At 39.5% G+C, this 63,756-nt stretch overlaps 3 protein-coding genes and 2 long non-coding RNA genes across 13 annotated transcripts; 2 read left to right on the top strand and 3 right to left on the bottom strand.

Moving 5' to 3' along the window:
• Window positions 1-14,379: 14,379 nt before the first annotated feature.
• On the top strand, window positions 14,380-15,247 carry LOC147504768 (uncharacterized). The gene is made up of 2 exons (XR_015220448.1): window positions 14,380-14,911; window positions 15,059-15,247. It is a non-coding gene; the product is annotated as an uncharacterized LOC147504768 (long non-coding RNA).
• A 7,077-nt stretch (window positions 15,248-22,324) lies between these two features.
• Window positions 22,325-34,381, top strand: LOC147504767 (uncharacterized). Of its 3 annotated transcripts, none has more exons than XR_015193131.1 (5): window positions 22,325-22,631; window positions 32,966-33,098; window positions 33,331-33,589; window positions 33,747-33,914; window positions 34,003-34,381. XR_015193131.1 is itself a non-coding variant. In XM_086557514.1 (5 exons), the coding sequence occupies exons 1-4, from the start codon at window positions 22,359-22,361 to the stop codon at window positions 33,876-33,878; spliced, it is 717 nt and encodes a 238-aa protein (XP_086413640.1). In that variant the 5' UTR covers window positions 22,325-22,358; the 3' UTR covers window positions 33,879-33,914; window positions 34,003-34,381. The 3 variants fall into 3 exon arrangements, 1 of the variants encoding a protein (XP_086413640.1); XM_086557514.1 differs by having other exon boundaries at window positions 33,331-33,509; XR_015193132.1 differs by lacking the exon at window positions 33,331-33,589.
• A 4,418-nt stretch (window positions 34,382-38,799) lies between these two features.
• LOC147504766 (uncharacterized) lies at window positions 38,800-41,177 on the bottom strand. The gene is made up of 2 exons (XR_015193130.1): window positions 40,739-41,177; window positions 38,800-40,445 (listed from the first exon to the last, which is right to left on the bottom strand). It is a non-coding gene; the product is annotated as an uncharacterized LOC147504766 (long non-coding RNA).
• A 1,861-nt stretch (window positions 41,178-43,038) lies between these two features.
• On the bottom strand, window positions 43,039-47,100 carry LOC147504765 (putative disease resistance protein At1g61300). Its single transcript, XM_086557508.1, has 2 exons — window positions 46,963-47,100; window positions 43,039-46,038 (listed from the first exon to the last, which is right to left on the bottom strand). Exon 2 carries the CDS (start codon window positions 46,014-46,016, stop codon window positions 43,155-43,157), a length of 2,862 nt encoding a protein of 953 aa, XP_086413634.1. The 5' UTR covers window positions 46,017-46,038; window positions 46,963-47,100; the 3' UTR covers window positions 43,039-43,154.
• Window positions 46,706-51,052, bottom strand: LOC147504764 (disease resistance protein At4g27190-like). 7 transcript variants are annotated; one of them, XR_015193128.1, is made up of 3 exons: window positions 48,188-51,052; window positions 47,651-47,773; window positions 46,706-47,521 (listed from the first exon to the last, which is right to left on the bottom strand). XR_015193128.1 is itself a non-coding variant. In XM_086557511.1 (3 exons), exons 1-2 carry the CDS (start codon window positions 50,043-50,045, stop codon window positions 47,699-47,701), a joined length of 1,893 nt encoding a protein of 630 aa, XP_086413637.1. In that variant the 5' UTR covers window positions 50,046-51,052; the 3' UTR covers window positions 46,706-47,521; window positions 47,651-47,698. The 7 variants fall into 7 exon arrangements, 5 of the variants coding, with proteins under 5 accessions (XP_086413637.1, XP_086413638.1, XP_086413639.1 ...); XR_015193129.1 differs by having other exon boundaries at window positions 46,706-47,175; XM_086557511.1 differs by having other exon boundaries at window positions 47,651-47,733.
• Between the last annotated feature and the right edge of the window lie 12,704 nt (window positions 51,053-63,756).

Below are 63,756 nucleotides of genomic sequence, written 5' to 3'. Positions count from 1 at the left end.
ACACAGCGAGGGTTTTAGAAAAAGAAAAAAGGGAGTTTTTTCTTGTGAGAAAAGGAAGATTTTTTCTTGGTAGTTGGTAATCGGAGGCCTTCTGGTGAGTAGATATTTTAAAGTTTTTAGATTTCGTTTATTGTAGATTATATGATCTGAGGAAAAAAAAATATAGGATTTTTCTTGTTCGATTCGTTCTATTGATCTTTGTATTCTATTTCTTGATAACCACGTTTATATGTGCGTTTATGGTTTGAAGAAACTCTGTCTCCGGTGTCTCGGAAACCTTGTCCCGACTTCGTGATAGCAAATGAGTGCTCAAACGAATTCAGGCCCTCATGTAAATAGAGTGGTAGGTCGATGAATAGATTATTGGTAGGTAGCGAGTTGGTGGAAGCCTGCTTGCGGTTCATGGTGGCTAAAGCCCCACATATAGAATCGTCTCTAAATCCAAATAGAATCGTTTGTAAACTGTTTGAACTGGGATATATTTTTTTGGTTGATTCATGATGTTTTGGGTGATTGTGTAATGGAGGTTGGTAGGGGGCTGTTGAAGCTTAGAAGCTAGTTGTTAATGGCGGCAACAAAGAAATTTCGCAGTAGGTTATGTGAACATTGGTTGTTTTGGTTTTTGATGCAGGTTAGAATGATGATTGATGTCGGGGAAGTAAAGGTTTGGTGGAAGGGTTAAATACTAGTTTGGGTGGGGCTATGAAGCCCTAAGCAGCCATTAATGGCGTCGATCCCGTTTTTGTCAGTATAAGGAAATCGGGTTATAATGGTATCGGTTGATGGGGGTTTTCATGGGGGTCAAAACCGATAGGATGATGGAGGTGGTCGAGTGGTGGATTAGTGGTGGCTGACGGTGGAGAGGAGTTGCTGGAGAGATGTTGGAGGAAGAGGACGACCTGTTGGGTCATTTGGGCCTTGGGCCGAAACTTGTTGGTTTTGTTTGGGCCTTAACTTGTTTGGTTTTTGGGGCTGGTCCATAGTATTTTAAGTGGATCTTCAAGTTGGGCCAAACCAGTTTATGGGCCGGGTTAAAGCTTAAGTTATTAAACCTGGTCAGCTTAGATAAATCGGTTTGGGACTGGGTGACTGCTGTTGACCCTTGGCAGGTCGACTTTGATTTTGACCAGAGTTGACTTTGACCAGAGTTGACTTTTTGACCAGTTGACCCAATTTGACTTTTTAACTCGGATTATGATTTAGGTTATTAGGATAGGTCTAGGGCTATTAGCATACTTGGCTTTAGGCTAAGACCGTTATATATACGTGTGTATGTGTATTAACTACTATATGATTTTGCAGTATTTTATGATATGCAACGTTATGACACTTAGACATCAATCTAATTAATAACGCGTAAACCAAAAATACATGAATCAAGATACTCTTTTGTTCTCTGAAATAATATATGCAATAAAGTTCAATAATGCGTAAACAAATTTACGACTCTTTTTAGAACTTTTCACGCCTCAAGTTTTGGAATTGAGTTTTATGGTATTGATGTCATATGTTAGGTGGGCATTTATTGAATGTGCCATAAATGGCCCGTTAGCGTTATATAGGGGTATTCATTGAATGTGCCATGAATGACCAGATTGTTTGGACTGCCCTAGAGAGGAACTAAGGTATTCGCCTTGCGGGTTAGTTGTATTCTTTGATTATGCGAGTGTTTGGGTTTACTTTTGAATACCTAATATAATATCTACATATGTTATATAGAAGTTCTAACTTTCTTTTGCAGGAGGGTAGGGCTTAATAACATTTTGTGCAGGGACGCGATCCTACCCTTATCCAAAAGTGGATATCAGTAGGTTTTAATTCAGTTACCTAGTTATAATAACGAGTTATGATAATGAGTTAATAGAATGGAAGTCTTGCTTGGGAAGACACTATGCCGATTGAAATGACGGAACTACCTGTCTTCCAAGCTGAGAATGATTAAGTTATAAGAAAATATAACGTGATTGTTTGGATAATTAAAGTATGATAATGTTTATATGTGGTTAGTCTACTCATACCAGCAAATTCCATTTTGCTGACCCATGTTTGCTTTGTTTTGGCAACGTGGGTGTGTTCTTGGGAACATAGGTGGAAGGCAGTGGAATCACGGCGTTTGATTTGGGATTCTTGCCTGGAGCAGTCCGTTAGTTTCTTTTAGGTCTGATTCTTATTGGAATGATGTAATAACGTAGTTTTCTTTTCATATGACATGAGAATACGATGTTGAGGACCTGTTATTCTTAGAATGTTATATTGATGATTTTTTATGGAAGATAGACTTGCATAAGGTAATAAAGAGAATTTTTGGAGATATTTTGTTGTTAAGTTGATTCTTTATGATGTGGGTTTTCGGGTTTTGAAATGTGTTCTATCCACCCCGTCATAGTCTGGGTTTTTAGACAATTGAACATAGTGATGTTTGAGATATTTATATTTCAAATATTCATTTTTTTAATTGTTTAGAAATTCGGGCTGTGACAAGTACTGCGAACTCCTGGTTGAGATAACTGTTCTTGTATGGTTGCCAAAGACCTAACCACTTGTTCTTGAAACTATTGCTGATTAGCCATCATCGTGCGTTGGAAATGGCCCTAACGATCACGTAATTCCTGGTGAAACTTATCCTGGCGGACAAACATGCTACGCATTCCCGAGTTTATGTGTCTCAAAGCTTCCATGGAAGTACTGATTCGACGCGATGGTATCCTCATTAAAACAGTTGGGTGGTGAAGGAGGAGGAGGTAATGCGTTATCGCTCAATATCATCTCGCTATAGGTTCCGGTGGTCCATGACACAAGTCTCGAAAATTGCAAAATTTTGAAAGACCTTGTTTGAATTAATGGACTAGCGGGGCCGGGAACCCTAAATTTATCATAATCGTGTAACAAGTCTGACAAGAGAGCTGACCTGTCAGAAGCAGTCGTAAGTACATGGCCAAGGAAATGGACCATGCAGAAAGTTTCCTTCTTCTCCTGAAGTATCCAGAGCAGATGCAAGAACATCTTGTTGTCGTCACAAGTCTTCGATGTATCGATGACGTTGTAGGCCAGCCATTGCGTGACTGCCAGTTGGTTCCGTCGGAGGGAATGTTGGTACACGCATCTCGAGCCATCATTGTATTTGCCCTCGAGAAGCGTGTCAAACATAAACTCCATTGTATTCGGATACTCCGATATCAGTAGTGTCGGACTATCGGAGTTGATTGGAATATTAGTCGTAGTCGATATCAACTCCAACGTGAGTTCACGTTCCAACCCATCCGCCGTAATCCAATACTCATTCCCCCGAAACCCTCCATTGTTATAGAATTTCAACACTAAATCTTCGGAGTAATGAGCTGGAATTCGATGTAAAAGGTATTCCCACTCTCTACTAGCAATTTCCTCATCGAAAAAGGGATGAAACATTCCGGAATTATAGAGATTTGTAAAATTTTGCTCAACTGTGATTCTTCGATTTCCAGCCATAGAGTGATCGAAATGAATTTCTGAGGGTCTATATTGGTTTAAGCTAAGTGAGGGATGGTCTTTGTTAAAAATTTGGTCGAATCGGTGGTGAATTGGGCGTCTTGTTGGTCGATTTTAGACACAGGATACAGCGTCTTGTGAGGGTTGTTTGAGTGGGAGCAAGATCCGGAATTTCGGGGGGGGGGGGGAGGCTGACGCGTGGATTGTGCCTCGCGTGCTGGGTTTTGTGACCGATGTGTGGTTTGTGTCGGGTTCTAATTTTTGGCCCAAGCCCAAATGATTTCCAGAAATTCCCCTTATGTCCCAAAATTTCAAACTCGGAATTTCGATCCATTTTAACTCCAAATTGAACGAGCGAGATGTCAAAACGATCGGCATTAAAAATGCCATCCAATTGAATATGGCTAAGGCACATCAATCCTTTTTTTATTTTTATTTTTATTGTTGGGGGTTGAATTTGTGTAAAAAGCGAATGCAAACCCCCCCTTTTTTTTTTTTAATAAAGAACTCTACAAATTTATAATGGGAGATGAGCGTGTCAACAATCTCGGACTTCAAGAAGAAAACCATTATTGTAAAATCGGGCAACCTGTCATAATGGAGCTCGGGCGAACCCAATCCAGCCAGACTATGGCTTAACCTTTATGTTTTGGGGGCCTAGGGTTCAGGACGGTACCATCCCTGACCAATGTGCAATGGTCTAATAATAATATTACTTTTAGTACATATGGTATAGCCTCAAACCGCCCCAAACTGTCATCAAATAGAAAACTATTCGGGGTTGGCGTGGTGAAATCCATTGCCCGTGCGAACGAGGGACCATCCGATGTTGCATATCACGACTCACTTTATGCATGACGCTTAGTGCAAAGGTGAAAATAAAAGACACGAGTATATACATGTTGAGTCTTTTAACGTCATATCCTCAAGACGAATGTGAGTCTTTTAACTTTAGATCCTCAAGACGAATCCCAACCTATGGGAGCAACGGGATGACGAAGAAGTTTGTTCTGCTGAGCTGGTGTCAGACAATAATATACCTTATATCGGCTCCGGCTCATATCGGATAGTAATTCAAGACCTTGACAGAAAGGTGTTTAACAATTCATACACCACCCCATCCTTCATGCACGTCGCTTTCGAGCAAAAGTACTACGACCATTACCTATTCGAGATGGGTGAAACTTACACCAAATGATTAGCTGAAGTTCGCGAGGAAGGGAATAGAAGGAAGGAAGGGAAATTTTGGGCACCCATTGTTTACCAGACGGCACGTTTGCTCGATTAACAGAAGACATTTATACTTAGTTCTGATTAGAGTTTTTGTGGAGTAAGGTTCCGGCGCTTGCAACCACACACTCTAGGGATTTTTAGAAAAGAAAATAGAAGAGGGCCCGACTACCCTAATGGCGTACTTTTCCTGTTTAAATCACATGGAAGGAAGTACACCAGTGAATCTATTTAGTCCAGGTATTTGGATCTTGAGAAGAGTCTTTTTGACATCACGGAGCGCAACTCATGATAATGTTTTAGACGTTGGCCATTTACTTGAAATTCGCTATTATCGTTTAAAATTTTCAAAGATATAGCCCCATAAGGGGTGACAGCAGAGACAGTGAAAGGACCAGGCCATCGAGTTTTTAATTTTCCTGGAAAAATGTGTAATCTCGAGTTGTATAACAAAACTTTTTGACCAACTTTGAAATCTTTTCTTAATATGTGCTTGTCATGCACTCTTTTCATGTTGGCTTTATAGGACTTCGAGAGATCATAGGCATCGCTCCGAATTTCCTTAAGCTCATTTAACTTCAATTTTTGCTTCTCGCCTGCCGCATTGGTATTATAATTAAGGCTTTTGATGGCCCATAGAGCACAATTCTCAAGTTCAACCGGCAGATGACAAATTTTTCCAAAAATGAGGCGATAAGGAAACATCCCTATATGTGTCTTAAAAGCTGTTCTATATGCCCATAAGGCATCAGATAATCTTAGAGACCAGTCTTTTCTAGATGGATTAATAGTTTTTTCCAAAATGGATTTGATCTCTATTAGAGACTTCTACTTGGCCATCGGGTTCGAGGATGATACGGAGTTGCCACTTTGTGCGTGACTCCATATTTCTTTACTAATGATTCAAAAATTTTATTACAGAAATGATTTCCCCCATCACTAATTATAGCTTTGGGAACACCAAATCGTGAGAAAATATTTTCCTTCTGAACGTAAGCGACCGTTTATGATCATTAGAACGACATGCCAAAGCCTCAATCCATTTGGACACGTAGTCAATGACTACCAGTATGTATAGGAAGCCATGAGAATTTGGAAAGGAACCCATGAAGCAATGCCCCATACATCAAATATTTCCATAATTAAAATGGGATTTAAGGGCATCATATTGCATTAAGTAATGTGTCCTAGCTGCTAACAACGGTTGCATGCTTTGCAATGCTCATGTGCATCTCAAAACAGTGTTGGCCAATAAAATCCATATTGTAGAACCTTGGCCGCTGTTTTCTTTCTACTGAAATGACCACCACAATATTGTTCATGGCAGAAGGATAACACGTCATTGTGTTCCCAGTCGGGAATGCAACGGCGTATAAGTTGGTCTGAACAATACTTGGAGAGGTACGAATCATCCCAGAAATAAAATTTCACAGTGGATAAGAACTTTTTTCGGTCATTATGAGACCAAGATGAAGGGACTTCCTCGGTAACTAAGTAATTTACTATGTCAGCGTACCAAGGGGACGAAAAAACAGAATACAAGTGTTCATCAGGAAAGGAATCATAGATGGGTTCTGTATCATTATTAACCTCACTGACGAGTCGTGATAAATAGTCTGCAACCACATTTTCGCAACCTTTTTTATCTCTAATTTCTAGAGTAAATTCTTGCAAGCGGAGAATCCAGCGGATCAACCTCTGTTTTGCATCTTTTCGCTAATAATAGGTAGCGCCGCATGGTCGGTGTAGACAATTGTGGAAGAACCCACTAGGTACGGACGAAACTTATCCAAGGCATATACAACGACGAGAAACTCTTTCTCAGTGGTGGTATAGTTACGTTGAGCTTCATTAAGGGTTTTACTCGCGTAGTAAATGACAATTAGCTTATCTTTTCGGCGTTGTCCTAGTACAGCTCCAATAGCATAGTCGCTCGCGTCACACATTAATTCAAAAGGTTTAGACCAATCAGGTGGTTGAATTATGGGAGCGGTAGTTAGGGCGGATTTTAAGGTCTCAAAAGCTTGTTTGCAATTGAAAGTGAAGTAAAAAAGCGACATCTTTAAGCAGGAGATTGGTTAAAGGTCGAACAACCTTTGAAAAATCTTGAATAAATCTCCTATAGAAACCTACGTGTCCTAAAAATGCGCGAATGTCGCGACCTGTTTTTGGTATAAGAAGTGAAGCAATTTTTTCAATCTTAGCTTTATCAACTTCGATTCCGTCCTTTGAAACAATATGTCCTAGAACTATTCCTTTTGTAACTATAAAATGACATTTTCCTCAATTAAAAACGAGGTTTTTCTCTTCACAACATGTGAAAACCTTTTCCAGATTTGATAGACAGCTATCGAAAGAATCGTCATATATTGAGAAGTCGTCCATGAATACTTCCATAAAACGTTCAACCATATCACTGAAAATGTGAAACATGCAGCATTGGAAAGTACCAGGTGTATTGCAAAGGCCAAAAGACATTCGTTTATAAGCAAATGTACCAAAAAGACAGGTGAACGTAGTCTTTTCTTGATCAGCATGATCTATGACTATCTGAAAATATCCTGAATAACCATCAAGAAAACAGTAATATGCATGACCGGCTAACCGTTCAAGCATCTGATCAATGAAGGGTAGTGGAAAGTGATCCTTACGAGTGACTGCATTAAGTTTGCGATAGTCAATGCATATTCGCCATTTCACTGGAATACGAGCGGAGATGCATTCATCTTTATCATTGCGCACAATCGTAATGCCAAATTTCTTTGGAACAACGTGTACTGGACTCACTCAAACACTATCAGAGATAGGGTAAATAATACCCGCATCGAGTAATCTTAGAACTTCCTCCCGTACCACATCTTTCATGGTTGGGTTTTGACGACGCTGCGGTTCACGCGACGTCTTAGCATTTTCTTCAAGATGTATGCGATGGGTGCATACACTAGGGTCAATGCCCTTAATGTCATCAAGGGACCACCCAATAGCAGAACGGTGTTGTTGAATGACATCTATTAAACGGGATTCTTGATCGTCAGTCAATTGTGATGATATGATAATTGGATAACTACCATCTGGATCAAGATGTATGTATTTTAATTCCGAAGGAAGAGGTTTTAAGTCAGGGGTGGGTGGAGTGGGTATTAAAGATTCTTGAGGAAAGTCGTCTTCCATGGAGTAAACATATTGATGTTCATCCAAGTCAGTAGACATCACGGTCGTAGGGTCAAATAGTGGTATTGACTCTAATGACTCGTTTACTTCTTGTGTATAATCATCTTCCTCAAATGCAGAATCACTAAAGGAAAGAAATTGGTATACTTCATTTTCAGGAAAAGAGTTTGTTAAATACTCTTGCGCAATGCTATCAACCCTATTCGCCTCACCATCAATGTCAGGCTCTGGAATTTGTTTCATCAACTTGAACACATTCACCTCTACCGAAAGATTTCCGAAGGACATTGTCATGGACCCATCCCTACAGTTAATGAGAGCATTAGCAGTTGCTAGGAACGGACGTCCTAAGATGATATGAATGGAATCATATGCAACTTCTGTATCCAAAATAACAAAGTCTACAGGATAGTAAAAGTCTTGGACTTTTACAAGGACGTTTTCCACAATTCCTTTTGGATACTTAATTGAACGATCAGCTAACTGTAGAATCATGGTTGTAGGTTTAAGCTCATGAAGACCTAGTTGTTTAAATAAGTAATATGGAAGTAAGTTCACACTCATTACACCATAATAGGATATTTACAACATAAGCCTTTTTTGCTTTGCAACAGTTATTTACCGTTAGCAAATTGTCAACGCTATATAAGCGTTGGTAATGTTGTTAAGTGTTCCTTTAATTGGGTGAATTTCAGGAATTAATTTCTAACGCTTAAAAATCGTTTGATAAGTGTTACAAATCAAAATTTTGAAAATTTTGTGAAAGAGGGAAACAAAAAAAATCGCGCTCTATTATTTTGGCCGAAATATAAAAGATAACCTTAACTTTAGTCTCTCTCTCCTCTCTCCCCACCACCGCTCCCCACAATTAGCGACTTGCTCTTTTTTTCTGTTTTTTTTTTCACTCTTTCTTCTTCTCACATCTCAACAAGGTAATGGAATCAAAAAAATTATTTATTTCAAGCACCGATTTTTTTTGTGTAGGGTTTTATTTGACAAAAATTTTCAATTTTAATTTTCTTAGGATTTACAAGCTTTGTTTCTCTTCACTACTCAAAAGTTTTTTTTTTTTTCCTTTCAACGTCTCAACTTGGAATCGTTGCTGACCGAAACCCAGGTCAATTTAGTTTCTTCAAAGGTTTTCATATTCATTTATTTTACTCTTCTACTTAAAGATTGTAGCTTTGCCTTTCCAATTTTTCTAGTGTTTATTATGTTAATTACTATGTTTCCATATGTCAATAATAGACAATTGATAAAGTAAGGTTAGGATATTTCGGTGTTTGAATAGCTAATTGGATTTGTCACTGTTGGGGTTTCAAGCTAGTGTATAAATCTGCAGATTTGGGTAAGTGAGTTTCACATACTGAAAATTTATTTGTTTCTATAAGGTCTAATTGTTGATGAATAAGGGCTAAGAAAATTTATTTGTTTGTAGAGATGTGGGTTTTGTTCAAATAATTGGAGCTGCTACTGCTCTTGAAGTGCATGCAATTGGTGTACATTATACTTTTGCACATTGTGTTGATGTAAGTTTGTTATGAACCACTCTCTTAGTTTGATGTTTATTATTATTTTTTATCCTTATTTTTTTTTATTAATGTATTGTTAGTGTAATCTTGTGTAGAGTGGTCAGTAATGTCTCAATAGGACGACCTATTGAGATAGGCATTCCTATCTTAAATTTAGGATGGGCTTTTGAGTCCCAAACATGATAAAACCCGTCGCGAGGCCTTATCCCGAAGAATAGACGACAACTTCTTTTGTTCTTACTCTAGACGGGCGAAAGTGTATCTAATTTTCTTTGATTCTGAATAGTGCATTTGAATCCATATTCAAAAATAAGTTTTCTTTATGTTTGTAGCTGAATCTCTATATGTGGTTTACTTTTGTTTATCTTTTTTATTCGTTTGGGGGTGCCTTCTTGCACATCATACATAGTCAATCATTCTTAACAATTTTGTAGAAAATGCTTTTTATATGATAGGGATTGCATTTGCCTCGATGGCTAGTATGGTTTACTTTGTTTCTGAAGTTTTTTTAGTGATTGAAAAAATTGAAATCCAGCTCATCCTCGATGGCTAGTATGGTTTACTTTGTTTCTGAAGTTTTTTTAGTGATTGAAAAAATTGAAATCCAGCTCATCCTTTCTTTGTTAGGGACTAAGAAAAGCAATTAGAAATTGGGTGGGTTTTGTAATTTTATTGTGTTTAAGTTGATCACAATTTTACAAGTCATTAATTTACACCATTGAGTTTCCCTTAGTAGACAAGACATAGACATGATGTTGCATTGCAAGTGATAGCTGAAAACTATAACCTTTCATTTGCCCCTTCATGTAGGTATTTGCATTTCCTTTGTCATTGAAACCTTGTATGCTTAGTATTCTGTCTAGACTCTAGAATGCAATTGCACTAAGCCTAATAAGACATAATGTAGTCTTAAAATATGTCTTGTGTATTCTTTCCATCCAGGCATGTAATCATTTATCGGCCTTCCAGACAGTAGCATGTAATCTTTTATCTACCTTCCAAACAGGTCCAATCAAGGCTTTAGCTTTTCAAACTGATGAATTTTGTGAGATAAGTTTCAGTTTGATATATATATTGACGAGACAAAAATAGTTTGGAGACTGGAGAGACGGTTTTTCTTATGTCGTGCCTGGATATTCTAGTAATTCCTGAATACTGGTTTAAGGATTTGAACGTAAGCCATATTTTCCCTTTCTGTTTAGTATATATTTATTTGCCTAGATCCATGACATATTCATCCAGTTGTCTTTAGGGTTTGAATTCAGCCATATTTTTTTCTTTATGCATAGATTTATGACATGTTCATGTAGTTGTCTTTAGGATTTGAATTGCAGCCTAATTTTTCCTCTAGAAATCCTAAAGATATTCATGTAGTTGTCTCACCCCTCTTAATACATTGTTAGCAATCAGAAATTCCAAATTGTTAGTAGTTACAGTTTAGCTAATTGACACTGACACGAGTACATGAGTTAGTGTCAGATCAGATACAGGTACCAAGTGTCTAGCATGGCCGTATTGAAATATAATGAAAGCATTTAAATCTTGAACCAAAAATGTATTTGTTCTCGGTTGTGAACATGCTAGTAACATATATTGGAGATGGGACTATGTTAATTGCTGATCCCTACTTACTTTTATTACTATTCAGTTTATTGGGGGTTGATTTTGTTGTCGAGACCAGTTATGAAGTTCAGAGTTTTCAGACTACGTTAATTGCTGACCCAACTCTTATCATAGCTACCTTTGAATTCATAAACTACTTTGAACAGGGTCTCTATTATTTAGTCAATTACATGCTTATGAGAAAGATACAGGAAGAGGAGCTGCAGCAGCTTTTTGTAAGAGACACGATGGAAGGATTCTTGGAGCAGTTTTTCTGACAAGTTTAAATGCCAAAATGCCATGCAAAGCGGTTGCAAAGGTGTTGAACTTCGCAATTATCTTCGACAAAGAAACTCCGGGCTCTGCATATAGTGATATTGGGAGACAATCAAAGTCTTATGAAGACTCTTGTAGCGAGGAGAAAGTACTATAACAAGGGATTAGAAGATAGCTCAAAGAAGAAGGCTCGGCTATTGCGAAAGAGCACCATGTGTATATCCACGAGGTGCGTCTTTTCACTATTAGGCTTATGATCCTGTTGTATCTAATTTTCTTAATCACTCACTTCACAAAGGGAGTCTGAATATGTGCTTATGAGAAAGATACAGGAACATGATAATTAGAAGCTAATAAACCCTCTCTTTTGCAATTCTGAAAATGATTCCTAGTCGAGCTTCAACTGGTGTGTGGAAAGTGCCCTCTTCATCATCATGGGTCGTGAGAAGCAAAGTGCTTCAATTGGTTTAGGCTTACTTGTTTTGTTAAGCGTAAGTAGAATTATATATAGATATGTGTCAAGAATTTTAGTTGGTATAGTTCAGAGGAATTCTTGGGAGCTACTGTTCTTCTAATAGGTATCACCGGGTCGAGATTCTGGTGGGTTTTCTTTTTGGTATTCTTCGACAACCAGTTTTCAATAGTTTCGATTGTTATTTTCTCACTGCAGAAAAATATAATCTAGTGTTTTAATTAGCGAGTTGGACCATAGGACCATAGCTTCTTTAGCATTTCACCGTTCGAGCTAAGAGCTTCCACCCACACTTGGATACGGTATATTGCTCCCAGTATTTTGTGGAAAAAGAATAAATATGATACTTGATGGGTTTTTTTTTGTTTTAGGCTTCAGACATTACTATAGCAGTATTTTTTTGGGTTTTGACTCCTGCAATTTGTGAGCAAATCCTTACTCTTAAAATAGCAAGTATCACCATCACAATTGAAAAAGAATAATCTCAAATAATTGATCAAGATGTAAAGTCCATTGATGTTTTGATTAATCTCAAATGTGTCGTTGTAGTTTCAATAGTTCTGAACTGCTAGGTTGCTTTGTCAGATGGAGAATTGAGTTGTTGTTCTGATATTTGTACATTGATTTATTCTTAAGCAAAAGGACATGCTCGAGCACGGGTTGAAAATTATCTTAAATATCATTTTAAATTTCATACCATTCCAAGCTTTAGTTATGCAAGTTACTTTGATTGCACTGAGGAACAAATAATATAAAAGTTGAAAATGAGCTCCCCCTTGTTTAATAAGACTGTTGGAGTCCAACTTATGCCTTACATGACCTATTTCTTCCTTTTTCTCCTTGCCATACACTTGCTGGAATAAAGTTCTTGCACTTTGTTTGTTATCGTGACGATCATTTGTTTTTGTATATATCCTAATAATCCTTGTATCATGTTTATGGATTCAGCCCTTTTAGTGAAAGTGCAAGGACTGTAGGAGCTGGTTTAGCTGTTCTTGCCATGCAATCTGGATGCATGTAGATGGCTGATGTTTTCAAACTAGCAGTCTCAAGCTTCAAGGTCCAAAACTGGAATCTTTTCGGTTCTGGGATTTGAGGAAGGTATCACAAAACTGTTTTAAACAATATCGTTCCTTATGGTCTTGCTGCTGTCTTGAATTTGGATATTATTTTGTTTTGCCTAGTTGATTAATTTCCTCTTTTTAATTGTTCTCAAGTTTGTTATTGCATCTTGCCTTTTCAGCTTTCATGTGGCCTAGGCCATGATTTGGATGTCTAACTTTATATTTGGTGTGTATACCAAGTCAGTTTTTGTAGTTGCCATTTTAATACCATGTCGTCAACTTGTTACGAACACATTGTTTTTTTTATCGGTTATTGATTACGAACATTCACCCTTAGTGTTATATGCAAACCGCAAAACTTGATTGATTATCCGGTTAGTGGAAAAGCACTAGCCATTAGTGTTTGATCGTGAAGCAAGACTCTTTGTTGTAGTCTTTGCATAATGGTTGGTTTTTTTATATGCAGATCACGACAATTGAGTCACATTCATTATCGCTCTTAATAATCTTTTCTTGAAACACCAAAGTCATTGATTTTTTGTGTCTATGTGTGGGAGAGAGATTTTGTTCATTATTTCCCTCTGAGATGTTTTAGGTTTACTCATATTTTGTTTGTTTCTCTTTGAATTGCCGTGCGTGCCCTCATTATGTAAATTTGTGTTGATCAATGATCATTGCCTACAATACTAGTAAACCCCTCGATATAACAGCTCATGATTCACAAGTTAATCTACCCTTTTCTTTTTCCTTATTCTAGACAACTTACGTACCATCAAGCCATTTGCTCTTTCATTGTAGACTTGTAGCGACTTTTCCTCATGAATTAACTATATGTGATGAATTTTTGGGATTGGTTCGTGGGTACTGCTGCTCGACTTTCTTCTTTTGTGTTATTATTATTTTTTTTATTTTTTGCGTCTGGATGTGTGCCTGCTTGTGTGGGCGCGATTACATTAGTATCATGTAGTGGAAAAGAAAAGTAGAAAACGCAGTGGATTTCTCTGTGTTGAGTTTAGTGTTTGCAATTGAAAATAGCTATATAAAGAATGTGATTAGTTTAATTATATGTTTTTGTTGGTTCTACAGGGAGGTACTACAAGCTAGAGATTTAGAATATCAAGCATGGGCGCATGTTCGAAGCCTTAATTCTTCTCTTGATGAGCACAACTTAGAGTCACATGTTAAAGCTGCAAATGAAGCTAAATACTATTAAGATTTTGTATGTTTCTTCCACACAATTAATTTATTTTGAGCTTCCACTTATTGGGAAGTAATATATTGTACATATTTGACTAAGTACATAGGCACATAAGTTTAGTTTCATTCATAACTTGCACAGTTGCACTAGTACATACATAGCTAGTCATGGAATGAATACTTTATATATATTACGGAGCAATGGAGCACATGACCCTCATTGTTCTTTATGATCTTCTATACTAACTTTACAAGGACTCGTGGCTTGACCACGTGTTAATGTCTTCACAATTTATCATTATTTGTTGACTTTTTAGGTTTGGTTTTCCCTATTGGTAGACTACTCGGTATCTGAGTTTGCATTGTGATTAAGAAATATAAAACAGGTTAGACAAATCTTTCATACAACTCTTTCTTACCTTTTTTTTTATCTACAATTTTTCTGTCCCATTTATCTTCGTGTTTGAAATTAATGTCTTGATGACTAGATGCTTCTAGTTGGGTGTCATGGTTAGAGAATCCACATTATTTGCTCTATATATTATTATTGGACACAAGTGTTTGTTTGAAAATTTGAATTTCACTTGGTACAAAGTAGGTCGACCTGCTTTATACATTGTTATGTTCTGATAGTTATGTTGGGTCCATGGCTTACTAGTACATGTTGATGCAGGACAATATTTTTGGACAGTCCTAGGTTTATAGAAGTGGTGCTTTTGTTTATATATAAAGTGTTTCAAAGCCTTTTAGAATAGTTAGATAGATCATTTTGTTGCCGTTCAATGTGTTGTTCAGTGTGTTGTGTAGGGTATCAATTTGATGGAGGGAAAAACAAGAAGCAGACCAAAATAATTGCTCCCCAATCAAATGATTATGCTCACCTCAAGCTCCTTGTCAAGGTAAAAGCTTAAAATTCTACCCTCTATTTTCTCATTTGTTCAACTTCTTACTTCATTTAGGTAGATTTTCAAATATTTAATTAATTGCACGAGTTTAATTAGTATTATTGTATTTCTAAGTTCATTATTTGTTTTGTGAATTTTTAGGAATTAGATGGACTTTGTGGAGCCGCATTAGGATTTATAGTGAGTGAAGACATCACCAATACTTGGTATTGCAATGATTCGAGATTGCTTGGAAAATCGTATTGAATATGTTATCCTTATTTGTAAATATGAATTTGTAACTCTTAAAAAATATTTTGAAGTTATATTGCATACATGGTTTAACGAATATCCTATTTTTTTCAGTCTTTTGTTTGTGTTTGCTATTATTTACTTGTTAAATGGTATGAAAAGGCAATGTGGACTTTATTATGGAATTGAGATGTTTGTTTCAATATGGGGCAGGTTTAGCTAGTTGTTACAAAATAAAATAGGAGATTTTTTTTTTTTTATTTGCAACCCATCAGCAACGGTTCATAACCGTTACAAATTTAAAAACGTTGCTAAAATTTTGTATGAAACAGGCATAAACAAGCGTTGCAAATAAAAACCGTTGGAAAGTTTTTCTTGCAACGGTAAATAAGCGTTGGAAAGTTTAGTTTCCAACGGTTAATAACCGTTGGAAATTTCTGTTTGCAACGCTTATTTACCGTTGCAAAAATTTCCAACACTTTACCCACACCATATTTGCAACATTTAAAAAGCGTTGCAAAAATTATTAGCAATGGTTTTTTGCCATTGCAAATAGCCTGTTATGGTGTAGTGACTAGCTCCTAGGTCTAGTAGCGCAGTAGCCGTATATTTGTCACCTAAGGTGCATGGAACTGTTGGTCTACCAGGGTCCTTGTATTTGACTATACCATTGTGTTCGGTGATGGATGTAAACTGTTCGGTGAGGAACGCTTGTTGATGAACATTAGTTCTCCTTTTTGTGGTGCACATATCTTTTAGAAATTTTGCATATTTGGGCAATAGCTTTAGGGCATCGAGAAAAGGTAAGTTGATTGTCAAATTCTGAAAAGTTTCTCGAATTTCATCAAAATTCTCATCAGGTTTATTCTTTGTCAAGGGTGCAGGAAACAGTGCCTTAGGCCGCAATTTGGCATAGGGGTCCGCTTGCTCGTTTCCTAATTTCTGAGATGTTGACTTTGTTGGATTTGGTGAATCCTCCGTAGGTTTATTATTGGAAATAGATTCATTGAAACCTTCAGATACCTTTGGTTGATCATCTGGCATACGTATTTGATTGTCTACAGTTTTGCCAGATCGAAGAGTAGTGATTGCGTGCACCTCACCTTGGTTTGGAGTACTTGTACCAGGTGCATTAGTGAGTTCAAAGGCAATGTTTGCTGGCTTAGGGTTTGGAACTGCTTGTCCAGGAAACACGCCTTTCTGACTCTTTTCTTGCGCCAATTGTTGAAGTGATTGTTGGATAGACGTTAAAATATGAGATTGTTGGTTCATGTAAGCTAAGAACGTCTCGCTTGTCCTATCTGTAATGAGTGGCACAGGTTATGCAACAGGTACTAGTTCACGATTATTGCTGAGATGTTGTTGATTATAGCTGGGATTTGGATTTGCTGGAACAAGGCTGCGGTTGGTGCCTTAGGTTTATTCTTTGCCAAACGGGCAGGAAACGGTGCCTTAGGGTGGAATTTGGCATAAGGATCTGCTTGCTCATTTCCCACTTTTTGATTCGGTGACTTAGATGGACTTGGTGTTTCCATCGAAGGTTCATTATCAGGAACAGATTTATTAGAACCTTCGGATACCTTTGGGCGCTCATCTGGCATACGTATTTGATTGTCTACAGTTTTGCCAGATCGAAGAGTAGTGATTGCGTGCACCCCACCCTAGTTTGGAGCAGTTGTACCAGGTGCATTGGTGAGTTCAAAGACCGTGTTTGTTGGCTTAGGGTTCAGAACTGCTTGTCTAGGAAACACGCCTTTCTGACTCTTTTCTTGTGCTAATTGTTGAAGTGATTGTTGGATAGATGTCAATATTTGAGATTATTGGTTCATGTAAGCTAAGAAAGTCTCACTTGTCCAATCAGTAATGAGTGGCGTAGGTTGTGCAACAGGTACTAGTTCGTGATTATTGCTGAGAAGTTGTTAATTATACCCAGAATTGGGATTGGTTGGAACAAGGCTGCGGTTGTTCTGGTAGTTAGCATTTGAATCACTCTGAAATTGATTTTGACTTTGTTGGTACTGCTGATTATTTCCTTAGCGGTATGGAATAAAGTTGTTGGGTGGTCGAACAGGCGGATTAGCGAAACCTGGAGGAGCCATCTGTGGTGGAGGTGGGCGCCAAGCGAAATTCGGATGTTGTCGCCAATGTGCATTAGGAATGTTGAATGCACATGCCTCTTCTGATGGTTGAGAAGGGAAGGCATATAACAAGGGACAATAAGCATCAGGATGTTCAGGACTGAGACAAAGCACACATGGGGATGTGTCAACGTTCATGACATGTTTTGGGAGTTGATCGTTTACTTGAACTGCAAGGGAATCTACTTTTTTAGTGAGGGATTCTATCAAATTTTTTAATTCAGGATCGGGTTTTACCTCAAAAATAGTCGTAGCTTTTGTAACAGTATCCTTAGATGACCTAGAAGAATTAGTGTTACCCCAATGTGTATCTTTTTTCGCTTGTTTTTCTAGAAAAGTATATGCTTCAGTAGCTCCTTTGTCCATGAAGCAACCGCCGTTCATTATATCAAGAGTTTCTTTTTGATGATCAGAAAGTCCATTAAAGAATGAACGAACAAGGACAACTTTGTCTAGTTGGTGATGAGGACATTCTAAAAGAAGATCAGTAAAGCGACTCCATGCTTCCGTAAAGGATTCATGAGGATTTTGACGAAAGAATTGAATTTTCTGAAGCATTTCAGTAGTTTTTTTTTAGTATAAAATTGAAGCATAAATGCTTGAACAAGTTTATTCCATGTATCTATGGATTGTGGCTGTTGTCCTGCTAGCCAAATTGACGTTTTTTCCGCTAAAGTGAATGGAAACAGCCGCAGCAAGAGTTGTTCCTTAGAGACAGCTGGATGGTGAAATGTTGTGGCCACTTGCTGAAGCTTATGAAGATGGTTGTTCGGTTTTTCATGATCTAAACCATGATACACAGGTAACAAACTAAAAATGTTTGGCGGAATTCGAAAATCACCGACAATGTCCTCTAGTTTGATGCATGAAGAAGGTCCTTCCTGTAATGCTGTATAAAAGTCCGAAAGGGGCTTCTCAGTTGGTGGATTTTCGTCAGCCATAATAAATGATGGTGACGAATCTTTTTGATTTAGATTAATAGATGAAGAACTTTGTGGAGGTGAAAACTTATGCAAATACTTATTGTATTTTCTCCTACGATAAGTATGTTCACATTGTTTAGTAGAACCAGACCTTAATCTCATGCAAGCATAAAATTAGATCTAATTGACAGAAGGAACTTATTATTTCTTGAATTTTATGATTATCTTCAAGCATTAGAGTTTAACAACGTAGGCCTAAGCTGTTGCTAACGTAGCAGTGAAGCTAGAAATACGTGTGCATAAACCAACAGCCAAGTCACAAGAGAAATATGAGGGAGGTTTGTCGTGCAAGCACGGTTCTAATTAAGTAACCTCAATCTTTCAAGTTTCTTAGACACTGTTGAAATATGATGAAGATTTATGGAATTAAAGTTTATGCAAGGTCCTAATTAATTAATATTAATTATTATTATTTTTTATTTTAGGATTTATGCAAGGGAGAAAGTAGAAGCATGCAAATACGGCCTACTCATACAATACTAGATGCAGTAGCATGTGAAGATACTCTACTCATACGTATAGCAATATGAATAGGCAAGGTTGTATCATCAATAAATACTTCGATACGTACAGGCAAATACACATCAGTAATACGTATATGTAGGCAAATAGGTAGATATATATTTCATATACGAATATCTACACTAACAGGCAAATTGTAATCACTCATATGTATCTAGATACATTAATTAGCATGCGAAGATATTATACGGACGTGGATAAATACGACGATACAAAAACGTAAACTAAACATGCAACGTATTATACCTAAACTAAAATACGACTCTTGTATTGCATAATAATTCGATTTCGTCAATACTTATTGAGATTGCGAGTGTCATATAGAGAGCAGCTTCACCTTGTAGGGTTTAGAAACAACTGACCCAACTCAGATTTTAACCCTCGTTGGAATGTTCTCCTCTTTCTTGACAAAATCGAGTTATTAAACAAGACCGTGTACTTATACGTAGAGAAATACTAAACATGCAACAATAGACACTTATACGTATAGATAGATATAGTCATGCAAAACAGTACCATTTATATGTATATATACATTAATATGCAATTCATAACCACTTAATCTCATATATATATTTACAGGCGTATTAACATGATTCATGCATATTTCTAGCCTGATACGTAAATAATAATCCAAAAACTAGTACATAATAACTACATACATGGTATTCATGCCAAAACAGTATAAAATTTGGAACCTGTAGCTTCCCGCAAGTCCGCCGAAGAAATGAAACAGACGTTCCAACCCATCGACATCCTTAATCCCAGAAGATATTTGAAGTATTTCTTACAGTTCCAGTGAGTTAGGCCTGGTAATGGAACAAGATTTCACAGTGGATGTTGGAGATGAAACAGGAGTACCAACAGAGACTTAACACCAACAAGACGACGCGAAGTTCAACCAACAAGACGCTGCTAGTGTCTAGTATCAAGACGCTTTAAAGATTCTTCCTTGATCGGCCGAATTTTCACAACAATCTTATTTTAGTGTATAGATTATGTTCCAGGTCCCAACTTTTTGTTCCTGTAAGTGCAACCAAAAGTTCACACACGGATCAGTAACGAAACGCGGGAATTTTTTTTTTTTTTTTTTTAAAAAGATGAAAACGAAAAAACAATGGATAGGAATGAGAGTGGAGGTTTCCCCTTGGAGCAATTCCAGCTTGTAATGGAAGGTCTTTTGGTCCTTAGAATGGCAGCGGCGCCATTTTGATGTTCACCTTTTGCTAGTGTTAGAGATTTGATTATCTAATTTGACAAAGTGCGAATACAAAGATTTTTCCTTACTCACGATGTTCGTGTGTATAGCTTTGAGTAGGGATTTCGAACCATCCTAAGTTTAAGACAACTTACAACTTGTTTTTGCTCTTTTAGAAAACTAGTGAGTAAGTTTAAACTATGGATGAATTAATACTAACTACTTGGTTTCTTTTAATGCAAAAACTAAAAACTTTAAGTTACGTAAACATGCAACTAATTAAACAAAGAGAAAAATTGACTTCTAGATAGGTGTGGAGAGTTAGTTCTTCTCATGTGAAGATAACCTCTATTGTATGATTTTAGGTTCTTGCATCTTAACCTTCCTAGAACTCATAGACAAGTCCTAAATAAGATTAACTTGATCCCAAACACTATGACTCATCTCTAAGCTCATATTGATAGCATGTAGAACCAAAGCAATGACTTATCTCTAAGATCATCACCTTGATTCCTAACTAGACTCTACACCAACTACCATTTTGGGATAGGATGTAGGTCTAGTTGTTCTCCCTAAACAACTTACTAAAATCACATCACTAAGGTTATCCCTCACATGAGCATCATTAACCCCCCACAAAGGGAAGGATTTAGCTCATGATCCTAGGGATATAAATGAAAGAAGCAAATAGACATGTAAAATGAGAAAGAAGAAAAAGAAGAATAATAAAAGAATTCACTTGCATTAAGGAGTTTAGATTACATTTAGAACAAGAACACAAAAAATTCTACCATTAAAACTATTACAAGCTTTTTCATAAAAACTCCAAACTAAAAACTAAAACTTCAAAACTAAACTTCTTCTCCTACTAAGGAGCTAAAACAAAAAATGCATGATCAAAGAAAAGAAGTCAATGGAGTAAATGAAGTGCCTCCCCCCTTGTTTTGTTTTTTTCTTCCTTTCTAGAATTCTCTCCCTCATCCCACGTGAAAACACATACACACATTTAATTCACTTTTATTCACCACATTAAAGCAAAGTGGCACATTGTTTTTTTTTTTCACTATTAACACCTAATTTTATTAATTACATGCAAGGTGTTAACTTTGCACCAATAATTTGGCACTTTTGTCTTGACATGCTCCATGATTGATGACTCATCTTTTATTGTGGGCCTGAAAGGTGGGTCCATGCGCTATGTCCATTGGTGGGTCCGGACGTTGATTTCTGCAATTTCTGGCCTAAGGTAAAGCTAGTCATGCTGATCATCTGGGTAACTTACTTGCCGAAATCGGAGTCCAGGTTAACGAGATATGAGCTCCAAAAGTTTACGCTTTCTTTTACATAGTCCCGTTCTGACTTGATTCTATCATGTTTGAGTCCCCGGCTTTGATCCGTCTTTGTTTAGCTTCACATGGCTGATTTGGAAGAATTCATATATACATCGTTTCCCGTGCTTTAACGCAGGTTTAACCAATATTTTCATATTTACTGCGAAGACCTGCAAAAGTACGAAAATATACTTATTTCATGATTATTAAATACATAATTAACCAAACTTATATGTCTCAATGGGGTTTAATATTACAGTTTTGGGTGCTTATCACTGCCTATAGAGATGTTCTTAAGAGTAATCTTTTTAAAGATCTAATATTAATGATAGAGGTCTTCCTAACTCCAACTTGCTTGTGGAGAAAAATAAAAGTGAAAGGGAAATTAGGTCCCCGTATTTGTAGTTAAAATTTCGTTACCTCGAACCATACTCCGTCACCCACACGCCAACTTAGAAAGTATCTTATTAGCACCAGCAAATTGAGGGCTATATAGTGTCCGCATTGGTGATGATTTTCATCCTGATTCGAATTGGCCTATTGTACCGAGGGATTCCAATCATGGTTATGAAACCAGTGAGGAACCTTTACTTTTCATCACATAATTGCAGATCATGCATTCTTGGATGATCACCTTTTCTCTTCTCCCCACTTCTCTCTGGTATTTATGTAGTAATTATTTGCTTAAAATCCTTGAAGTTCCACTTCTAAGCATTGGATTACTTTCTCTTCCTGAACAGAGTCATTGATTGTAATATTGTATTATCTGTAATTACGAATATATTCTCTGTATTCTCGAAATATTTATGTCCTGTTTTTTCTGGGTGATTTTGGACATACCCATAAAACACTCTCATACCCCATAACTAACATAAATTTTTGTCATATTCCAGCAACTAAATCCAATAATATCTCCCAAATTAATTTGGGTATTTCCAATAAGGGCAAGAGAAAAAGAAACAAAAAAAATATATAAAAAAAATAACGACACGTCTATGAAAAAATTGGAAAAACAAAATAACGACACGAAAACGAAAAATGGGAAGAATGGGAAGATCAGCATTTTTACCTGTATATAATCAACCTGTAGAATCTCTTCACCAGGAATTGATTTCCACTGTTGAAAAGACTATGAAAACATATGTTGACAATCTCCTCCGCTTTCTTGAGGGAATTAGTGCACGCCTGTCACAGTTGGGATTATATTGCTACAATCTTGAGAAATCAATTGGAGAAATGCGGTCTGATTTACTTCGCGAGAACAGAGAATCAGATGCAAAGCTTAGTACTCTTGAGAAACATCTTCAGGAAGTAAGTTTATATCCTTTTGTTGGTCTGGTATGTGATTTTTTCTTGTTTGAGATATTGTCTTGATGAGGTGCAGTATTTGATATAGAATGGTGTTTCATTTTCATACACACACACAAAACATATGAAAAATCTATTTAGTACCTTGCTCTGAGGCACAAAGGACATGTTATTCTAAATTAACTATACTGGTAGTTGCATCTTATTTGCAACACACTCTTTGATTCATCAAAAAGTTGGGAATTGGGATCCCTTTCTACTATGGTTTGTCATTGTTCCTATGTGACATTGACACGGATCGGTATCCGATGGCGAAATACCAAATACTGAGGTCCGACATGGTTAAAAGCATATGCGGTGTCGATTTTGCACAACTTTGTTCTTTTATTTGTGCACTGTCTATTTTCTTTTCCAGAATGGATTGTATGTGTAGTGGCATGATACCGTCTTGAAATAGCATGGGGATTTGGGCCGGACTTAGCGTAACCATGAGGGCCGCTACCGCACTGGGATTGGGATGGCGACGCGTGGTGGGAACGGAAACCCTACACATGGAGGGGAGTGGACCAGGAGATGAAAAGACAGGTGGAGGGTTGAGATGAAAAGGGGAGGGGATATAAAAGAGAAGAGAGGAGAAGAAAAAAAGAAAAGAAAAGAGGAGAGAGAGAAGAGGAGGTGGCCAAGAGTGAGAGAGAGAGAGTCTTGCGAGGAGAGTGGAAGATAGCAGTTTGTAATCTATAGTCTAAAGAAGAGTTTGCCATTACTATTTTGTGCTGTAACATTTGGCGCCGTCTGTGGGGACGACAAGATAGAAATGGCACCAAAGAAGGCGGTGGGTAGGCCCCGAAAGAAAGAGAGGCACGGAGCAAAACGAGGAGGGCGGTGGAAGAAGGTGAGGGAAGGGAGGAGGAGGAAAGAGCGGAGGAGGAAGCGCGGCTCATCGCGAGAAGAAGTGGGAGGGAGGCCGAGAGGAAAATGAGGAGCCGAGGAGAGAAAAGAGAGAAGGGAGGAAGAATCTGGGGATGAGATAGAAGAGGAAGCGGAGAGAAAAGGCGGAGGGGAGGAGCAAGGACCGACCTTGGTGGACAATCCGGTGACCGGATTAACAATGGAGCAGTCCAAAGAAATGATTAACATGGCGAGAGGCTTAATCTTCAACGCATAAGGGCCCAAACGGGCGCGGCGATCCAGTGGTGGCAGGTTTGAATCGCGAACCTTCCGGGCGGACGCGATATGGACGCCCGAGGTACCAAAACGCTTCAACCGGTGAGGTTCGAGAGATATGGCGGCACGGGGACCGGCAGATCACATCCATCACTTCAAAACAGATGCCTCTCGGCAAGAGGCGAGGTATGATGGTCTGCGGTGCATGATGTTCCGGCTAGCCTTAAGGGTGGGGCCTCCGACCGGTACTATCGATTACCCTCAAAGAGCATAACGAATTTCCAAGAGCTAGAACAGGCATTTGTGGACCATTTTATACATCAGAAGAGGAGGGTGGTAGACATCGCGGCCCTATTCAATGTTAGACAAAGATCCGCGGAGTCGGTCAGAGAGTATCTGTGTCGCTTTAAGGCCGAGACCTTAAAGGTGGAGAATCTGGACGAGAGAACGGCGGTAATAGCGTTTGAAAGGGGGCTGCGACCCGGAACAGCGGTCCATCAGTCGGTGGCTAAGAACGAGATTGCGAACTTGCACGAATTATACCCGCGGGTAGAAAAGTACATCAGGTACGAAGATACCATGCAGAAGGAATCGAAGAGGGGAGGCAAGACAGTATCAGCAGTGGAGAAAGAGAGGGAACGCGGTAAGACTGGGGGAAAAGACCGGGGCAAAAGAGATACATGGACAATCGCCGAGGCCGGAAAGAGGGAGGGAAATAGTTCGAAGAGAACAGAGGGAGAGGAAGCCATACCACGAATTGGAGACCGTCCCGCTGACGAGACCGCTGAGTGAGATATTGCCGTTGATAAAAAATGTGCAAGGATATGAAGGGCCTTGAACCATTCCGCGAAATGCCTAACAAGCCATAATCTGCGACTATCACGGTGCGCGCAATCACGAGACCAACGATTGTTATGCCTTAAAATGGTTAGTCCAGAGATTGGTGGAGAAGGGGATGCCGAGGGAATTTGTGGGTGAACCTCAAAATAGGGGGGGGCGGTTGCCGGGCGAATCTGGGAACTATAAATGTTATTTTCAGGGGGAAGCGCTGAGCCATAATGCCCACCGAGACAAGGTCGGAAGGACGCGAAAAGTATCCAGCAGGTTAACGAGTCACACCGAGGACAGAGATACAGAGAGGAGACAATTACATTCTCAAAGGCAGACCTCCGAGCCGTGGACACACCGCATGAGGATGCGTTGGTCATCTGATAGCGATGGGTAATTATGTGGTCAAAAGGGTTACGGTAGGCGGTGGCGTGGATTTCATTGTTCAAGGGGCTCTAGAGGAGATGGGAATCGACCCGGGGCAACGAGACCTCCGCGGACAAACTTTGCGGGTTCAATGGGGCGTCGAGCCCATGGGGAAACTCTTGCTTTGCCCGAAACAGCGGGACCCGGTGGCGGTGTTCTCAAGGTTTATGGTGGTCGATTCCGGCCCCAAGACAACGCAATCACAGGAAGGAGATGGATACATGAGATGAGAGGCGATCTTGGTCGACGTACTATCAAGTTATTCGATTCTACCTACGGCACATATGAGGTCCGCTGGAGATCGGTGGCATCAAAAATAGTCACCGGAATACAATCAAAGGATGTCCCGCGGACGGAGGATAAGCCGGGCGAAGCTCCAAGAAGAGGGCGTAACAATTCTGATTAATGTGGGGCCGTGGAAGAGGGGAGCAAGCCGCGGTGACCCAAAAACTTTGGATGAGACGAGCGGTAAACCTGGGGCAGGGGAGGAAGAGAAGTTCCGCGTCGATAGGGTCGAGTTTAGCCGAGGAATGGAGGGAGAAACTGATACAATGCTTGGTGAGAAACAAAGACGTCTTTGCGTGGGGGATAGAGGATATCACTGGTTTAGATCCAGAATTCGCTTGTCATCGTCTGCACATGAGGGAGGACGCGAAGCCAGTGAGACAGAAGATGAGGGGTGTGAGGCCCAAATACGCGGAAGGAATCCGAGAAGAGGTTGTCAGGTTAAAGAATGCGGGAATTATAAGGGATGTGGAATTCCACGGACGGTTGTCCAACATTGTCGCGGTCCCAAAGAAGAATGGCAAGGTCAGGATGTGTGTTGACTTCACAGACGTGAATTTGGAGTGCCCAAAGGACAGTTATCCGATGCCGCGAGTTGACGAGTTGGTAGACAGGACGGCGGGGTTCAGCGTGTTCTCATTTATGGACGCATCGATGGGGTACAACCAGGTGGCGATGTATGGCCCGGACCAGGAGAAGACCTCCTTTGTAGTGGAAGGAGGCACCTCTTTGCTACGAGAATGCCCGTTTGGGTTGAAAAATCACGAGGGCCACGTTCCGCGCTGGCGGAGAAGATGTTCGAGGGCAAAATTCGCAAAGGCATTGAGGTGTACATCGATGATATGGTGGAAAAGAGCATGGCGGGAGGAACATTTGGAGGGGTTGGAGGAGACGTTCCGAATACTGCGGACCCACAATTTGAAGCTCAACCCCGAGAAGTGTACATTTGGAGTGACCACAGGGAAATTTCTAGGGTATATTGTGACGCGGCGAGGGATAGAGGCAAACCCAGAGCAGATTAGGTCATTGGTAGAGATGCCCTCGCCGCAGACAGTAAAGGAGGTGCAGCGGTTGGCTGGAAGGGTTGCGGCTCTCAATAGATTCATATCGAAGTCGTCTGACAAATGCAGGCCGCTGTACCGATTGTTGAGGAACTCCGCGGATTTCTCATGGACGGCAGAGTGTGAAACGAGCATTCGGGGCTCAAAAGATATTTGGGGAGATCCCTTGTTGTCGCGACCGGAAGAGGGAGAGAAATTGTATCGTATCTAGGGGTCCATTACGCAGCGATCATTTCGATCCTCGTTCGAAAGTAGTGGATAAGATAGAAAGACCGGTGTACTTTGAGCAAGGCGATGTTGGATCACGAAACCCGGTATAGTCGGCGTGGAGAAGTACGCCTTGATATTTTCGGCCACGAAACTAAAGCCCTACTGAAGCACACTCGGTGATCGTGGTCACGAACTTGCCCCTTGCTCGAGGGCGAGAGAAAACCGGGAGAATGTTGAAATGGGCCGTGATCTTTGAGTGCATATGAGATCGATATCGAGGTTAGGGCGAGAAAGCCTTGCCCGGCCGAAGTTCTTGGCGGAGTTCCCGCAGAGGACCCTACTTGGGGAGGATATGGTGTTGGAAAACGAGGAGCAAAGGAACCCGAGAAGCGGACCCATGGGACGAAGGTAACGGTTGGAGAGTGTTTGCCGGCGGGTCACCTACAGATGTGGCGATGGAATAGAGTAGTATTAGTTACGCATGCATAACAGGCTAGAGCTGACGATGAGATTGGGGGTAGCGGCATCCAATAACGAGGTATGAAGTATGAGCGGGCATCGGAATGGAATGGGGAGGCTTAGGGGTGAAGGAACTCATTTGGTATTCGATTCTAATTAATTTGGTGGTCGGCCGAATAATGGCGGATTCAGCGGCGCGGTGTCCCGGATGGCGAGATACTTGGAGGTCTCCCGGCGAGGCAGCATCGGGTTCGCGGAGGTTCGGTTTGTACATTTGAACCGTGGGAGAACTGATCACGCCCGATGCCCTCGCATATGTGGCGCAGCCATGCCGGATCTGAAGCGAAGGACTATAGAGGTGAGAAGATGGACCGGACCAAACCGCGGAGGAACCCGGTGGGAGTAATGATCTGCGGAGGAGAGCGGCGAGGGTGGATGTTGCCCATCAAGCAGTTTTTTGGGGAAAGGGAGAATGTTGATCGAGGAGAGACGAAGGTTGAAGCAGGCGGCTCGGAGATACACCTTAGTGGGGAGAGTTATATCGAAGGAATTTCAAAGGGACCTTTGTTGAAATGCTTGGGGCGGGACTGGCTCGGGAGGTGCTTTCGATGAGTTACACGAAGGGATTATTGGGGGAGCCACTCGGCAGGCGACGACAAGATAACCGCTATTGACGCTGGGGTTACCGGCCTCACATGAAAGAGACGGTATGCGGAATTCTCCAAAAATCGCGAGAAGTGTCGGAGATTTTTCGGTTGATATGGGCCCCAATGAGCCGCTGCCGCGACATTAGTGTGTCTAGCCCATGGCCATTCGCGATGTGGGCCCTCGACATAGTGGGACCGCTGCCATGGCCCCCATGGTAAAGAGGAGGTTCTTATTGGTCGCGATCGATTCTTTACAAAGTGGATTGAAGCCCTTAGTGTGGCCGCAAAGGAGTTAAAGAGGTGCATGTGATCAAGTTTTTGTGGGAAAACATCATTTGCCGTTTTGGGTTGCCCTATGCTATAATCGCGGATAATGGAACCCAGTTCACTGGTTCAAAGGTTAGGGGTTTCCTGCAAATGTATCACATCAAACAGGGATTCTCAGCCCCATACAACCCCGAAGGAAATGGCCAGGCGGAGTCCTCTAACAAAACCATACTCAACAATCTCAAGAGGAAACTGGAGGGCACGAAAGGGTCCTGGGGGCCGACGAACTAAGTCGGGTGCTTTGGGCCTATCGGACGACCTACGAACATCCACCGATGAGACCCCTTTCGCGTTGGCATATGGAGTAGAGGCCGTGATACCAACCGAGATGGTGGCGGCGACCACTAGGACCGCGGCTGTGGAGGATAAGTCAAACTGGGGCATTTTGGCCAGAGACTTGAACCTGGCAGAGGAAAGGAGAGACACAACGCGCATCAGATTGGAGGAATATCACCGCAGAGGAAGCGACGGCAAAAAAGTCGAGTGAGGAGATTCGGTGGGAGACAAGGTAAGCTGGAGAGTGACTCCCAAAGACCAAAAAGCGATGAGGGGAAGTTGGGCCCGACGTGGGAGGGGCCCTACGTGGTGGTCGGGGTAGGGGGAACCGGCACCTACAAGTTACAAACTTTGGAGGGAACAGCGGTGGATAAGCCGTGGAATGTAAGGTTGTTGAAAATATTTCCGAAAGTGAATGTAACGAGAGAGACCGAAAACCGCATGAGCTATTTGTACATATATAAAACCGTAAAGCACTTTGAGGTGAACTATTATTGTTTGAGTCTTCATTACCCCTTAGAGTGAAGGGAAGGGGGATGAGCCCCAGGGACGAGAGGTCCAAACCTTAGAGGGCAAAAGGAGTTGCCCCAGGGTAAAAGTCTCTCAGGGGGCGGGGTGAGGAGTCACCGCTAACCCTCAGGAGATTAGAGGCGTGAGCTGAAGCAAAGAGGCTTCCGCGATGCCATGGCGATGTCTGCCGAGGTAGAGAGTCGCGGAGCTCCAATCGGGGCATGGGGCAGACAAATCCAACATCCCCAACCGACGGGGAGGGATGCGATAACGGAGGCCAGTTTTTACAAGGGCAAATACACACACAGATAGCAGAAAATACAAGGAACGGAAACAATCTGATAGAAAGGAGCAAAAACATAATATGTACATCCCTACTGGTGGGAACGAAAATACAGTAACAAGTAGCGGAAAGAGTATGACAACACATAGCATCAAGAGACGCCTAGCCAGGGCACAAACAGGCTATATTCAAGGAACAGTACTTTCCAGAATCACCGAATCGGCGGCTTCTTCTATGATTAGGTCCGCAGCCGTGTCTATAGCCTCGGCTACCCGTTCGGCGTCCCTCCCTTCGAAGTTTAAACCCTGACCGCACAACTCCATCGATAGCGGAGGCGGCGGTGGGAGCTTCCGAGGAAGAAGGCGGCCTTCTTTGGTGAGGACGGTCAATCTCCTCCTTGACCTTCTTGGCCACCCTCTTCTACCGGCCAGGCGTAGATATCCCGGAGCTCGTCCATGTCGGCCTCATCCGCGCGCGATGGATTGCTGCAAGAGCTTCCCGGTGCCGAGAAATGGAGTCCAGAGCGGCAAAGATGCTTTTCTTGGAGAGACTTCTACTGGGAGGCGGCAGCGTTCATATCACGCCCGGATGGGGCCTCTGCGGTCCTCGGCTTCGTCTTGGGCGGACCTTTGTCTAGGTCCCGCCGAAGTTCTCTCGCTAGGAGGGCCACCTCCTTATCAAGTTCATCGATCCGGGCCCCGCACCAAATAGGCCGCGGATCATGAAGGATATATCCAAACTCATCCGAAGGAGATAGCGCAAAAAGTCGAACACTCAAAGAGAGAGAAGAAGGAGGTCAAATGTAAAGAAAGTAGTACCCTCCTCGGCTGTGTAGAAGGAAGTCCGTGGGACTCAAAGGAGCCACCTTCGGCGATGCCATATCTATTGGGAGGTGAGACCCATAGAACGAGGGAAGAAGCCACGGCGGGTTCTTCAAAGCGTAATCCTTAATGATCGGGGGGGCGGTTCCGGGAGCTTGAAGGAGGGGCAAAATAGAGGAATGGGCTCGTCGGCCTCCTTTGTCGGTGTGTGGGACGCCACCTCCTTCCGGGGCGTTGTTCCACTTGGAGAAGGCGGTAGTAGGGGGTCGCGGCCTTAGATGGAGGGCCTTCTCCGAGTCGGATGGCCGTGGGCGTTTGGAGGCGGGGGAGGAGGTGGGGAACAATGGTGGATTGGGGGGGCGTGGCGACCACGCCTCATCCGAAGTCGCTATCAAAGAGTTTCGTTTGTTAGCGCCATGCTTGAAGAAGGGGAGAAGAGGTGGAAGAGGAATGAGAGGGGAGTATTGGTCTTCCCAAGTCTTCGAGAGATGCACGGGAGAATTTCGCGGAGCTATGAGCGATCTGGTGGCGGGGGTTCGCGGTGGAAGAAGCGGCGGCGGGCGTTTTTCTGAGGGTGGGAAGTGACACGGGGCTTTCTTTCTTTAGGGGGAGGGGGACGGAAGAATGGGGCGCTATATTTTCCTATGGATGCCAGCTCAGGATCAGAGAGTAGGGGAGTAGCGGTGGCAGGGTCAATGCCGAGTATCACGGACTGAGCCGCGCCCAAATCACGAATCTTCTGGAATGTTGTGGAAAAGATGTTGGCGTAGGGTCGCGATATCGAGTCGGGCCGCCAACCTGAAAAAGACAAAACAACAAGTTGGATTATTGCCGAAAGACATAGTTCAATGGGGATAGATAAAAGCGGGACTCACAATTGGGAAGGAAAGCCGGTGGCGGAGGTTCAACTCAGGTGGAAGATCCGCGGAGAGGAATTTCCCGGATATATAGAGAGGGTAATGGTGCCACAATTTGTCGGAGGAAGTGATGCGAAGGATAAAGTGCTGTTTTTTAGGGCGGAGGCAGAATGAGTGATAGCCCACACTGACTTCCTTGGTACTCTTCTTGAGGTAGAAGTGGGCGGCCATGTCGCGAACCGTTATCCGAGGTACTTCCGAGCGGTTGTAGTGGTTCGCGGCATACATGACCCTCCAGAAGTTGCCAATACCTTGGCATGGGGGGATGTTAAAATGATTGCACACCTCGACATCAAGACGAGTGAGAGGCAATCGAAGGCCGGCGACAATCTGGCCGACCGTGGCCACGAGACACCCTGGCTTGTGGGGGACCAAATGTGGGTAATAAGTTAAGTCAGGCACGTGCTCTAAATTGGCGCTGGGTATCCCGTAGGCCGCTTTTAATGACCTCAAGATTAGGTCTACGACTACGTGGTGGTGGTGGCGGGAAGGGTAAAGGCTTGCCCGGAGGTAGAGAGGGGCCTCGGTCCGGTCGGGGAAGGTGCGGTGTAAGGAGGAGGAGGAGGAGGAAGTGGCGGATCTAGAAACGGACATCGAGTCTGAGGCGGAAGACACGATACGGCAAGGCAAAAAGGGAAATGAAGATGAAACGGTTTCAAACACAAAGGGGAAATCGCGACTATAACAAGTAAAGGAAGCCAAAGAGAGAAGGAGACCAACCCGAGGAAAAAGAGAGCAACCGAGCAAGAGTGTCACCTACGTGATTTGAAGAGATCGACCGAAATGACGGCCGAGCTAGGGAAGACGAGGAAGAAAGGTGGAAGAAGAGGGAAGAGAACCGGAAGGCGAAAGAAAGGGCTAAGTGAGAGAGAGAAGAGAAATCGAGCGGGCTTTTATAAGAGGGTGAGGGCAAAGGGGTAATTGCGAGGGTGCTTTGAAATCGGGGACACCAAAAAGAACCGGCCAACGAAAAGACACGTGGATGCACGCCAAACGGCGGTCGGAAGGTGGAACCCGCGTGAACACTCATGAACCCAATTTGTGAGGGGAAGAGGAAGACCACGGTCGGAAGGAGGAAGGGGCGAGCTCTCGACTCCACGATCAAGATATCATCAGCGGTTCGAGGGGCATCTGTAGTGGCATGATACCGTCTTGAAATAGCATGGGGATTTGGGCGGACTTAGCGTAACCCTGAGGGCGCTACCGCACTGAGATTGGGATGGCAAAGCGTGCGGGCGGCACGGAAACCCTACACATGGAGGGGAGTGGACCGGAGATGAAAAGACAGGTGGAGGGTTGAGATGAAAAGGGGAGGGGATATAAAAGAGAAGAGAGGAGAAGAAAAAAAGAAAAGAAAAGAGGAGAGAGAGAAGAGGAGGCGGCCAAGAGTGAGAGAGAGAGAGTCTTGCGAGGAGAGTGGAAGATAGCAGTTTGTAATCTATAGTCTAAAGAAGAGTTTGCCATTACTATTTTGTACTGTAACAGTATGCATTCTTGTTATTTTACATGATGCATTGAGTATACTGTAATCTAGATACCTGGTTCGTCCTAGTTTAAATTTAGTAATAAATAATTTAAGACAAAAAGTTTTTGGAAAATATGTACTTGCATAGTATAATTTAAGCGGTTTACGCGATGTCATTGGGAAGTTCTCAGTAATTGGTTGCATACGTATGTCTTTATGAGCAATGCAAATGTTGATTGCTTGTGATCTGTAGTTTAACTGCCATGTTGGCATCCTACAGCAGTGCACTGCTAAGTAGATTCTTCTGTGGAAAATATGCTGAGTCTACTGATTTGGTGGTACTGTATGTAAATGTAGCATGCTGATCTGGTGGTACTGTCTCGTCAGCACACGTAAAGTGTTTCCCTATCCACTTAGTCTTTCATGCCTTTAGACTTGCACTTCTTCTGGGCTGTGATATTAGCGCATCATTTTAGTATTTCTAGGATTCTTATGGATGCTTTAGTTAACTACCATGTGTAGAAGTAAAGTTGAGTCTTTCGTCAGATTATAAGCTCCATAATTTGCATATTCACAATTAAGCTGAGGACTTTCTCAGTATTTCATGCTTAGTAGATAATGTGGAGTGGTGCATGTTATAGAATTTGTAGTAATGCAGGTCCACATTTACAAGGCCTACTCATTTATAGATGTTGTCGATGGGAAGGAAATAAGTAATGATTATGGAGAAGACTGGAAGAATATTGTCGAGGCAGCAGTTGTTATTAAGATTTTGACGAAGTTATTTCGAGGTATGTTATCCATACTTATTGCAAAATAAATTGTTAAACGGCTCATTTGAGGCCATTTAGAAAAATATTTAGAGGGAGATCCAAATCTGCTAACTAAACGGACATTGGCGTTGCATTTTTTTTTTATTGGGATTTAATTTATTTCGTTTTCACTCGACACTTTTTGTTGGCATTATTTTATTGTAAATTAATTTTTCGAAAGCTTAGATGTTTTAGCCATCTTCTTCTACAGCTCGTGTAAATTCTGGAGGAAAGCTAAGCATTGCTGTAATATCTCCTTATAAAGCACAAGTTCAACTAATTCAAGAAATGTCATCTGAAAGAATTGAGTCTAACTCTGAAATTTCTCCATGGGTTAGATCATCAGAAGAAATTCAAAACTGTGAGGTGGATGTAATTATTATATGTCAGGTGCAATGAGAGTGGCTCTGTTGGGCTTTTGGGCTTCTTTCTTATCGATATCTTACAAGTTCTTCTTTGACAAGGGCAAGGTGTCTATTAATTGATTTAATTCCAAATTTCTAATGATGTTAACTACTTATGGCCAATACAATACATGTATGAGATCTGATCTGTCATGCATGCATTTCTTCCTTCCTTTTTATGAATAATAATGGTTACAAGTTATTGATTTTGGCTCTTGTGTAGATTCGGTTGCAACTATTCTTCTTGTTGTTCAAGGATGGCGTCGGCTACTGCTGCATCAGGATGGTTGAGGGGGAAGGTCAAGTCTGTGCCTTCTGGGGATTGCTTGGTTATCATGGTTGTCACCAAGGCTGAATCCCACCCAAAAAGACCCTAGTCGCTCCATGATTGGTATATATCTTTTTTTTTTTTTGAAAGGCAGCTAGCCATCTTATTTTATAAATATCTACTTGATGCTGCTGTGCTTTCATATTTGTAGGCCCGGAGAGGTGGTATTGACGAACCATTTGCTGTTGAGATGTTTATTGGCTACCATTTTCACTGTATCAACAGCAATGGCTTCAGCAGTATCCTCAACAGGTACAACAACAGCAACAACACCAGCAACCATCTCCAGTTCTTTCCACTTGCTTCGAACTTTTTCACTTCTTGATGATATTTCTTGATGCACTGGCTGTGTTTTGTCTTTCTTTGCTCCTGTACTCTCTTCTTGTTGTGCTGCTGCTATAATCAAATATTTGTCTCTGTTTTCCTGTGTTGTGATAAGATCCCCCATCTATGCTAAGATATTTTTTTAGTTGTGATGTAAACGACTTTGGATGGTTTTTATTTATTTTATCAAAATAAATGTTTGTTTCCCTGTGTTTGCTATCAGTGGATCCATAAGTCTCAAAATGAAAAGAGCACTCACTAGTTGTCTTTGATGGTTGAATCCCAAAAAATATTAAATAAAATAAAAATGTCTTTTATCTTTTGAGATGTTCCAAAAAAAAAAAAAAAAAAAAAAAAATGGTTTAGGTTTATTATACTCAGTATGTACTAAAAAAAAATAGCACTTTGTTTAATATTGCAAACAAACTCACATTTTTGTTTGGTGTTTATATCTGTTCATTATAGTAATCCAAAGTATAATAGTCTTCTGCGTTCTCCTATTCGTCAAAATTTGATTTTGAATTTTTTTTTCTTCATCTTTATTCTGATGGTATTCATCCTCATTATTTTGGTATGATTTATTCAAATCAAAAGTGGGTGTTTGCATGTTTATTGATGAGATAAAAGAATAAGAGGTTATTGGAGAAGGAAAAAAAAAAACTGGTACGCCTAATAAATAACTTATTTTAGTCAATAAATATCTTGGATACACCTAATAAATGACTTATTTTCTATAACTGAATCACGTAGAGTAAATGACTTTTTTAGTCAATAAATATTTTGGATACGCCTAGTAAAAAAAATGGATAATTTAGGAAGCTAAATGTGTCTAAAATCATTTTATTTATTTATTTTAAAATTGGGGTAGGTTAGTGTTTTGTTGGGTATGTCCAAAATCACCATTTTTTTTCCATTTGCAAGAATATGTCATTATCCCCGGCTATCTTGGAGCAACTTCCCAACCGATTTCATAATCTAAGGAATCTATCTTGGAGCAACTTCCCAACCGATTTCATAATCTAAGGAATTTGAAGCTGACTAGATGAGCAGATGGAGCAAAGATGCTCGAGATCTCTCCTAATGCCGAAAGGGTTGTCTGGAAATTGTCTGAGATACTCCAAAGTCCAAACACTTTTGTATAATTTAGAATATTAGTGAAAGTGAAAACTTAACACCACTATGTCCATTTGTATAACCATGTCCCTTCTTTAATAAAACCCTCAGCCATCCAATACCTAATCAGTTCTTCTGATTTGAATAAATAGTCCTCTGGGAAAGATGCAGAATGCAAGAAGCAATTCCTTACTGCATCATTTTTCAGACGACACGTGTTATTCCTTGTTCTCAAAACTCTTGTTCTTTTCTTCCATACCCTGTATCTTAGCCAGTGAGGAAGTTAATTCCTCCAAAGCTTTCTCCCACACCTTGTTGTCATGCTCAAATCCCATAGCTGTACCCAAGGAGGTAATGAGGGCAGGGACATAATCACATTCACGTACCATTTGTCTAGCAATAGAATGGATGCCTGCATTGGCAGTGAAGAACTGTCCATGACACGTGCTAGCAAACAAATCCCATGCTTCCTTACTTCAATACTCTTCTTTGTCTTCATTTGCTGACAGACATTAAAAGATCGAGTTGTCACCACTAACTTGCAACCAATATGTTCATTTGGTAGAGGAATCCCTACCATCTTCAAAGAAATTGGCTCCCACACGTCATAAAAAATAATGAGAAAACTCCTTTCTTTCTTCAGTCTTGCAAGTAACATGGCATTGCGAGTCACATTGAATCTCTCTTTTGGCAGGTCTACTTTCAACTGCAAGGCATTGTCATTTTCCAGTTTCTCCAAGCTCCAGTACTTCAACAGTTTAACCCAAATAATCTTGTCAAATATTATAGTTTATGTTGAAGTATGTAGTGTCGGTCTCACACATTCTATAAGTGTGAAACCGTACCTTATTTAGCTTGTTGCTATTTTGGTTATTCTATCTCTAGTATAAATATATGTATTGTAGGTTAGAGTAATATATACTCTAAACCCTACCTTCTTCTTGTGCCTCCATTCTTTCTTCTTCTTCTTCTACACACTCAATCCCTTTAACCTAACAAGCTAACCACCATATGTATCTCCTAGCATAAATAACATGGTATCGGAGCTGACTCTGTTTAGAGAATGCTAGAAGAGAGATCCTCAGTTTCAAGATTCCAGTTTTAGTATTAGTTGTTGTCTTAGTATTGTTTCGCTTCCGCAATCTTTCGGTTTTGATAAAGAGGAGTACGTCAGGTTTTCATAAGGCGAAGGTGTGGTATCGTCATCTCTGCTGGTTTTCTCAATCTCTATAATGCGGGTGGGTCATTTCGGTTAAAGCTTCTTGAGGCGGCGCCATGCTTCATAGTACTTTGTTAAGCAGGTTTCAGATTCTTTTTCATCAAATGAGTTTCTCTTCTCTTTACAATGAGTGATGTTGTTCCAAAATCCGATGAATTCGGTAATCACATTATGTTTTTCTGTTGGTATGACCTGTCAAATTGGAGGGTGTTGCCAATTACCTTCAATGGGCAGAGGCAATTATTGTTTATCTTACTGCAAAAGGTAAGGAAAATCATCTGACAAATCCCCCAGATGATAAAGGAAAGACAACCTGGACGAAAGATGACGCCTTGGTTAAGAATTTCCTATGGAATACTATGGAGAAAGATGTTTGTAATATCGCATGCGGTTTTAAAACCTCGAAGGAGATTTGGGAGTATCTACAAGAATCATACTCTCAATCTCGAATACTTTCGTATCTTTCGGGTTGTATGAGAACATCTTTGATCTCACTCAAGGAGATATGTCTATCTCACGAATATTACAATTCTCTTCAGTAGCAAGTGGGAAGAACTGAATATATATCACCCACTTACTACTGGACATAAATCGATTGAAGAAACAAAAGAGGAATTTCGAGTCTCCAAATTCCTATCCGGGCTACGTCGAAGTTTGCTAATGTGAAAGCCTAAGTTCAAAATTTGAATCTAAGCTCCCTACTGTCTAAGGCTTACTCGTTTGTCTTGTATTACCGCGACCTCCTCTAAGGCACAATGACAGTGCGGCTTTATTGATCCCTCCAAGCAGTAATAACAATCCCTCTTCTGGTCGTGGTAATGGAGGTAAAGGAGGTAGAGGGGGTCGTGGTCGTACCGAGGGAGTGAGTGGTGGTATTGGCGTGGTGGTTTTGATTGGCCTTTTTGAGCATTGTGGGTGCACAAATCATAGTTCTGATTTTTGTTGGGATATAACAGGACGCCCACCTTTGCACAAAGTCAACAATGCCATAGTAGTTGATCAGAAAGTGACAGATTTTCAACGAGTTCAAGAAGACTTTGCGAATACGATGAAGCGGATACAAGCAATTCAGTTCATCAAGTTTGTCCGACCACCCCATGCGACCCTAGCCGATTCGGGTAAAACATGTCTTCATACAAGTGGTAACAACTCTTGGGTTATTATTTCGGGGAGCTTCGATCATATGATGGTAATCCCTAGTTATTTTCTAATCTTGCGTATACTCACACTCCATCATATGTCACATTAGCAAATGGGGCTAAGGCTAGTATTCTTAGTAGGGGTACTATAGGTTAACTTCGTAATATATCACTTGTCTCAGTCTTGCTTATTGAAATTTCCCCTTTAATCTATTGTGCGTTCATCGTCTCACCCAATCTCTTCCTTTGTAATGTCATGTTTTCTTCCACTCATGTTGTGTTTGGGATCTGAGACAAAGACACTAGTTGGTGGGGGTATGAGCATGGGGGCATCTATTACTTTCAAGATGATTATGGGCACTCTCACCGTATGTGCTCTCACGATCTCGATCTCTCTGCTCGATTGGCATAGGCGTCTTGGTCATCTTCCTCCTACGGCTAATTTTGCAGTTTAGTTCCTAGTATTTCTTCTAGTATTCAGTATTTAAGTTGTGAGGTTTGTGAGTTAGCTAAACATCGTCGTGCTTCTTACAAAAATAGGTAAAATAAGTGGTCTAGTGCTCCTTTTCAGTTAGTCCATTCAGATGTCTAAGGTCCTTATAGAACCACTGGCCTTTTTGGAGCCAAGTGGCTCCAAAATAGTTTATTACATTTATAGATGTAATAGTTTATTACATTTATAGATCTACAAATAGTTTATTACATTTATAGATGATTTTTCTCGTGTTTGTTGGGTATATATTATGGAAAATCGTTCTCAAATATTCTATGCTGAGATTACTAATCGGTATTCTGCACACATGCATGTTTTTCGAACTGATAATGCCAAAGACTATACCTCTACAATATTCTAGTGTTTTTTAGATGATCATGCCATTATACATCAAACCTCCTGTGTGGATACACCTCAACAAAATGGGATTGTTGAGAGAAAGAACAGACCCATTCTTGAAGTCGCCCGATGCTTAATGTTTCAAACAAATCTCCCAAAATTTTATTGGGCAGATGCAATCTTTATTGCCACATACTTGATTAATCCTCCTAGCACAAATAACAGTTTCTGCGACCCGATTGCGGATGTGCATCATTGTAGTTGTCTTGTCTACACCACCCTTCCCATATATGCCTATCATTGCAACTCTACGATCCATCAGGTTTGTAAAGATTTCATTCATAGTCCTCTTAATGGAATTCCCAGCTAATCTTAGTACATTTGAAAACCATGGCCAACTAAAATACTGCATGGCTAAATAATGTTTAACATCGAACTTAACATAAAGTCAAAGTGTCTTTTCTTACAACGAGAAACTTAATTCCTCCATACCATGTGTCTGTGCCAAAGAGGAAGTTAAATCCTCCAAAGCTTTCTCCCACACCTTGTATTCATGTTCAAAACTCATAGCTTTACCCAAAGAAGACCTGTCTATCACATTTACTAAGAAACAAGTCCCAAGCTTCATTCTGCGACAAAACTTCAATTTCGATGGTCTTGTTTGTCTTCATTCGCCGACAGACATTAAAAGATCGAGTTGTCACCACTAACTTGCAACCAATATGTTCATTTGGTAGAGGAATCCCTGCCATCTTCAAAGAAATTGGCTCCCACACGTCATCAAAAATAATTAGAAAACTCCTTAATTTCTTCAGTGTTGCAAGTCACATTGATTCTCTCTTTTGGCAGGTCTGCATTCAACTGCAAGGCAATGTCATTTTGCAGTTTCTCCAAGCTCGCAAATCTTTGTCAATGAGAAACTCAATTCTTCCAATGCTAACTCCCACACCTCAATTTTACCCTCGCCTCTCATAGCATGAGCCAATGAAATAACGAGGATTAGAAGATTGTCACATTCACGTGCCATTTCTCTAGCAATGGGCTGGATGTTAGGAGTGAGGACATTGTCACCGGCCTTGCAAACAAACAAGTCCCATGCTTTCTTTTTGGACAAAACTTCAATTTCAATACTCTTGTTTGTCTTCATTCGCCACAAGACGTTCCAAGAACGAGTTGTCACCACAATCTTGCAGCCATTATCTTTATTGGGCAGAAAATCCCTACCATGTCCAGAGAAACTGGCTCCCATATGCCATCAAGAATGATGAGAAATTTCTTGGCTTTCTTCAGACGTTCTAGCAACTGGTAAGCTCGACTCACTTGGTCCTCATACATTGGAAGGAACATGTTCAGTTGCATAGCAATGTCATTCTGCACTTTGTCCAAGCTCACATGTTTCGACAATTAACCCAAATAATTTTATCAAAGACTTTAGTTGCGACAAGCATGTTGTTGATGTTCATCATGGTCGTTGTCTTGCCAACACCACCTTTTCCATAGATGCCAATTATCCCAATGTTAGGATTTATTAGGTCCTGAAAAATCACGATCAGAGTCCTCTGTATGGAATCACCAACTAATGTCGGCCGCAGCCAAAAACTGTGGTCTATCAGGGAACTGCTCAGCAAACTGTTCTTCCAAGATGAGTAGCCCTTCTGTGAATTGGTTGCTTTCCTGAAGTCAATCCACTTCTTCGGTCATCTCTATGATAAGCTTTGAGATCTTTTCGCAAGGATAACAATTGGCGATACAACTAGTGCAGCTTTCTTCATGTGATCTTTCTAAACCTGTCACTTGCTTCTTTACTGTTTCAACATGTTCCAGCCAAAGTAATACATCCTCTCTGGGCCTCTTTCGTTGTCCCTCCACTCTAGACATGTCCTTCTTTATGTCTGCCTCCTTGGCAATGAGATCTTCATATTTCCTTCTCAGGATATCCATATTGGTTTAAAGTTAATTAAAGCTTCCTGTGATATTAGAAAAGCTAATTTGTAAATAATCTGTTGATATATAAAGTAGGTAATTAAGGATATCTATATTGCTAGAAGCACAGTTATATCCAACGAAACACATCAGAGGTACAGAAACGAATAAAGAGCTGGTTAGTGTCGTTACAAACTTACAATAACTAAATAATAAATTGGGAAAATTAGTGTCATCCCTTTAGTTGCAATTCACCACTGTACAGTTTGTTTAATTGTCGAAATGTTATAGAAACAAATGGGTAAGTGCTATTTCAAAGGAAATGGTAAACACTAACCTCATCCAACATTCAGAACCGAAATACTCCACTGATCACTTTGAAAATCCAAGAATCTCCAAGTTGATTTACATCTGAATCAGCATAACTTCAATTTGACTGGATATGCAAAACTTTAGCATATAAAGCATCGGCATTGGATTATATTGGAGTGACCCGATCAGAACTTAAGTAGAACCAACGAGATTAGGGTTCACTTTGCTAATAATACAAATGGAGTGGACCGTCCTAATCATAAATGTGCTTGTTTACAAGTAGCTAGGTCAACATAGATTGGTGTAAAATGAAGTACAGTTAAAATTACCACTATTATTACTTTGCAATAAAGCTTCATACAGGTTTGAAATCTCTTAGCTACATATCTCCTGTTGAAATCTAAAATTTAAGCCTTCTATGGCAGAATTCTACGAGTTATCAACATAAGTAACTAGGGGTGTGCAAGAGTGTTCAGTGTGTCCCTTATCTCTCGATATGTTCTATCTGTGAAGTCACTGTCACTCATGAACGCCATGGCAAAAGGAAAAGTAGAGAATATGAAAAAGCACTACTTTATGATTCTTAAGCTATGGCAGCTCGAGTCACTTTGTCCTCATACATTAGAAGGAATATGCGTGTTCAATTGTGCACCAAAAGAGATGAGAGACGTGGAAAATGTTACAAAGTTTAGTTTGGTTGATTTCAGTCCTGCAATACTCAGTTTTAATGATTAAAGTCTGTACTTGTGGAATATATAATGGAGGCCTTCCATTGGTCTAATAATTAGCAAATATACACAACTTTGGCTGCTTGGGTTCAAATATTTCCAAAACATACAACGCAATAACTCCAATAAGTTATGAGGCCCGTGTCATCTGGGCTTAGTGGTGCTACTTTAATGGCGTTGTTTCTTCTACTCTTATGTTTACCAGGAAACAGAAGCAAGGAATATAAACGAGAGTTTACCTAGTACAATTTCTAGAAACCTCGACAGTTTTTACAATTTATGGTTATAGTTTATTATTATCGTTCACATTGTATCGCCAAGATAGCCTATTTACAGCACAGGAGAAGCTTTTATTTTCCCTATAAACACATAACTGAACGCATCAAGACGGTTGGTTATTCATGGCTTCATGCACAGTGATCCTAGAGCAATATATATCAAGAACTTGTAGTTTTGTAGAACGAGCATTTCGTTATGGTGTGATACGGAGTTACGGACACAGTAATGTTTATTCACTCATGAGATGCACGCCCATTGAGTATCTTGAGGTCATGGTGTGATACGTGGCATTGCCGATACGTCATTGTATCACACAACTACGCATGTAAGTATATATGTTGAATTATTGGGTATTTGAGTGTCACGCGACTAGAAAGGTCGCTTAACTGTTCCTAAATTGCCAATGTTACTCTGTCATCTATCAGGCTGTTTTCTCTTAAACGGTCCTGGGGCAGGTTAGTTTATATAGTGTCTTGAACAACTTTTTAATTTATGCCTATTAAATTGTTCGTGGGAACAAAGGTGGATCTAAGGGACGGAGGTGTGCTACAACACACTCAATTTTTCCGTTGAAAAAAAAAATACTAGTTATAAGAGCATTTCCAATGCAAGTCAATATTTCCAGCTCTTATCACCGTTTTGGTGAAAAACAAGGTGAAACTGCCCAATGCAAAGGTGAATATTAATCTCAGATGGGATGTTAGATTCCGTCTGGACGTAAAAATTGAAAAAGCGCTCCAGATGGAATGAAACATCCCGTCTGAAATTTAAAAAAAAACCGAAAAAATTCGAAAAATCATGCGAGACGGAATGAAGCATTCCGTCCGAAAAAAACACACGAGACGGAATCCAACATTCCGGCCGAAGTTCACAAGTCAGCCACTATCTCGGTTGAAGGTTTCACTTTGGTAATGACTTGGAAAAATAATCACCCTCGTTTTTACCTCTGCATTGGGCACTGGATTTGAACAAAAAGGAGGTGAAAATTTTCACATTCCCTTCTTTTTCACCTACATTCAGAATGCTCTAATAGTGTATATAATTTCCCCAAAAAAATATTTGTGGTGTATGTTAGTTGTAGCAGTTCCTCTTGAGTGGCAATCCTAGATATTTGTGGTGTATGTTAGTTGTTGTAGCAGCCCCCTTCAGTGGCAATCCTGAATCTGCCCCTGCGTGGGAAGCTTATATATGACACCATATAAGCTATACAACATACTATATAAAGTTATTACTTTATAAACTACTCAAGACACTATAAAACATGTCTGTAAATGTACAGTCCGTTTAAGAGAGAGCTTGGTCATCTATTGTCTAGCAATGCAACTAACTTTTCTGTATAGTATGAGCATAAATGGAGAATAGATCTTCATAGGATTAAGTTTTTGAAGCACAGGAGTCTATGTAAATAAAATGAATTCTAATTTATTCTCTATCTCAAATGAAATCACCACTGGCTCCGTATACATTAATAGTGAATCTTTTGAGGCTCTTCTCTTGCAAGTACATAATGGTATCAAGATGATCTTCAACGCCCACAGTGCTGAGTCCAAGAATGACTAAGCGTTTCAAGCATCTCATTTCCTTCAGACAGTTGGCAACCTTTGGTGAATCCATCTTACAAAATTTGCTACCTTGAATCTGTAACTCCTCTAGACTAAATAGTGATGATATCACACCAACATTAATGTTCTCAAGTCTTGTTGTTTCGGACAAATCAAGGGATCTCAGGCTAACAAGTCCGTCAGTCCCTAGTGGCAATTCTTCGATGGAAGTTCCACGTAAATTCAAAACCTGTAGTTTCTTGAGATTTTCTAATGATGGAATTATTTTCAAACTCTTGCAATGTTGTAAAAATAATACACGAAGATTTGTTAGTTCAGATAGTGATGACGGCAACTCTGTGGTACTAGAATAAGACATGTCAAGAACTTGAATAGCAGGCATTGTAAAAAAGAATGAAGAAGAGATATGTGAAAGTGGATTGTCCTGCAATAGCAATGTTGAAAGATAGGGGCAGCAGAACTCAATGTCCTCAAGGATTTGGATATGGTTCCTTATCAATGAAATTTTTCTTGAATAACCCCATTCCCAGAAATATGGTGTCCTCTTTAAGCCTAGGCCAGCTTTTACCAAGAATTCAGGCTCCTCTCTCAGTATGTGTGTGGCTAAATCTCTGAACAAGTCATGCATTTTTAACCATTCTTGTCCTTTTCTTGTAAACACTTCCAACATGCTTGCGTCCTTTAGCTCCCTCAGTATTTCAAATCCCAAGTCTATTTGCATTACCATGTCCCCATCTTCCTTAATAAATTCCTCGGCCATCCAATACCTAATCAGTTCTTCTGATTCGAATAAATAGTCCTCAGGGAAAAATACAGAATACAAGAAGCAATTCCTTGTTGACTCATTTTTCAGACTACTGTATATCAATCTCAAAACTCTAATGTTCTTTTCTTCCATACCCTGTATCTGTGCCAATGAGGATGTTAAATCCTCCAAAGCTTTCTCCCACACCTTGATGTCATTTTCAAATCTCAAAGCTTTACCCAAAGAGGCTAAGAGAACAGGACTATGATCACATTCCCGTACCATTTGTCTAGCAATAGATTCGATGCCTGCACGGAAGAAGACCTGTCTATCACATTTACTAACAAATAAGTCCCATGCTTCATTCTGTGACAAAACTTCAATTTCGATGGTCTTGTTTGTCTTCATTCGCCAACAGACATTTGAAGATCGAGTTGTCACAACTATCTTGCAACCATTACGTTTATTTGGTAGAGGAATTCCTACCATCTTCAAAGAAAATGGCTCCCACACGTCATCAAAAATAATGAGAAATTTCTTTGCATCCTTCAGGCTTGAAAATAGCATGACATCGCGGATTACATTGAATCTCTCTTTTGGAAGCTCCACATTCAACTGCACAGCAATGTCATTCTGCACCTTTTCCAAGCTCCAATGCTTCGACAAGTTAACCCAAATAATCTTATCAAATGTTTTCTCTTTTGCGACCCGATTGTGGATGTTCATCATTGTTGTTGTCTTACCAACACCACCCTTCCCATATATGCCAACTATCCCAACAGTAGGATTTATCAGGTTTGCCAAGATCTCACTCATAGTCCTCTGAGTGGAATTTCCTACTAATGTTGGTATATTTAAAAACATTGGCCCATCTAATAAATGCTTGACATCTTTTAGACCATTACAATCGAACTTCAAAAGTGGAAGTGTCTTATCTTCCATATCCCGAATCTTTGTCAACGAGAAACTCAATTCTTCCAATGCTTTCTCCCACACCTCGATTTTACCCTCGCCTCTCATAGCATGAGCCAATGAGATAACGAGGATTGGAAGATTGTCACATTCACGTACCATTTCTCTAGCAATGGGCTGGATGTTAGGAGTGAGGACATTGTCACCGGCCTTACTAACAAACAAGTCCCATGCTTCATTTCTAGACAAAACTTCAATTTTGAAATTCCTGTTTGTTTCCATTCGCCACAAGACATTCCAAGAACGAGTTGTTAACACTATCTTGCAGCCATTATATCTATTGGGCAGCGGAATCCCTACCATGTGCAGAGGAATTGGTTCCCACATGTCATCAAGGATGATGAGAGATTTCTTGGTTTTTTTCAGACGCTCTAGCAACCTTGCAGCTCGACTCACTTGATCCTCATACATTGGAAGGAACATGTTCATTTGCATAGCAATGTCATTCTGCACTTTGTCCAAGCTCACATGTTTTGACAAGTTAACCCAAATAATTTTATCAAAGACTTTAGTTGCCACAAGCATATTGTTGATGTTCATCATGGTCGTTGTCTTGCCAACACCACCTTTTCCATAGATGCCAACTATCCCGATGTTAGGATTTATCATGTCTTTCAAAATCTTGTTCAGAGTCCTGTGGATGGAATCACCAATTAATGTCGGTGCAGCCAAAAACTCTGGTCTATCAGGGAACTGCTCAACAAACTGATCATCCAAGATGACTAGTCCTTCTGTGAATTGGCTGCTTTCCTGAAGTCGATCCACTTCTTCAGTCATCTCTATGATAAGCTTTGAATTCCCTTGGCGAGGATAACAATTGGCGATACAACTAGTACTGTTACCTTCACGTGATCTTTCTAAACCTGTCACTTGGTTCTTTATTGTTTCAACATGTTCCAGCCAAAGTAATACCTGCTCTCTGGGCCTCTTTCGTTGTCCCTCCGCTCTAGACAGGTCCTTCATTATGTCTGCCTCCTTGGCAATGAGATCTTCATATTTACTTCTCAGGATATCCATATTGGATTAAAGTTACAGCTTCCTGTGACGTGAGAAGCTAAAGCCATTAATAATCTGTCTCAGAACCTCTCATAAATGCTGATATATAAAATAGATATTTATGGATATCCATACTGGTAGAAGAACAGTTTATATTGAACAAAATAGATGAAAGGTACATAAACGAAATAAGAGCTGGTTGTTGTTTCAAGAACTAAATAATACAGTGAGGGTAATTAGTGTTTTGGTCACTTCTATAGCTCTGTAATGTAATCCATATAGTGGCTTTCACCATTGTACTGTTTGTTTAATTGTGGAATGGGAGGTATACTATTGAATAAATTTGTAAGTGCGTCTGGTGTTCTTAACAAATGGGGAACACTAGCCTCATCCAACAAACAGAACAGAGTAATCCTTCACTGATTTCCAATCTTCAAACTATGAAGTTGACTTAATCAATTTAAAAAATATAAAAGTTGATCTACATCTGAATCAGCTTAATTTTGAATTGACTTTACTAATACCCGAGCAATTGTTCAGAGAATGCTATTATATGCTGAGTGAGTTACCCTGTACAATTTGCCTGAAAAAAGCATCGGCATTGGATTTTATTGGAGTGAACATAAGTGGATAAGGAAATAGAAAGTTCTTCCATGGTTTTCTTAATCTAATTTACCCATATTACTGCTACGCCACAAAAGAGTTACTAGTAGTACTAAATCTGCACAAGGAGTGTATGAATTTATACACAAAGGAGAGTTATTACTACTAAAACTTCTCCCATGTCAAGTGTTCATTGCTATTATAAGTAAAAGAACATCTACATAGTGTGGACATAATCTTACCTAAAACTGAACACAAATTAACAGCAAGCATCACTTACTCATCTAGATATAGATTTTAATTATAGGTAAAATCAGATAATATGTTAAGTAGAGAATCTGTGTCCCATCTTTGTTGCTGGTACCTTTGACGAAGTATTTTGTTGGAGTTGATCCACTTCCTTCATCACCTACTGTCTACTCATCGTCCACTCTTCTTCTTCTTTGTTTCAACATGTTTCAGAACCTGCTCCCTCAGCCGGCCGCTTGTCGACTTGACTCAGTTGCATCAGCTCCTTATAACATTCTTCATTTAATAGAGTTGCTCATTTTTCTTCTCAGTATGTCCATATCCAAGTCTTTCTCAAATAATTCATACAAAATTATAAGCAGATGTTAGTACTCAAGTCATTGTAAGAACTTCTAATATAGATTGATTAATTAGAAGGATACTGAGAGACGAGAAACTTGAACTTTTGTCAAAGCTTTGAGCAAGGTTATTAAAAGTATTTAACATTACAAATATAATATATGGCATTGTGGAGCACAAGGTCTTCTGCCGATTGATTAATTTAAGAATACACATTGCGTGATGGACTGGGTCATGGTCCTTACAATTACAAAAAATAAATTATCTTCAACTTCAAATCTAGTAAAAATTCTCTTTCCAGTTATGAAGTTGATGGGAAACTGGATAACTCATCCCTGTTGAAAAATCATAGTTTAGGCCTAGAAGAAAGTAAACTTCTTTACCAAAATAAGAAGTAAAATCAAATTACAGTTCATTTTTAGCTATCAGGATTAAACACCTGAAAAGTTTAGAAATCGATTAACCTGAACTTCAAATCTGATACTGTTTTCAGTTTCGCAATCAGATCATGCCTATATCTGGAGTTTTGACCGACGTACTCTGTAGTCTGTACCATTAAAAGCAAAGCATGAAGCTTACAATCCTCCCTAGGAGAGTAAGAGTACAATTATTAGAGGGAGGTTCAAATACAAAGAAATACAAAACCATATTAACGTTCTCAACAACAATCCTACAGAAGCATCAATCGACAAGCCTCAAAACCAAACAACGGAAACTATATATTGTATCTTCATTATAAACAACTTTTTTAAAAGAAAGAAAAAATGAAGAGTATAAACATTATAAACAATTTGATCACACTATTTCCACAACATCTTCTATAAAATCTTCATCAAAACCGTACATGTCAATACAAAAGATCTTAAGTTTTTGCTTCTGTAGACACATAATTGAATCAAGATGATCTTGGCTGCCTACAATGCTCAGTGTAAGAATTGCCAAGCAGTTCAAGCACCTCATTTCCATGAGATAGTTAGCTATCGAAGGTGAATTTATCTTACCCAATCGACTTCCGTGCATGCGTAGTTCCTCAAGTCGACAGAGTGATGATATCATGCCAACTGGTATGCTCTCTAGCTTGGTGGTTTCAGACATGTCAAGGGATTTGAGATTAACCAATCCTTCCATCCCCTGTGGAAGCTCTGTAATTGATGTTCCACAAAGACTTAGAACCTGTAGTTTCTTCAGCTTTTCTAGAGACGGTATTTTCTCTAAGCGTGTGCAGTACTGTAGAAACAGTACACGAAGTTGGGCTAGTTCGGAAAGCGATGGTGGCAACTCTGTGATCCAAGAGTAAGACATATCAAGAAACTGGAGGGCAAGCACACGGGTAAAGGATGAAGGAGAAATGTGTGAAATGGGATTATCGTGCAATAATATTGTTGAGACATTGGGGCAACTGACTGGAAAAACATCGAGTGTTTTAATTTGGTTTCTTATCAATGAGATTTTTCTCGAGTCCTTCCATTCTGAAGAATATGACGACTGCAAACCCAGACCAGCTTTAACCAAGAAACCAGGTTCCTCATTCATGATTTTGATGGCCAGATCTCTAAAAAGGTCATGCATCTTTAGCCACTCATCGCCTTCTTTTGTGAACGTCTCCAGCATATTGGCATCTTGTAATTCTCTCAATATATAGAATCCATCACCTATATCCTTTATTATATCCTGGCCTTCAGGTATGAAATTTTCTGCCATCCAGTACCTAACCAATTCTTCGGGTTTAAAAAGGTAGTCCTCAGGGAAAAATGCACAATACAAGAAGCACTTTTGCACCTTATCATTTTTCAGACGATTATAACAAAATCTAAGAACTTCGAGTACCATCTCTGCCTGCTGAATCTTTTTCCTTGAGATGATTCGTAAGTCCTCCACAGCTTTCTTCCACACCTCGATATTAACCTCGTGCCTCATAGCATGACCAACTGAAACAATGACAATAGGAAGACCCCAACATTCATTTACCACTTGTCGAATGAAAGGAAAGATTTCAAGTGTGAGGACTTTGTCACCAACTTTGCTAGCAAACAAGTTCCACGCCTCATTCTTAGACAAAAGGTTAACACGAATAATTTTGTCTGGCTTTGTGTCTGGACAGTTGAAGTTCACGTGAGTAGTTAGCACTATCTTGCATCCATTCTCTCTGTTAGGACGAGGAATCCCCACGTCCTCAAAAGGAATCGGTTGCCACACATCGTCAAATATGATGAGAAAATTATTGATTTTCTTCAGCTTCACATATAACCTGACAGCTCTGCGAGATGAATGTTCGTACTTGGAAAGGTCAAAATTCAGTTGCAAGGCAATGTCATTCTGTACGTTTTGTAAGTTGAAGTCCTGGGACACCGTAACCCAGAAGATCTTTTGAAAGATATCTGTTGTTGCTAGCCGATTGTTGATGTTCATCATAATTGCTGTCTTGCCGACACCCCTCGTACCATACACGGTGATTATCCTAACATTGGGATCGGTCAAGTTTTCCCAGATCTTATCCATATTCAACTCGACAAATTTCCCCACTAAAGTTGGTGCAGCTAATACTTGTGATCGCTCTAGAAAATGATCATCATCTTGTTCATATGAAACATATAGTTCATTTGCAAAATGACTTGTTTCCTGAAGTTGATTTACCTGATCTTTAATCAACTCGATCTCATTCATTAACTGCTTTTCACTCTGTCGCCGGGCTGCTATCTCCATGTTATTCACTTGTTTTTTTACTCTATAAGCATTTTCAAGCCATTGTATTAGCTCTTCTTTGGGCTTCTTTTGTTGCTCAACGGCTTTACTAACTTCCCACCTTATGTCAATTTCCTTGGCACGAAGCTCTTGATATCTACTTCTGAGAATATCCATGCTGTTTTAATGTCACTCTAGAGAAGAAGATGTAGTTTAAAAATCTTCTACAAAGAGATAATAGCTGAAGGCCAAAGAAATTGTCACTTCTAAAGAACCCAGTATTATTGCTCTTGTCCAATTGTGAGGTCCTGAGAGATTTTCTCACGGGACACGGATAAATAAATTTATGAGAAGTGGTGGGATCGTATTGACTGAAGGCTTGAGGGGAAAAGACTTTTCAGATTCTTGCAAAGGCATCTCTAATTTTACTTTAGCCTCCTTCTTCCTTCCATCCCCTCGATCTCCTTCAAAGAACGAGGATGGACAGATTAAACATCTGAATGGAATCAGTGGCGGAGCCAGAAAATTGAGTGAGGGTGAGCCAACCCCAACCCAACCAAACATAAAAAAAAAAAAACTCAATTTTTAAACTAATTATTCACAACTCTTATTTGAAATTATTATTTGTCACACGAAATGAAAAAAATCAAAACTGAATGGTAGTGCAAATCTCTAGACCCATTAATGTTATTATGTACTAATGTCTAGATTTTTATGAATAATTTCAACAATTCTTGTGCATCTACATTTTTTATTTCCTAATTCTCTTAGGTGTTCTAGATATGATTAGGTTTTACTAACGTCACATAGAGTGATGCAATTGTTTAAAGAGGGGCTTTGTTTTTGGTTGAAAGGGGTCGGGACTATATATAGAGATTATTCCAAGTTCTTCGAGGAATTATATACGTACTGAAATTATTTTTACCGGATTGTGAGGTCATAAATAGTAATTTGGAACTTCAATCATCATCTCTAGAATTACAAGTCAATCATTAGGTCCAGTATAGTGTCTCGGATCAACTATCCATAGTGCGCATATCGCTTTTGCTTTAACTTTGGTTACGACAAGTCATAGACATTTATCATGTGACTAATACAATTTAGATTTAAAGAGGCGGAACATGAGCCATTACCAGGTGAAAAGTTATAAAACATTTTAATTCGATCTTCCAGCCTTACCAGGCGGAACATGAGCCATTACCAGCCTTTGATTCTTGCCTTTGGGAGAAGTGCTCATAAACTGCTTAGTACTATGTTCGAATTCCTTCTTGGACTTGTCTCACTAGCTTGTATCCTCTTCTCTTTTGCATGAGTACCATCGGTAAAGGTGTAACTTTGTTCTTCCTTATTAGCTACCTTATCATCTATTTTTCTTAGGCCTAAATGAGTGCTTCTTCCCAACCTTCATCTTTCTTAGTAATAGCATCTTTCTCCACCTCATAAACCTCTACAATTTCATCCCCTGTAACATGAATTGCATCCACAGTTTTATATATCTTTATCCAAACTGGTTTCTTCTTCTTGTTTATCTACTTTAATCCGTGTTTTTTTGCATTACAAATTCGGGATGCTTACATCTTGCATATGAAGTTGTTATCTGTGAACATAGGTGTTCCAACTTTTGATCTCTTCTATCCTTGTATCTCATCGATACAACTTCGCGCCTAGTTTGATGCTAATTGGAGTGGTAATGTCAATGAAAAACAATTTACATGTTTTGTTGCAATTATAGAATTCTAGTTTAAAAAATAGTTCGTAGTTGAGATTTAATACCTTGACATAATTATTTGTTTTAAGAAAAACCATAAACCAAGTTAACATATCCATCGGTGAGAATATTAAGTTATTTACCCAACACGATAAGCAGGTGGGGCTCGCCCCGACTCATTGACACCAATAGTCCGCAGCAACACTAGGTCTCATGCTATTAAATACCATCACTATTTCCTCGGTCTTTAACTTGGAAATAGGAAACTATATATATATATTTTTTAGCCGAAAATTGAGGGGTGAGCAGTATGCACCAGGCCCCCTGGCTCCGCCACTGAATGGAATAACAAATGACGTGTTATTTATTGTATTTGTTTTCTTAGCAATCAAGTAAGGTAACCGACTTAAGGGTTCTGATTCATTTCACTGTGAAATTAAAACTGAAAACTGTCTAGAACTTTTAGACTTTAGAGATGAAAAGCAAACGTTTTATGCTTTGTTTTGTTTCGGTGCACGATTAACTATTGTTGTAAGTTTTGAGAGGGTGAAACGTATTGTTGTAAGTTTGTTTGGCTTTGCTGAATGACAGACAAAATTGTAACATTATTTACTGCTATATCGGGAGTCCATTGTAAAAATGATGAAAAGCTATAAAGATTGTAAATTTCTAAGAGGTCGTTTGGCTACACCTCAATAAGTCACTTTCTGGCTTTCTAGAAGGACAGAAGTCCAAAGCACGTTTGGCAATCTCAGAAAGCTAAAAATGTAAAAAATAGGAAAGCAAAAAAAATGACTTCATAGAAAGTCCAAAAACTCATTTTCGGGTAGTCAGTTTTTATAGCTTTCTACTTTTGTCTTCCTGTGGTTTCTCTGTTTCTCTCCTACAAAAATCTCTTTTCCAAAAACCCTTCGAGAAATTTCAATCTCAACTCAATAATTTCAATCGCATCTCAACTCAATCATTTCAATTGCAATTAAAAACCCCTTTTCCGTTTTCTATAATCTCGTCTCGATCGATGTTGTTGAAGTAAAGGAGGCAATAATCTCGTCTCGATCGAAAGGTACCTTCTTTTTTATTTTATTTTTCATTGCTAGATTCCACAATTGTAAATGCTTACTTGAATGCAATTTTGATTTTAAATAGTTTAAGACCATGGCAAAAAACTCTTTGTTTTTTTACTTGGTTGAAAAACCAGAATTTGTTTCCTGTAGAGACTATATTTTATAATGTTGCTATGAAGTCTTTAAGGTTTGGTAGACAGTTTGATGTTATTGAGGAGCTTGCTAATGAAATGATTGAGAATAATATTGAGCTTGATAATATTACTTATTCGACGATTATTACTTGTGCTAAGATTTATGGTAAGGTGAGATGGGGTCGCGACGCTTTGGGTCTTTGGGAGAGAATGAGATCGAATGGGTGGCCGATGGATTTTATTTTGTATAATACTTTGTTGAGCATGTGTGCTGATCTTGGGTTGGAAGAAGAAGCTTAATATCTATGGTAGTGGAGGGAAGGTTGAGAAGGCCGTGTCGATGTTTGAGGAGATGTTGAGGTTGCGTGTTAAACTTAATGTAATGGGTTGCACTTGTTTGATTCAGTGTTTGGGAAAAGCCAAGAGGATAGAGGATGTGGTGAGGGTATACGGGGTTTCTATGGACAAGGGAGTTCAACCCGATGATCGTTTATGTGGATGTTTACCCTCATGGTTGTATTGGAGAGTGTCAATCATCTGAATTAAACTAAAACAAGTGTATCCACATAGGCTATAGCACAATAGGAACCCAAGTGTATATGGTATCAATTAAGTACCTGAAAAATAGTAATCAGGGCTGCTTCAAGGTAATCAGTCTCAGCTTGATGAGTATAAAGTATATCTACAACTCTTTTTCCCCATGATAAGTTCGTTTACTGTTTCGATGAATCATACATATGTTAGTGGTGGACCTTTGGACTATTGTAGTTGTAACAATGTCTCAAATTCTCAATTCCTATATTGTTTGTGTCTATACTTTGTACAGGAAATTAGTTATAAAAGTTAATTCCCATAGTTAGCAAGTAGCAACCCTTTTCAGAATTCCGTGTGTTCCCGTAGTTCACATTAATATTGTACCATACATTTAATAAATTAAACCATTAATTTGTTTCTTCTTCGGAATAAAATCGGAGACATTTGATCTATCTAACAAGGTGAGAATATTTTCCAACACACCACACTCCCTACCGAGTAGCCCGTATCGTTTGCACTTGGATTTTAGCTATGGGCCTAGAGCTCTAGTAGCAGAATATCTAGTATCCATTCTTGGTCAGCTCCTAGATCTCTTAGTACTAGTCTCATGTACTCTTTTGCTCAGGTACTTATTTCTCTGCTCTGCAATATCTTGCTACTTTTTACTTATGCTTTAAACTGCATATTAATGAACAAGTGAAATATAGTTATGCATGTTGGTTTATGAGTAATGGGTATCTTTTGGAACTAGTTTTGGTTTACTTGTAATCAAGTTCTTGAGTTGAGTTTGACTTATTCCCCTGTTTGAACTTTATGTGGATCATAACTCTTGTTTAGTAGTGTTCTTTGATTGAATGAATGCTCTGTAAGTAACTCATATATATATATGAGTTCAACAAGTTCTACCTCGACCGATACAAGTGATAAAGAATGGAAAGTTGCCGAATTGATTGCAACGGAGGCTATTATTCAATATACTAACCATATAAATAAGCAACCATATCACAATGATTCATTGTCAGGAAAGCAGTATGTGATCAATTGTCTTGAAGGAAATGAAAATAGGTCCATAGATATGTTTCGGATGCAAACAAACGTCTTATATGACCTGTGTGATATTTTAAGAGTCAGGGGGTTACTTAGGGACGCACAGTATGTTACTGTGGAAGAACAAATGTGTATATTCTTGTATATTATTGGTCATAACCAATCTAATATAACTGTTGCCGATCGGTTCCAACATTCTGGAGTGACTGTATCTCGACACTTCAAAACAGTGTTGAAGGCTGTTTGTAAGTTTTCAAAAGAAGTTATATTACACCCCCAACATGACTACTACACACTCATATCTAAGGAGCAAAGACGATAAGTACTACTCGTGGTTCAAGGTAACAATTTTCACATGTTAGAGGCTTTTGTCATTTTAAAATGTATATGTTTTATATGGTGTACGTTTTATATTAGTGATATCATATTAAAAGTTTAGTATGTTTTGTTTGTTGGAATTGTATTGGGGCAATTGATGGGACACACATTCCAATAGCTGTGCCATCCGGTAAAGTACAAATACCGTATCGAGGGAGGAAAGGCATACCAACTCAAAATGTCATGTGTGCATGCGACTTTGATATGTGTTTTACTTTTGTTCTTGCTGGTTAGGAAGGTTCAGCAAAAGATTCGAGAATTCTACAAGAAACCATTGAAGATCCGCAGTTGAATTTTCCCCGACCTTTACATGGTAATTGCAGCTAAGCTAAGTTCAATACCATTCTAATTATTTATTTTTTTCACTTTAACTAAATTGCTTTTTAACAGGAAAATATTATGTGGTTGACTCCGGATATGCTAATGCCCCTGGGTTTCTAGCACCGTACAGAGGACAAAGATACCATTTGAATGAGTATAGCGGACATGGAAGATCACCAAAAACCGCAAAGGAGCAATTCAATTTTGCTCATATGTCACTCCGTAACATAATTGAGCGATGTTTTGGTGTGTTGAAATGTCGGTTTCAAGTTTTGGAATTAATGACATCTTATAATCTTCGCAAGCAAAGAAATATAGTGATTGCTTCGTGGTGCTCTTCATAATTTTATAATGAAGCATGCTCTTAAAGACGATTTTTTTTTGAGACGCGTTTGAAAAAGAAGATGTTGTTGTGCAAGGTGTGGGTAGTAGTCATGAAGCGGGACAAAGTTAGGTCAAGTGCAAGTGAAGTACAAGGAGACATGGGGATAGTGAGAGATGGTATTTGTAGGGGGATGAGTATGTTTTATAGACTACCAATGTAACTTTTTGATGGGTATTGTAATATTTGCTAGTTAGGTACCATTTTTTATTGTTTATGCCAAACAAACTTATAACTTCTTGGCTTTTAAATTTTGTCTTTTTTCTTTAGAAATTGTGGTTTTGACAAACGTACTTATACTTTCCATTAAGTGAAAAATCAGATAAGGACTTTTGAGCTTGGTAGCTTATAGCTTTTTGTTAGTTGCCAAACACCCCCTAAATTTATCCTAAATGACTTAGCTGATATTAAGACTTAGCTCTTAAGTTAGGATGAGGAAAGGAGATGGTTTTGGTTGTTGCTAATGGTTGCGCGCTCTTCATGAAGATGAAAATGCCTATGTATCCAGTCTGTGTATTGGGAGTAGTAGTGAAGTCTGAGTTAATAACTCAAATTGGGATCAATAATCAGACTATAATCAAGCCATACGTAGTTCTTAGGGGTGGCTTTATAGGCATTGAAAGTGTACATCGGATGCGACACATGTACTGATGAGTACAGATGTACGGTCGAGATGAGTGGCATGCTTCCACAAGTGGCACATGAGTAGTAGCGGTAGGTGTTCAGGCTTGTCTGAGCTGGCATTGGGCGTGATAATGGTGAGTACTCCGTAATAATGGTGAATGACTGTAATGATTTATGTATTACGGCGGGAAGGAAGCTTAAGGATAATGGTAGCAATGATGACAGTGGCAGGTGATCGATGATGTCTTGAGGTGGAGCCAAGTGACGAGTCGCTAGTACTGATATGTATGCGAGTCTTTTAGTATGGCGAGTGCCCGGAGTCGACTTCGAGTGTAACGAGAATTCGTATGTCTGAGGTCGAGTTATGCTGAAGGAGTCGTTGTATGTGGGTCTTGTGCACATCACATGCCTATTGGATGTCCCTTATATAGAATTAAAATACTTCAATTCAATTCTATTCAGTGTATTTTATGATTCATCCCAAAACATGGGTTTATATACAAGTTGGTTTCTTGTCTACCAAGACACACTATTCTAAATACATAATATTCTAAATATATCCTAAATATATTGTTTCCTATTTAGAATATACATATATAGCTTTCTACAGTCCCCCTCAAGTTGATGCATAGATGTCAATAAAACCTGTTTCGACCCCCACCTACGTGGCAAACGTCTATTAGTAGTGGTCTCTATTTTTATTCGTTTAATCGACAGGGCTAAAGCCCAATTTGCAATACCATGGATCAATGTACAAGCTCATTAACTCATGTGTCTAGGGTTAAACCTTAGCCACATGGCTTGCCACTTACGTATATTAATTTATGTCTATATTCGTTTCATATCAAAGAGATAATCATCAATTAAGAGTCAGGTTCAATTGTAATTACTTGAGCTACAAGAAATCTTTACTCTACAGATATAAATACCAAACTATTTTTCATACAGAACTACGTTCTTGAGACTTGATCCCATCGATAATTTGGGTACGTAGGCAACCGAAAGGTATAGTCTCATCATTCTCCCGATCACCATCACTTTTCTAACTACTTTTTTAAGTTCTTCATCTCTTTTGTTACCACTTAGTGTTTTGATCATATTTGGTCGAAACATAATTGGCGTCGTCTGTAGTTCTTATTCAAAACCCTCGATAACGTTCTGCAAAAGTTATGACGCATACTCGAAGAGCTCAAGGTCTCAATGCAATTACTGACGATCATCATGAACATGATGTTTAAGGTCAACTTGGCGATAATAGACTAATCCCTCCTACCCTTTTTCCACCACAGGTTGCACGTGACCCTACTGCTGTTCCACCAATGCGCCATATTATTCAGCGTGAGGTTATTGCCTCTGACGATTCTCCATCCTCTGATGCGGATAATGTAAGTCATATGTCTTGTGAAACACTTCTTAAAAAGTTCAAGAGGGTCCGCAAACAGAACAACTACTACAGGCGCCGTTTAAAACGACCCACTCCACTCGCAGATGATGTTTTCTCTGTCACACCACAACGTAACACACATCAATGACATAACATTGTGTGGGATCGTTTAAGTGCTGATGATGAGATTCACGCTATTCGCAACAGCCATCAATGAGTTCCAAGTAATGGGCGCAGAATTCCCCAACCTCCACCGAGAAACAACCAACCCCCCGGTCACGTTCTCGATAGGCAAGATAATGTTACTAACCGTCCGACTGCACCCCAAGGTCATACGGATTATCGGCTAGTCCCGAGAAATTTGGGTGACGAATAGAATAATGGTCGCACTCATGATCGAAACCATCAATTTCGAGAAATACCTCAGCGACATGATTCTTATCATTTTGAAGGATATCGTACTAAAGTCACACCATACCATCCACAATCATCTCAACACAGTCAAGATGAATCTTCGTCATTTTCTTCTCGTTCCATTTGTTCCCATAGGCGTCATCGCAACTATGATTACGATCCAGCAGATGTGGATCTGATGAATCCTCAACGTGTTAAAGAAATGATTAAAAAAGCTCTTCTGGACAGTGATCTTTTTAAATCGACACTAGAGAATCTGGTAGTTGAAGATGGTATTTTGGACAAATTTTCTCTCGCCGTCCAACGGGCTACTCATAGCATAGATTTCAAACAACCAGAGCTTGATCAATATGATGATGTCGAGGGCTGCCCTATGCTTCATGTGATTAATTTCACGAACAAACTAGTTTTATCGGGAGGTGATGATGCTTTAAAATGCAAACTTTTTCCTTCTACATTAAAAGGGAAAATGTTGGTATGGTTTAGCGAATTACCCCTGCGATCTATTCGTCGGTTAAAGGACATAACCGCAAAGTTTTCGAAACATTTTCATCATAATCTAAAACATCAAAATGGTGTGTCTGAGTTCTTTTCAACATCAAGCAACAACGTGATGAAACTCTCCGTAGTTTTGTCACTTTCGTTTTTAAGCAGCTGCGGTGAGATTTCGGCAATCCGATTTAATGGTGGTCTACGCTTTTAAAGAAACTATTTTGTTTGATAAACACAGGTTGTACAACTCTCTTGTTCGGGATATTCCATCTTTCTGACGTACGTTATACCAGCGAGTTCAACAATTTATCAATGTTGAGGACGACACGGCTGCTCGAACTTCTCATGACAATGAAAATAAAGGATAGGATTTCAACTGTAGGAACCGTTATGGTTTCACCGAATGATTTACGAACCGCGAAGCACCATGCGTAGCAGAAGGGTGTCCACGATTTAGTTAGAAATTCATACCTTTAGATTGGTTGTGATATCTCTGAGAATCCAATATCTATAAAATCAGCAACTTCTTGATCTTTTGTTGTATTCCTATCCTTAGAATGGACGTTGTGTGGGCAATGATCTACCAGCCTCTTCTTTCTCTCTTGGCCTCTCTCACTCACAAAGTTAGAACTGATTTTGGATCTCACTTTCCTTGAGCAAAACCTGAGTTTTTCTTGTGTGTAAAAAATGGTCGGAGAAAAGAGGTTTCTATTTATAGGCTACAATAGGGACCATGAGGAGAAATTAGGATTGGGCCTCCGGACGGGCTTGGGCTTCCCATGTTCGCCCTGAACACACGGCCCAAGTCCATCAACAAATGGTTTATTCCACTAAAGGACATTGTTGCACTACCTCCCTAATCCCAAATTACGTGTTACGTTTATGGACTCCATATTATATGCTTGTTGATCTCCCCGTGTTTAAGATATCGAATGCCCATTGATTAAGTTAAGTTACTGACAACTACATTAATCAACTTCTTATGTCCTTGAGTAGTACCACTCAACCTCATTATCATGTCAAATTAAATCCACCTATAGGGTTTACATGACAATCCTTATGAGCTCATCAGGGGGACATCATCAACCCGACTTCCTGCGGGTCACAGATTCTTTATATAATCAGCAGTACACCTTACATACAATGTCATTACCCAATCCATCGAGTTTGTTGATTCACAAATGAATCTCACTCATTGATGATTTAAAGCAATGTACAATGCACGTAAGTGCCCATTCTTATATCCGGATTAAGAGGACAAGAATCCATAATAACAGAGGTGTTTGTTCTCTTATATAGTCAGTATAAAGAGAAACAACCTCACTTGGTCCTGTTCAATACACACAAAGTGTACTAGTGTAATCCTATAATCAAGATAGACTAATACCAGATTATACTACAACCGTACCAATGGTTTGTCCAAATCCATCTAGGTTCATTGTGAACATTTACTTATACTTTATAAGGTACTGATGATATGATCTTCTGTATGTCACCACACACCATATCATCTACAACATAAAGTATTAGACACATGCATATAACTAATAACATATATAATTTGCATAACATTTGCCCATATGATTCTCATTCAAAATATAAAGAATTAGAGTTAATACAAAAGTAATGCTTTTAGTATATAACCCTATCATCAACAATCAGTGAAACAAAAAGAAAAATCCGACTTTTGATCAACAGCAACCCGGTCAAAAGCCTCCGTATAAGAAAGAAGACTCCACGAGTAGGACCGGAAAGCTTTTTACTGATTTTGAATTAACTCTACTTAATACTAAATATGTGGTAGTCTATGACAAAATCAAGGATAAAAGTCTGCTCACTCCAACGTTTCCCCTACACGACGACACTAAAACAACTCGCGATAAATCGTTATGGTACAAATTTCATATTGATTTGGTCATGAGACTGAGAATTGTTGGTCTTTGAGGGGAAGAATTGAAAAACTTGTGCAGAATGAGAAACTTGATCAATATGTGCAGAAAAAAATGACAACTCAAGCTTTAACTGTAACAGAACACAATGTCATTAAGGTTGGACATGTCGTCATTGATTCATTGTCCAATACTCAGCGGAAAAATGTTCGTCGTTCTAAAGTCAAATATCTTTCTAATTTTTACAAAGTCAACGGGATCAATTTCGTAGAAGGTTTTCGCACGGAGACTATTGAAGACGAACCGTTGTGTTTCACTAACCAAGATCTAATGGGAGTGCATGTTCCTCATTATGATGTTGTTGTGATAACGACGATATCATTTGTATCTTGCTGCATAACGATAATGATTATATGACCGTAGTTAGGCTAAGCGTCATGTTTTCTGGGAGCTATCGCAGTATTCCTTTTATTGATAACTTCGTCACTCCTGAAAATACACCTATCATTGGTTTTGATGCTACCACTACTCATTGTGTTGGGAAGATTTCTCTCCCGGTCACTCTTATGAAAAAGGAATTCAATATTGATTTCCTATTGATGGATTGTAAATCCCTTTGCAATCTCATCCTTGGTCACGATTGGATTTATTATATGGAAGTTGTCGTCTCAACATATCATCAAGTCATCAAGTTCCCATTCAATGGTAAAGTCTGTAAAGTACGCAGCGATCAACTTGCATCTTGAATTTTCCACGACAATGTTCTCGAAGATTATAAGAAGTCTGAAGTTGTTGGACAAACTATTCTTAGTTCCAACGCCGTCAAATAACAATTACAGCATCCATGACCTTCAATTTACTCTGCCAATAGAAATGTTGAAGGACCCCCGACCGTCGAACCACTTTTAGAAGTTCAAATTGGCTAACTCCCTGAAGAGACAACTTTTATTTTAGCCGAACTTCCAGAAGAGGAGAGACAAGAGCTTATTTTGTTATTGAGGAAAAATAGTCATGTTTTTGCTTGGCGAATAGAGCAAATGCTTGGTGTAGATCCTTCTGTGGCTTGTCATAAACTCGACATTGATCCCAATGCTAAACCGGTTCTACAAAAGCCCCGAATGATGGCCCCCGATAGAAAGATGAAGGTGAAAGAAGAAATCGACCATCTCTTGTTTGTTAATTTTATAAGGCTTGTGACATATCCAACATGGTTGTTGAATGTAGTCACAGTGCCTAAAAAGAACGGTAAATTACGTGTTTGTATCGATTTCACAAATCTCAATAAAGCATGTCTGATTCATCCGTATCCATTGCCTCGTATATCTGAAATGGTCGATGCAACATCTGGTTTTCAGTGTTTGCCTTTTTTGGATGCTTATTCTGGTTATCATCAGATTCTGTTATTTATTGAGGACCAAGAGTTCACTGCATTCATTACAGACCAAGGAATTTACTGTTATCAAGTAATGCCTTTTGGTTTGAAAAACGCTAGAACCACATATCAAAAGTTAGTCAACACCATTTTTTCTGATCTACTTGGAAAGATAGTCGAAACTTACATCGATGACATGGTTGTCAAGTCTACAAAAACACCTGATCATCTTACTGATTTGCAAGCTGTTTTTGACAAACTCTCCAATGGCAACATGCGTTTGAATCCAACTAAGTATTCTTTCGGTTTATCATCTGGTAAATTCTTATGATACATGATGACTAGACGCAGGATTGAAGAAAATTTGGATCAGATTCGGTCTATCCTTGAAATGCCTTCTCCGACGTCAAAGAAAGAGATTCAATGACTTACAGGACGCTTGGCTGCCCTAAATCGCTTTATCTCTCGGTATTCTGATCGATGCCGTCCTTTTTTCCAAACATTGAAAGATGCATCAATTTGGACGGAGGACTGTGAACTTGCATTTCATCACCTGAAAGCATACTTAGTCCAACCTCCAGTTCTCGCTAGTCCAGCAGCGGGGCAGCCTATAGGTCTATATTTAGCCGCTACTAATCATGCTGTAAGCGCCATCTTATTTGTCGACGGTGACGATGGCCGTCCTATATTCTTTGTTAGCAAGACTCTTACAATGGCTGAAATAAGGTATTCTTGAGTGGAAAAAATTGCATTGGCCTTGGTTCATGCTGCCCGACGTCTTAAACCTTATTTCCAGGGTCGAATTGTCAAAGTTTATATCAAATATCCACTGCAAAAGCTTTTTCGCAATGCCCAGGAATCAAGTTGTCTCATATAATGGGAAAGTTACCTTAGCGCTTATAGCATTGTTTTTGAAACTCGCACAGTTGAGAAAGGACAAGCTTTGGCTTCGCTAATGGCTGATTTTTCTATTGATGATGTTTTGACGAAATATAATCAAAACACTAAGTGGTGACGAAAGAGATGAAGAACGTAGAAAAGTAGTTAGAAAAGTGATGGTGATCGGGAGAATGATGGGACTGTACCTTGCAGTTGCCTACGTATCCAAATTATCGATGGGATCAAATCTCAAGAACATAGTTCTGTATGAAAAATAGTTTGGTATTTATATAGGTAGAGTAGAGACTCCTTATAGCTCAAGTATTCTTGTAGCTTAAGTAATTGTAATTGAATATAACTCTCAACTGATAATTATCTCTTTGATAATAAACGAATCTAGACATATATTAATGTACATTAGTGGCAAGCCATGTGTCTAAGGTTCAGCCTTAGACACATGAGTTAATGGGCCTGTACATTGATCCATGGTATTGCAAATTGGGCTTTAGCCCTGTCGATTAAATGAATAAAATAGAGACCCTTACTAATGGACGTTTGCCACGTAGGTGGGGGTCGAAATACCACCCCCTTTTTTGGCATGCGAACAAAGTTCATATGGCAAAGAAGAGAAGAAAAAGCAAGGAAAAAACGGAATAAGAAAAGAGTGAGCGGAATGTATAACAAAGTGTCGTGTGAATGTAAACGATAGGAAAATGGACAGTTGAATTTTTTTTGAGAATTATCGGGAATGAAATAATGTCAAACTAATGTATACGGGACGCAATGTAGTTAAATAAAAGATGGCTGAAAATGCACAGAAAAAAAAAATGATGCACAGAAAAAATTGCAAAAGAAATTGATGGCCGAAACTATACCGAACGTATTACATAATAATACGAAAATTGATTTCGACGACCCATGCCAGCGGAATAGCGATATTAGGATTAGACAGTTAAAATTAAATGTAGGGGCAGTTTAGTAATAATAGAAAGAAAAATAAGTTAAATACGAATTGGATTCAAAGGTTTCGGATTAGATAAGAATTAAGATTAGAGAGGAATTTGGATTAGCAAAGAATCCCACCAACAATGGAAAACTAGATCAAAAAAACCTTATATAAGTGCTGGCTAAGCTCCCGCATATCCCAATCCCAATCCAGGAAAAAACATTGACGCTCATCAAATAGAACTTGGTCAAAGCTCCCATTAGGCAAATACTCGTAAACAAGTAGCGTCACTTCGTTGTCGAAACAAAAGCCCAATAACC

Source organism: Coptis chinensis, chromosome 4 (genome assembly GCF_015680905.1).
Source record: "Coptis chinensis isolate HL-2020 chromosome 4, ASM1568090v1, whole genome shotgun sequence".
Taxonomy (NCBI): Eukaryota; Viridiplantae; Streptophyta; class Magnoliopsida; order Ranunculales; family Ranunculaceae; genus Coptis; species Coptis chinensis.
Note: the sequence above shows the minus strand (reverse complement) of the source record. Positions and strands in the feature narration are given on the sequence as shown.

Coding starts and splice junctions, on each gene's coding strand:
- LOC147504767 (XM_086557514.1), top strand. CDS start 22,359: ATGGGAAGAATGGGAAGATCAGCATTTTTACCTGTATATAATCAACCT. Junction 22,632..32,965: donor TTGAGAAACATCTTCAGGAA/GTAAGTTTATAT, acceptor GTAGTAATGCAG/GTCCACATTTACAAGGCCTA. Junction 33,510..33,746: donor ATGTAATTATTATATGTCAG/GTGCAATGAGAG, acceptor GCTCTTGTGTAG/ATTCGGTTGCAACTATTCTT.
- LOC147504765 (XM_086557508.1), bottom strand. CDS start 46,016: ATGGATATCCTGAGAAGTAAATATGAAGATCTCATTGCCAAGGAGGCA.
- LOC147504764 (XM_086557509.1), bottom strand. CDS start 50,045: ATGGATATTCTCAGAAGTAGATATCAAGAGCTTCGTGCCAAGGAAATT. Junction 47,176..48,187: donor CATGCACGGAAGTCGATTGG/GTAAGATAAATT, acceptor TATTTGAGAAAG/ACTTGGATATGGACATACTG.